The following is a 60,948-nucleotide window of genomic DNA, read 5'->3' on the forward strand; positions in this document are numbered from 1 at the left end:
TCCTTGTGGGAGGACGCTCCATCCCAGAAGGTCAGCACAGATCAGTAATGGGAAACAGTTCTTCTTTACTAACTCTCCAAACTATACATAACACTAAATGTGCCAATTTGGTTTAGTAATATAGAAAAAATACTGAAATAGGGGAATAATAATGAGCTTCCCTGTCCTTCAAGGTCCTGTCCTTTTATATTCATCATTACACTCTTCTGTAGTCTGTTCACTGTGTACTTTTTAAGAGTAATCTGCTGTATCTGTATCACTGATGTCTATGATTGTGACCAAATTATTTAACCAAATAAGTGTCACTTTGTCACATTTTTTATGATTTTTCTGATGTTTTTCTTCTGTAGTGTCTGTTGTTTCTAGATTACTGCGATCACTATCTTGTGTTTTTATTTCTCTCCTATTATCTGCTAAGCCGCCAGAGATAGTAATCTGATTACTGCCACTAATGCCTGTTGTTCTCTTACTTGCCAGAGAAAAATCTAAATCTTGCCTATGGCTTGAGGGTAATGTTAAGAAGACTGAATTAGCTTGTCAGAACAGAACAGTGTGCAGACCTTCCTCTTTTTTTTTTGTGATCTCTGAAAACACACAGTGACACATGTGCTTTTATTACAGTCATACGATCTGACTGATTATTTTACAGATAAATATTTGCTTGGAAAACATGCAAATGACCCAGCTATTGATATTCAATTAAAAAAAAAAAACTTGACAGACTCAAGATTACATTCATCTAAAAAAGTGGATATAAAAATGTACCTGAATGTGTACAAATGATAAATAATAATAATAATAATAATAATAATGATAATAATCTTATCTATCTTATCTTATCTTAAAAGAAGTGAAGTCTTAATAATGACACATTATACCGTGAATCCATAAAAATGTGAGATTCAGTGAAAGAGCAACTCAATATAATGTTTTATGGTAATTTTATTTATATTCATTATAATGCTGTACATATCACACAGACACGTTTCTCTGTGGCTTTTAACCAAGTGTAAGATGTGGATTGTATTGTTGTCTTGTCCTTGATTTTTATTGTATTTTATCAACACCCCCCCCAAAAAAAAAAAAAAAAAAGTGTAGGCAAGGGGTATTGTTTTTGGTTCAGTTTGTTTCTTTGTCTGTTTACACTCACAGCAAAAGTATTGGTTGAATTCATACCAACTTGGGTTTATAGATTGCCAGTGATCCAGAATTGATGTGATTACATTTTGGGAAAAGTAGGTCAAAGTTGAAAATTTTTAATGTTTTTTTTTTTTATCTATTTATTTCCATTTACTTATAATCTGCGAAATTTCAAATGTCTATAAAAAACATCAATTTTTTTTCAATTTACTTCAAACTTGCCACATATATAGAGGCAATTGATACACATCACGATAACATAAAGCTAAGGCATATGTATTTTTTCACATTTTGGGAAAAACCTAACATTGTTGTGCTCTGCTGTTGTAAAGGATCAGGAAATCAGTCAAATAAAAGTATTAATGAATTTAGCATTTCTAATCAACTCATTCTGACAAAAAAATTAACTTGTTTTAATAAATGAATGCCATTGAGGAACTGATTAACATAGACATGATGACATCAGCTGGATCGATGCCAAAATAACCTACAATATGTGCGAGGGGCGGGGTTTGTTGTGCCTGTTTTTTTTGTTGTTGTTTTTTTTTGTCTTTTTCATTGTTCTGTTTCATAGTAATACAGTATGTATATTTATTTATTGCAAATGTGTACAGCACTTAGGCCAACCTTGCTGTTTTTTTAAAATGCTTTTCAAATAAAATTAGATTGGATGGATTGGATTTTGGTCGAACTAAAATGATCTTTAGGTGTGAAAAGTCTACGAGACCAAACTGGACCATCTTGTGTTTTCTAATCAAAACACTGAAATTCCTACTTACTTCACTTTTTAACTCATAAAGACCCAGTGGTACTTTTGTAACAGTTCCCGAATGATTTTTTTCTCTGTATTTAATCTTTGTTAAAGTGATTTATTCATGTACTTTCCTATATTTGATTCAATGATCATGTAGATGTTCATAAAAGCTCAGGGTCAATTCAAAGGTTATTAGATCAAATCAGAAAAAAAAGAGGAAAAAGTGATTTTTTCAGCGAAAATATTATTAACTAAACATGAAATCAAAAGTCTCCATCAACTGTCATGTCAACTGTTGCTGGTAAATCAATGTTGTAGAGGATGACGGTGTTTCCGCGTTCACTATGGAGCCTCTGAGCGTTAGGGGTGTGTATTGGCAAGAATCTGGCGATACGATACAAATCACAATACTAAGATCACGATATGATATATCACGATGCATCATGATACTGTTAAAAAGGCAATTTTTTGTTTGTTTCTTTTTTTAAATGAATATTTCCTCGAAGAATTGAATTACATCAGAAATATGCACACATACTAAATACAGTTTTATTTGATCAGAACAGGATCTAATGCTATATCCTCCAGAGACCCAGGAAAGTTCAAGTTTTGGCTTTTTTTATATTGAATAGCTGCCTTTAGTGGAAATAGCATTATGCAACAATTTTTTCAGATGCATTTTTAAAATTTTTATGGAATGTCCTTTGAAGTGGACGGCGTTTTTTGTTTTGTTTTGTTTGTTTTTTTTTGGGGGGGGGGGGGGGGGTTCCCAATAAAGCTATGAAACTCTTGTCCCGTACAGAGGACAAAAAAGTATTGCTGGGTCTCAGGAGGATATCGCAAAGTTTTCCTGTTAAAACTTAAATTATCCTTCACAGACATTACAGTTTAAGATCCTGCTCAAATGTTCATGTTCTATTAGTTCATAACTAACATCAGAACATTATTTTTGTGCAGTCCCAACAAAGGAACTAACATTATTTAATAAAAGAGTGTTAAATAATAATAGATAAAATATAAACAAAAAAGAGAAACAAAAATGAGCCTCCACAATATCTTCATTTGAATAAATACCTAAAAATATCAATATATTTTTCCTTGGTAACCTTTTATTTCTTATGTAGAACAGCTGACAATGCACCTTGACTCTGGTTAATGTGTGCTGTTTACAAAGTGTTTGGGTAATTACATAGTGGAACCTTTTAATTTTATTTTTAATTTTAATTTGATTTATTTATTTATTTATTTTGTGGCATCCTATACCTCTGTTACATGTCTTAGTGTTCGTCTTACTTTTTTGATGTTTGAAAAATTGAATATGAATGAAAATACACTGATCAAAACCAAAAATATTGATACAGTTCTTTTTAATATCGATACAGTTTTGTGAAATGAAATATCACGATATATTGCAGAACCGATATTTTCTTACACCCCTACTGAACGTCCTAATGGGTCATATCTGATGACCATGAAAAAATGACAAACTGCATTTTACACCAATTATTTCAGCGTATTGATAGGATTAGCGGATCAGAACTTACGAAACATTTTAATTCAGTAGATGGTTTTGGTCGATGGTGGGTGTTTGGGTCTTTATGGGTTAATAGAAAGCAAATTGATGAAGGTCCACAACAAGTGAGACAAACATTGTCCAGGTCTGAAGCATATGGAGGCGGCTTTCATCATAATCCCCAAGACCTGACAGTCAGATATGATGAATTCTTTCTCAGTCATGACCCTTGGGAAAGAACCACAGTTGTTTCTCATTTCCCCCTTGAACTCGTTCTTCACCTCCTGCTCTGTTACAATGAATCACTGTTCATAAATCAACTGAGCGATGACGTCAGGGATGCGTCTGTATCTTCGGTGGAAACTCTGATTTACTGATGTAGTTATGAATGAATTATCAGTCAGTATTTTCTCTGTATGCACAATGTTCTCTTGGACGTCAGTAGATTCTATTGTATTTTCCTCTTTGGGTGAGTACTAATAATATATGGTACTGTAGCACCATCATGTGTTTGACATGAGAAATACACCCATTAGTCCTGAAATCCTGAGAAATGACCAGTTTTCTGGGAACTGAAAGGTCCGCTTGACTATGTCTCTACCTTTACTGGTCATAGTTTGTCATGATTATATATTCACCCCCTAAACAGGCTTTATTCACCACCACAAATCATGCATATTATGGTTCAGCAAAGGCCAGACTGGGGGAGTTTCTGTGTTTTAAGTCTGACCTCTCCCTTCTTTTTAACAGTAGATAAGCATATTACAGCCTTACTTTAACCAGGATGTGTTTTTGGCCCCAAACTCAATTCAAAAGAGTATTAAATTAAGTAAAACATGACTCTGGTTTTGATCTGTAAATCTACTATAGAAGGGACTAGCTGGGGGAAAAAAATCCTCTAATTTCTACTACAGGCAGAGCAAACAAAATGTGATATTTGCCCTCAGAGTTTTTCCACCTAAGATTTTTTTTTTACATCTCAGAGTAATATTTTTGCCAATTGATAACACTGGGTAACAAAAAAATGTTTTTAGCAAGTCGTCTAGGTTTTTTCAACTGAATTAGGACCATTTTGCACCGCTAAATCCAAAAATGACATCTGTTTTTCTCAATCAGGTCAGGTTTTTTTGGTAATTTGATTTTGAAAAATTTGATCTTCTCACAAAATATAACAATTAATACCAAAATAAGATTGGTAAGCACACTTTATGAAGCTTGTGACTTGATTCCTGTTAGGTACAATGGTGTATTCACCGCAGATGTAGCAGAATAAGTCAGGCTTATTTTTGCAAGATCTTCTAGTCGAAGCCATTTCATTCACCTGTAATATTAAAAAAAACATTAATCATAAATTGGCAAAAGTAAAATCTTCAGAACTCGTTTATTGCAAGAAATATGAAAGAATTTTGTATCATATGATGTGAAAATGCCCATAAATGTAAGCAAAAATGTTAAAAAGCCAATATGTGGCATAGTTCAGAAAGTTGACCTGATTGAGCAAAATTAATGTGATTTTTGGATTCAGCACACCAAAATTATCCTAAATGTGCTCAAAAAACTTAAACAATAAATTTGTTGTTGACCAGTGTAATGTATGTCAGACTTAATAGGAGGGCATTGACGCAGACTCTCAATACAAAACTTGCTTAAATGTCAGCTATTGTATATTTCTTGTCAGAAAAGCATGTTAGTAGCAACTGATTATCATTATACAAAGAAAACATGCAGACAAATAAAAAAAAAAAAAAAAGTAAACATAAGTGAGCTGGACTTCATTTTTAACCACTACTGACTTCTCAAAACATTACTAACTGGGTGCTTCTGTGAAACTGGTCCCAAAAAACAGGACATGGGGGCTAAAAATTCAAACCAGATGTAGACTAATGTTATGAAGCAAGTTTGGAAGCACTTTGGGTCTAGTTTAAAAATAAATATTTACTGATGTAAAAGATAAACTATTTTCGGATAAAACACATTTTTTATATCTTTTTTTTAATATTATTTTTATACAAAAATCTGCATGTAACATGTTAAAAAGGACAGAAAAATTACAACTGCTATTTTTTTTTTAAGTATCTCTTTATGCTCACAGATACATTTTGGGAATCGAACTTATTATGCAAGACAGAGTGTTGCAAACGCTGTTGCAAAATCACTGGCAATTTATTAGTGTTTAAATGGGCAGCTTCTGCATGTAACTCCAGTGGACATGATGGGTTACACATAAAACCTGGAACGAGACTGAGATTCATGAAAAACCTGCATGTCTGGATTAGAAAAAACACTAGGATCCTCAAATTTAACACAGTGTCTTTATCTATAGCAGTATATTAGACCATTTCAAGCCATGTTTTCCAGATCATATGCACTGACACCTAGGTGGCTTTTCCTGTCCCAATTTTTATCCTATTTTTGGCCCCAGTATTTTATTAAAAATTCATTAATTTTGGGATAGCTCAGAGCAAGAGAATATTTTTTTTGCATTTATCTGAGGTCATCATTAGGTACATCCTGGGAGGAAATATGTCTAAATTTCTCCAAAAAAAGTCTAAATTTCTCTTTTATTATTGGGTCTAAAAGCTGGAAAAGCCCCAGAAACCAAAATGAACCCAGTTTCACAGAAGCACCCAATTACATAATATGTGTTGCAGCTCTTTACTTGATAAGAATGAGAATTAGTAGAGTGGATTTTCTGCTTTTTTATGTGTTTATGTAGCCTACTGTCAGCCAGGGGAAAAGTTGGGCCCATTCAAAGGTGCCTAAAATATTATAAGAATATTTGGGGGGGGGGGGGTTAAACTCCTGACCTGGCATTATCATAAGTAAACACCTAGAGCAGGGGTGTCAAACTCATTTTAGTTCAGGGGCCACATTCAGCTAAATTTGTTCTGAAGTGGGCCGGACCAGTAAAATTATAATATAATAATATATAAATAATGTCAACTCCAAACTTTTCTCTGTTTTAGCGTGAAAAAAGTAAAATTACATTGTGAAAATGTTTGCATCTACAAACTATCTTTTCAAACAATGTGAATAATATGAACAAACTGGAAAAAAATGTGCAATTTTAACAATATTGTGCTTCAGTTTATCATTTATGCATGTACATTATAACTTACAGATCACAGTGGATCTACAAATACACAAAACATTTTGTAAAAGGTGGAATATTATTAAAATTGCACTTTCTTCTCGTAAGACATTTCAGACTGTTCATATTTGTTCAGGTTATTCAGACATTTTGGCAATATTATACTTTGTTTTAGTGTAAATACACGAAAATATTTACATTTACAAAGAGAAAAATTTGGAGTTGTGAGTATTTATATGTTATTATGACCCACTTGAGATTGAATTGGTCTGAATGTGGAACCTGAACTAAAATGATTGTTAACATCTTAGTGTAATTTTTGCATTTCACAAATTCATCCCATGGGCCGGACTGGACCCTTTGGCGGGGCCGGATTTGGCCCCTGGGCCGCATGTTTGACACCTGTGATCTCGAGGCTCTGTATTGCCCAATTGCGCCTCCAAACCAGGCATGAACTGCACCAAACAGAAGCAAATAGTGAGTGATGACTGTAAGTGGAGCACTAATTAGATAAATACAGTAGGTGTTATCCTGGTGATTATACATGGCTTTGACCTCTTCTTTGTTAAGCTCTTGTCAATATAAGAACAACTGCATATCATTTCACAAGAGGTACACTCAAAGGCATTATCACACTCAGAAAAAGTACATTTTTAGTCAAACAGCATTAAAGCTGAACTAGAATGGAGCTCCATCCCAACGACTGTTAAAGATCTGGATTCATACAGTTTATAAGTTTATTCATTTCTTGTCAGTCTCATTGTGCTGAACTGGTGTTATTGTGCTGTTGCAGCTTGTCCTCGTGTGTCTGCGTGGCAAGGCAAGGCAAGTTTATTTGTATAGCACATTTCAGCAACAAGGCAATTCAAGGTGCTTCACACAGGACACTGAAATAAAAGAAACAAAAAGAAACACATTTAAAACATTATAAAAGAAACATGTAATATAAAATAAAAAAAAAATAAAATAGAATAAAATAAAATAAAAATAAAAATAAAAACACACATATTAAAGTAAGAGTTGCAGTGCAGAGTTTCAAAGAGAATATAAAATTTAAAAAGTAAAACGCCTTTTAGTCAAAGGCAGCAGTGAACAGGTGAGTCTTTAACCTGGACTTAAAAGAACTCAGACTCTCAGCAGACCTGATATTTTCTAGTAGTTTGTTCCAGACATATGGAGCATAGAAACTGAACGCTGATTCTCCATGTTTAGTTCTGACTTTGGGAACATGGAGCAGACCTGCACAAGATGACCTGCACAAGATGACCTGAGTGGTCTGGATGGTCCATACTGGACTAGAAGGTCTCTGATGTATTTTGGGCCTAAACCATTCTGTGCTTTATATGCCAGTAAGAGAATTTTAAAGTCTATTTTCTGAGAGACAGGGAGCCAGTCTAGAGACCTCAGAACTGGACTGATGTGGTCCACTCTCTTGGTCTTAGTGAGGACTCGAGCAGCAGCATTCTGGATCAGCTGCAATCGTCGGATAGACTTTTTAGGCAGACCAGAGAAGATACTGTTACAGTAGTCAACTCGACTAAAGATAAATGCATGGACAAGTTTTTCAAGGTCCTGCTGTGACATCAGTCCTTAATCCTAAAAATGTTCTTGAGGTGATAGTAAGCTGACTTTGTAATTGTTTGTATGTGGTTTTTAAAATTCAGGTCTGAACCCATGACAACACCCAAATTCCTGGCCTGGCCTGAGGTTTTTAACTGAAGTGACTGGAGCTGCATGCTGATTTTAAGACGCTCCTCCTTAGGTCCAAAAACGACTACCTCGGTTTTTTCTCTGTTTAACTGAAGAAAGTTATGGCCCATCCATTCAGATATTTGCTCCATGCATTTACCCAGTGCTTGTATGGGGCTATGGTCACCTGGGGAAATTGAAATGTAGAGCTGTGTGTCATCTGCATAGTTATGGTAATCTATTTTGTTTTTTTCTATGATCTGAGCCAGTGGAAGCATGTAGATGTTGAACAGAAGGGGCCCCAGGATGGAGCCTTGGGGGACTCCACATGTAATTTTGGTCTGCTCAAATTTAAAGTTACCTATTGACACAAAATAATCCCTGCCCTTTAAGTAGGATGCAAACCAATCAAGAACTGTGCCAGATAGTCCCACCCAATTTTCCAGTCGATCAAGTAATATATCATGGTCGACTGTGTCGAATGCAGCACTGAGGTCCAGTAACACTAAAACTGAAGATCTGCCATGATCTGTGTTTAAGCGAATGTCATTAAATACTTTGAGCAGACCTGTCTCAGTGCTGTGATGTGGTCTAAAACCTGACTGAAAGACGTTAAAGCAGCTGTTGACTGTTAAGTAATTAGCTGTTGGGACACAGCCTTTTCAATGATTTTACCTAAAAAAGGAAGATTTGATATCGGCCTGTAGTTGTTCATTGAGGTCTTTTCTAGAGTGTTCTTTTTTAGGAGCGGCTTAATAACAGCTGTTTTCAGGGTCTGTGGGAAGACTCCTGAGCTGAGAGACACATTTACAATCTCTAACAGGTCAGATGCCATGACGTGTGAAACTTTTTTGAAAAAATCTGTGGGTAAAACATCTAGGCAGCAGTAGGAAGAGCTCAGTTGGTGTAGAATGTCCTCCAGATTTTTGTCATTGATTGGATTAAAGTGCGTCAGGGTGTTTAAATGGTTTTCAGACAGCACAGATCCTAAACCTGGTGTTGAGGAGTTCACAGCCTGTCTAATGTGCTGAATTTTCTCTGTAAAGAACAAAGCAAAGTCATTGCAGGCCCTGGCAGAGTGAAGTTCAGGTGCTATTAACACAGGGGAGTTTGTTAGTCTGTCAACAGTAGAAAACAGTGCTCGAGCATTATTTTTGTTTCTGGTGATAATGTTTGAGAAGAAAGACTGCCTTGCGTTCCTCAGCTGTTGATTATAAGTGTGAAGTTTCTCTTTGTAGATGTCAAAATGAATCTGGAGATTTGATTTTCGCCACCTGCGTTCAGCTTTCCGACACTCTTTTTTCATTTTTCACTGCCATGGCATTTCTCCATGGAGATCTTTTCTTGCTAGAGACAACCTTCAACTTAATGGGAGCAATGGCATCTATCACATTTAACATTTTAGAATTAAAGTTATTCACTAGCTCATTGACTGAACCACAAGGCAGGGTTGCTGTAGAAGAAAAAAGTACATTAAACATTTCACTGGTGTTTTCAGTAATGCATCGCTTCTTGATAACTTCTCTCTGATTACTTGTGTGCACAGAGATAGAGCTCTCAAAGAAAACACAACAGTGATCAAACAGGGTCACATCGCTCACAACAACCTTGTGTATGTTTAAACCCTTGGAGATAAGCAGGTCCAGAGTGTGCCCCCTGTTATGTGTGGGTTTTGACACATGCTGACTCAGCCCAAAGCTGTCAAGAGTACAGTACAGTTCTTTAGCCCCTCTGTCCTGGGGGTTGTCAACATGGATGTTAAAATCACCAACAATGATTATACAGTCATATTCAGTACAGATTATGGACAGCAGTTCATTAAAATCATCGAAAAAGTCTGCACAGTATTTAGGTGGCCTGTAGACATTTACTAATATGGCTCGAGGGGAGGACTTCAGCTGAAGAGCCACATATTCAAAAGTAGAAAAATTACTGAAAGATAATTTTTTTAAATTGGAAAGAGTTTTTGAATAAAACTGCTACTCCCCCTCCTCTCCGATTCACTCTGGCCTCACTAATAAAACTATAGTTGGGAGGGGTTGACTCAATGAGAACAGCTGTGCTGTTGTTTTGATCCAACCAAGTCTCAGTTAAAAACATAAAATCAAGGTTGTGTTCCGTGATAAAATCATTGATTAAAAATGTTTTTCCAGCTAACGATCTGATGTTCAGTAAAGCAAGTCTTAATGTCATAGGAACATCCTCTATAATTGTTGGGACAGACTGTGATTCACAGGGAATGTTTTTTAAGTTTAACAGTCTAGTGCCATCACTTTTGTGCCCCCAGTTTCTCAGCACATTCACCTTTGTTCTTCTGTGACCAATCAAGACAGGAATTTTGTATACTGAAAGCATACAGGGCCCCGGCTTGGACTGGGACGACTCATGACTGCTGGTAATCCTGCAGCCTGGACCCAGGGCACATCAGTTGGTACGAGTCTTTGGAGTCTGTGTTGGAGGTGGTGGAGGGGCGGGGGGGGCTGGGCGACGAGTCTTTGGAGCCTGTATTGGAGGTGGTGGCGGTCGACGTGGAGTGCTTATAGGGGAGAAGATAGGAGAGGGATGGGGGGTGCATCTTCGTCCAGCATTGACCAGCTCCTTCATCTGGTCAGTGAACTCCAAGTGGGGTGAGGAGGGAGAGAGGGAGGGTAAGGAGGAGAGAGACCTGGTGGGGGTTTCAGGGGTTTCAGGGGTTGAGGCAGGTGGACTATCAAAGGTGCTGTGGTTGTTGAGGGGGATGGAGGCCTGTGGAGACCCCTCCACTTCTTGACTCTGACACCTCTTTGGCTCAGAGCACTCCTTGGGTGGGGGTGAATGTTGCTCTTCCTCTGGATTTTAATCAGTCATGTTTTGTCTTTCCCTCTGGATGGTGCCTGTTGTTTAAAGTCCTTGGCAGAGGCGACTGATGGGTGACGCAGAAAGTAAAAAAGATTAGATGCCAACAATTTTACTCCTGGCTTGTTCAGGAAAAGTCCGTTCCCTTTGAAAAGGTGTCTTCGCTCCCAAAAGATGTGGAAATGTTCAATAAAATTCACTGGGTAGGCAGTACAAGCAGTAGCAAGCCACTTATTTAGAGCCCACAGCCTGCTGAACCTCTCCCCTGCATTTCTGACCAGTGGTATAGGTCCGCTGATAAACACACCCGCTTTCACAGAGCTCACTGTATTCAGCAACTCGGTGAAGTCCTGTTTTAACACTTCAGACTGTTGTTTAGCAACATCATTCCACCCTACGTGTATTATGATGTTCCTCACAGTTGGGTGTTCAGCCATGATACTCAGAATCTTTTCAGTCATGTTGGAGACCACATCCTTGGGGAAGCAGATCACTTTGGTGTTTTTACTGCACACCCTCTGTACATCTCTAATAGTATTGTCACCCACAATCAAAGTTTGAGGCCCAGGCTTTAGCTTTCCCTGTAGCCTTTTACTGTTCGACATGCTATCAGTCCTTACCCCGCTGTCTGAGGATGGATGGTCTGACGGAAATTCAGGGTCCTTCATCAGTGGAGAAAATCTGTTCTGCAGTTCAATGCTTGATTGTTTTGGAGGTTTGTTGTTCATCCTCCCTTGTACAGTTTTCCATGGCTGTGTCCTTCCAGGTACGGGGGTTGAAGAGGCACTTTGTCTGGGAGGGAGTGCAGGCCAGCCGGTCTCATCACATACCTCAGCTCGCTGTGCTCTGCCTGTTAAACGTCCTCCCATTACCCATGGAAATTATTTGTTCTTTGGCTTTGCTCCAAGGTGGTTCCAGGGAGGACTACTATTTGTAGATTTATTAAACAGAACAGAGCCTACCTGTTTCGTGGTAGCTTTGTCTGTGCTCGTTAGCTGTGTGTTAGCCAGCCCCTGTCCACTAATTTGAGCCAGGGGTAGGGTGGTGTCATTTCCACCTAGTCCGTTTACCTCCACATTAACTTCTAGGCAGTGAATTTTAGTCTCCAGCACGGCAATTTTCTGCAGAAGTTTGTCGAAGTCGTCTGCAGATAGAGGAGGCATCTTGAAGCTAATTAGCTTAGCTGAGCACTGTCTTTCCAAGTGAAGAGGTACAGGCCTGTGCTGTTGACAGCCCACAGTCAAGAAGCACTGAGGTGGTCATAAAACAGTAAAAATGGCAAAAAAAAAAAAGTCCTTCGTCTCTGCTCAATAAAGAATATCAGAGACCTTCTGTCTGCAACTTTTAGTCCAGAATAAGAAAAAAAATCATCGAAAGAATGTAAGCAAAGCAGGGAGCAAGCAGCAAAGCGTCTGCACTGCAGCAAAGCAGGAAGTAAGATGCATGTCATATACTGGTTATAGTGGTATAGAAGTCTTTGTCTTTATTTTCTACATGTTTTATACCATATGTATGTGTTACATGTTTGAAATAATACCCAATATAGCACTGGAAAAATTTAAATACTATTTTTCTAAACACAACTAATTGTAACTTAAATCTTACAGTTATTTTTAAGGTGACAAAACCAGGGACAAAAGATGAAAAAAAAAAACAAAAAAAACTTTTGGTTAATTCCATGTGCAGTGTCCACATCAAATAAATCAACAAATAAACCAATCAGTCACTTAATTATCAGCCAATGAATTTCCTCAAGTAACATGGTTTAAAATAACAAAAAGAAAGACATGAGAGAGAAAAGAAAAGTACCAAACTAAGAGCATTAAATACATACGTACATATTTGAATAATTAACTGTTAAAATGAACTGTAATAACAAATAACACAGATTTTTATTTTACTTTATTTTATTTTTTATTTTGAATATAAAAAGAAAAAACAAGGGGGAAAAATGTAAAAAAATAAATAAATAAATAAAAATTCAAAAAGGAGCAGGATGAAGTCCGACTTATATACTCCCACCCCCTTACCACATCTTTTTCTACTGATCATAAAGTCCCATGTCAGTTCCTCAGAGTAACTTAACCCTTTCATGCATAGTGGTCACTCCAGTGGACAGCTATTCTACAGCTGTTCTCTTGTATATTCATGGATTTTGTTCTTTTTTTTTTACACATATCTTTATTAAAGTTTTAAGACACTACATATCTTTTCTGGCACAAATTGGTAACATTATGTAGATCTCTCCTGAGCATAAACCCCCAGAATCACAAGCCCTCCCCATAGTTTTCACACAATTTATTAGTAAATACATGTTTCTGTGCGTCAAAAATTAAACATGTGGTGTCCAGCTGAGTGGACATTTTTGCAAAAATACGCTCATAAGAATTTTTTTTTTTTTTTTTTTTTTCAGAAGAAAATTTTCAATCGCAAATTTTTTTTCATACCTAAAGAGGAATAAAAACACTCAGGAAAAAAATTTGAGTAAGGTTCTCATAATTTGTGCATGAAAGGGTTAACAAATCTTACACATGTCAAAATAAATTCTTAACAATCCTGCACAAAATGCAAAAATATTACACATATCAAAAATAAACTCTGTCCATTTCATAGCTGTATTACACATACAGATAGACTCCACTTCAAACATAAGTCGGCAAAAGAAATTCCAGATCCACAAGGACACTCCAATATATGGAAATAAATCAAACAAAAAAGAAAACAAATATCACTTAAATGTACGACAATTTCACTGTGACGCTTCAACAACACTCAACGTCCAAAAGGAAATAAGAAGTGGAGCCCACACTGGTTGGATTTGGTTTTACAGTATTTGATGTCATAGTAAATGTAGGTGGTTGTTAATATGAGTTGGTTTTGTTTGAATTTGCTCTCCTCAAAGACCAGGTGGAAATGTGCCAACAGCTATGTGTGGTGTGTGTTATGTAAGTGTACCTGACTGAGGTTAGAGCACCAGCAGCTGCACGAAATATTGATTTTTACTTTGTGATTCCATGGATTGTTTACTTTTTTATGACTAAATCCAAAGGTTTGGCCGCTACTATAGCAGCTGGACCCTTTATGTACATACCCTCTGCTCAACTTTCAGTACTGGCCTGCACTGATTGCAAAAGTGTAAATGTTCAGGAAAATATTTATGAACTACTTACATGAATGTTGTAACTGGACATGAAGAGAATATCAAGTTGTAAAGGTTAGAAATTACAGAGGAAATTATCACACATTCATTAGTCCAGTAGAAGAGCAGAAACTGTAAGTAAAAGCAGAAGTACTATTCTAATAGTATAAAAGTAGAACGTTTCTATACATTTTCAATACATATGATGTGCGGGCTATTTTCTAACTTTAAAAAAATTATACTGAAATACAACAAACATCAATTTTACTACATTCTTTATTGTCAGTACTTGTCTTCTTTTTTGAATATTTTCATGTGAGATTATTATTTTTTATGTACAAACTGCATTTTCATAAACATATTTAATGCCCATTTGGAAATTTGACACTGGACAATGTTTACAAAAACAACAAAATTTGAATAAACTCACTGAATTACACAAAATAAGTTTTTTTTCACTCACTTGAGGTGTTTTTTGCAGATAATTTTTTTTTATCAAACAGCAAATGCCCATAGAGAAAATGAAAACACATTTTTTAGACAGTTCTTGACGTAGCAAATATTTAACTCGTGTGACTAATCTGCTGTTCGCTGCATCTTTGTGGATTTTCAGATAAAGTGCAGAAAACATGACTGCTACGTCAGATAGTGTGGACCAATAAGGAGACTGAATTATTCTGTTCCATCCATGAAAATGGACGTAGAGACACAACTATTTTCTATGGAAAATAACAACAGAGTGCTCTGCTTCTTCTATTCTGTACATTGGAGCCATCTGTAACATACCCTGTTGATGACATATGACAATCTAGATCAGGGGTCACCAATCCTGGTCCTCAGAGCCACTATCCTGCATGTTTTAGATGTTTCCCTCTGCCAGCACACCTGACGGCTGTTATCAGACTTCTGCAGAGCTTGACGATAAGTTTATCATTTGAATCATGTGTGTTGGAAGAGGGATACATCTAAAACATGCAGGATAGTAGCCCTCCAGGACCAGGGTTGGTGACCCCTGATCTACAGTTGATCATTGATTCTCATCTGGTGGGTTGAACCTAAAAGTGGGTCACAAACCCCTTTTTAGTGGGTCATGGGCCTTTGTCTGGGCAACAAATAATGTTAAGAAACCGATCCTGTGCTTTATTACCCCACCCCCCGAAGAAGAGGCAAGGGGGTTTTTTTTTTGGTTCGGTTTGCTTTTTTTTGTTTGTTAACACTCTAGCAGCAAAACTGTTGGTTGAATTCATAGATTTATTGATAGTTAGTGACCCAGAATAGATCTGATTACATTTTGGGAAAAGTAGGTCAAAGTAAAAAAAATTGTATGAATTTTTGCAATCTTTATTTTTCTCATTTTTACTTATAATGGTCGAACATGCATGTCTGTAGCAGCAAAATTATTAGTGGAATTCATACTAAATTGGATTTATAGATTGCCAGTGACCCACAATAGATGTCGTTACATTTTGGGGAAAGTAGGTCAAAGTTAAAATTTTTTATGAATTTTTTAAATCTTTTTTCCCCCATTTACTTATAATGGCCAAACTTTCAAATGTCTATAAAGACATAAATTTTGTTTCAATTTACTTTGGCACATAGCTAGAGGCAGTTGATATGCTGACATCAGCACACACATAGGCATGATGACATCAGCTTGATCATGCCAAAATAAGTTACAATAGAGGATATGCACTTGACGTCACCACTAGTGGAAGTCACCACGGTTACGTCCACTGAGTGGCCGAAAGAGGGAGATGAGTAGAGGCTTTGGCTTGAATACTGCGAAAACTTTAGAACAATCTAAAAAATGGGGAAGAGCTGTTGTGCCATTGATCGCACAAATAGGTTTAAAAAGCACTCGAAGTTATCGTTTTACCAGCGACCTAAAGCCAAAGACAGAAGAAGCAGATGGATCACTGCAATTCGTAGAAATAACTGGAATCCAGGCAATGAAACCTGGATTTGTGGTTGCCATTTCATGTTAGCTAACGTTAATTTATGCTGTATTCTTGCGTAAAATCATACCTTAAATTACATATTGTTTTGTCTAACGTTACTTCTTAGTAAAGCTCTTAATGTTAGCATCTGTCATTTAGTTCTATATTTCATAACTGAAACATTTTTGTCTACAATTGTGTGATTCTGAACCTTGTGCTCTACAGGATTTGTAAACGAGCTTAAACTGAGGCTAACCTAGTTTTCCAAACAAGGGGGTACTCTACACAAAGCTGTTGTATCTATGTTGTGTCAAGTATTTGATGTTAACTCTACTTAAATCTCCACAGTACCAGTAGATCATCCACTCACTTGGGTCAATACTAAGGGTTCAACTCCAGTAAATCAGTAGTGAACTGTGAGCACTACTGCTGGGCCTTTACTTTGGAAATCACCGCCAAGAAAATACGTCTGCACTGACATAAAACCTCAAAAACAATAGTATGTTGAGTTGAAAGCACTCACCAGCTGTAATCCTCTAATTAACGATGACGAGGATGTCAACAACTCTTTGTCTTCTGTATGCTTTCAGCCTTTGCATTGTGGATTTTCCCAGTGTTGAAATCAGGTTCATATAAATGTCAGGATACGTGATTTCCGTCCACATATCAGTGTTCGTAGACCACTTGTTGTTTGATAGTTGTATGAATCCATGTCCAGTCCAAATGTCTTTAATTTCATGCTATATTCCACATTTTTCCCAGTCTCGCTGTAGTTACTGCTATGCTCCGCCATGTTGAGCCGGTTTGTTTTTGCCACTCAGTCTGACTTAGAGGGGCGTGGCCTTGGGGGGAAGTGACGTATGTGCATTCACTCTATACTTACGAGGGGCGGGGTTTGCTGTGCCCTGCCACCACCTGTTGTTTATGGAGTTGAGCTCCGCCCATTCACACTCCTAACAGTAGGTGGCGGTACTGAGCTGTGACACTAATGAACACTGTACATTTTACAGCATAAAAGAAGACCCACAGGCGTATGTTTATACCATGGCGACACTCAGGTATGACAGTGACTGTATCAGATATGGTTTTACCGACAGTGAAGACAGAAACCTCAGTGTGTTTAATTCTTGAATAAGTGACTGAATGCACTTTTAATTTTTAACTGAGTGCACATTTTTGGTTTTGGTTAAAATATCCCTCAATAAGTGTTACAGGAATATTTCCATATCGCTACCTGTGGTCAGTTTGGTTTCTCATTAAACTGGGCTTCTGTGTTTTCATACTGTGATATCCTGTATTATCTCAGACTCAAACACACCATGTTTTTTATTAAATAAATTTGTTGAAGTTTAGCTGTTGTTAATTTGGGTCAGGGTTTGTCATTGAGGGTTGATAGTGGGTCCTGAAGCCAGACCAGTTGAGAACCACTGGTCTGGATGATTCACTCCTAACCAGTTTATGGAAACACACACATAGCCTAATTTGCATTTTCATATTTGCAACTTTTCACAATTTCACTTTGTATTCACTTGGCATTTGATGGAATTGCAGCTACTGTCACATATATTTTGGTGAAATTAGTCTTGATATTGTAAAGTGATGTGAAATTCAACTCCATAATTCTCTTTAAATGCATTAATGCTAAAAACAACAAAAGCCACTCTTGAAAATGTAAGACAGACAGTTGAATAGTCTCCTCACTCCCATAAAGTGTGTGTCACAGAAGACTGCTTTGAATACCAGGTACATTTTCAATATACTGTGTTACCACACTGCAAAAAAGGAATATGTGACTTGAATAAACTGACTTGAATTTGGAATATTATCTTGAAAGATCATTTTTTAGATTCAATTACTTATTAGACTTAATCGTGTTAAGATTATTTGACTTGTTCCAAGAATTTAAATCTAGAACAAATTTTAAGCAATATTTATAACATAACAAGCTACATTGTTGGGGGTGAGTATGTTTGCCCTCAAGAAATTTTTACTAGTTTTTTTATTCAGTTTTGCCTATACATATCTATTGAGTCATTACATTTTCATTATAATAATAAATAATCTTACTATGAAGACTTGAAACAAGTATATTCTGTTTAAATTAACAATTTCAGCATTCTATAATCCTTTGATTGTATTTACTTATTTTAAGAAAACTTGATAAGTGTAATTTTTTACTGCACTAGTGGATAATTTGCTTGAAACAACACATTTTAACCCAATAATGAGTTTAATTTGCTTATTTTTGTACAGGCCTAAAATGCTTACTCAGCCTCTGGTCAGTCCTGTGGTGACTCTCACGTCCCATTATGTTCCACCTACATAGACTGATAAACATGTAGGCCATTGATTCACTATGCTTTGTTTTTCACTGAAATAATCACAGTGTTTTTGTCGTAACTGAGATTTCACAGTGCCTAATGATATCAGCAGTGACCTTAGATGCTTTGTAGCTTGATGTGCATGTATTTGCTGATCGATATATGACCGGTTGTCTGTTATTTGTAAGTAATGAGTCATGATAGTGGCACCAGAAAGTGACCTGTAAAACTGAAACGATTATTCTGTAATTGGTATGGGGGAAAAATGATCAAAGCCTAGACCTAATCTGACTCCATTCTACCAACTGAGTACTGCAGATCATGTGTTTTGGGTGATTATTTTCCCTATTGATCACTGAGAAGATTGGACTGTAAGAGCTGATTATGTCCTAACTGATAAGCTCCATTGTGCAAGTTAGCTGACTGGCTGGCAGATGCATGAAAAGTCGAAACATACCTTCATACGGCCAAGGATCGGTGGAGGTCAATGGTTATATTTGCCTGAAATGATAGGGGGAGCAGTGATTTAGTAAGTCTGTGTGTAGGTGGGTTGGTGGGTGGGTGGGTGATGTCTTGCAGTGAACAGTAGCAGATATAAAAGCCCATCACATCCCTCTATATGCACCTCTCTGGCTTCTTTGTGTGGGATAGTGTGTGTGTGCTTGACAGAGACTTTTGAAGGCCTTTAACCATGAAGCACTGTGTGCTGTTGTCACTGTTGTTGGCGTTGGGGTGCGTCCACGGAGCCCCTGTGGACCAGGACGGCATGGCGGCAGGTTCCTGTACAGATGAGGCCATGGTGGGTGTCGCAAAAGAGGCTCTCACCAAGATCAACCGGGACCGGACTGAGGGCTACAAGTTCAGCTTCCACAGCCTGGCCAATGTCCACACAGAAACACATGTGAGTCAAACCAGTGGACACTAAACACAGAACCTGCTCGCTCTGTGCTTTACAATTAAATAGTCACAAATTTATCAGAAGAACATCCTAAAATTCATGAGATTTAGCCAAGACTACAGATGAGTTAACTCTCACAGCTGGAAGTGGCTGAAAGAATGTACTAATTTAAAATGCTCAGTACCTTCTGAACCGCTAATCCTATCGATACTTTTAAATAATTTAGATAAAAGTCAGTTTCTCAGGTTTTCGCTGGTATCAGACATGACCCGTTTGAACATTCAGAGGCTCAATAGTGAACATGGAAACACATCGTCCTCTTCAAAACTCATGTAGTTTGACAAATTATAGTTCTAAACACTTGTTTCTCATTCACTTAATGATATATATTGCTGTAAAGGACACATTTTCTTCACTATCTTTTTGTTCAGATATAATAAGAATTAAATTTACTTCTAGCTTTTCTGACCATCTACATGTGAGTAAACTAAATATAGGAAAATACCAGATTTTCACTGCAAAAAAAAAAAAAAGAAGACATTATCACTTAAGAAACGTTACAAAAATGGTTCTAGTTCTTTAAGGGTTAAAAAGTTAGATGTTTGTAGATGTTTCAATACACTTTGGAAAACGCATGAACTCTACTGGGGGGATGGACACCATTCTTTCAAAGGATATTCCCTCCTTTAATATCATTTAAGGGTTTAATATAGAGGGAAAAATTATTTAGAAGCTGCCACAAAACAGTTTTAGGTCTGTAAAGGTTAAATATTTATAATATTTCACCTTTAAAGCCAGAATCCTATGTAATTCATTACCTGCATTCAATACAAAGAGTAAAATATTAGCCCCAGAACAACTGCTGCCAGAACACCTGATGAAATAATTTATAAATATAATATAAAATGGATAATCATTGACAATTACAAATCCTTTTTCATGTCACAGGGAGAGACCGGCATAGTTTATTACATGACTCTGAGGGTTGTGGAGACCAACTGCAGCGTCCTCAGCGGGAAGGACTGGAAGCTCTGCCAGGCTCGTCCCATTGAAGATACACCGGTAAGGAAACACACCGATGGTTTATCCAGAATAGTATTTTATATAGTAAAGATCAGTTTGCTTTCTCCATAGTAAATAATTTTTATTGCAAAGTATGTCTCACTGTGAGAAAGTTAACAGTTCAAATCTGAAACACGTTCTTTATGTGGACGTGCAGTGTATTAAAATACTGTATTGCTGAAATGCTGTCTGTGTCTGTTCTTGCAGGTTTATGGACAGTGTAAAGCTGTCCTCTACATCAATAAACCACACAGAGTGGTGCGTCTCTACAAATACAACTGTGTTGTCAGGCCAGGTAAAAGACTCAATATGAAATAACAGTGTCTGTATATAATAAGGCATTATACATTACAATACATAATAATATATCACAGTACATTACATTAATTTAATGGATTCACATTCATTCTCATTTTAACTGTCTCAAACAAACATGAGTAACTCTAAACCTGATTCAATCATGGCTTGATTATAAATTATACTCATATATCTTTAAAGCTCAGGTTTGTAGTCAGCTAACGAAAGTGTCCATTTTGTCTCTTTTCAGCTCCTAAAACAAAGGTGTATGAAGTATGTCCAGACTGTCCAACCTTTGTCACCAACAGTGATGAGATGAAGCAGATTGCATCTCAGTCTATGGAGGGTTTCAACAGACAGAGTCAGTTGGCCAATAAGTTCGCCTTGGACAAGGTCACCCGTTCTTCTTTGGCAGTAAGTTCTACACATCCCCGACAGATGATCATATAGATTGTATTTATTTATTTAACCTTTATTTATCCAGGAAATCCCTTGAATTAAAATCTCTTTTTTGAGGGAAACCTGGAGAAGACAGCACACCATTACAAAGTTACAAAAATTCTAAAATAAACATGTTAAAAATGGACAAAGGACAACAGACACATACAACAAAATCCAGCTTAGGAAAAGCTATTGCACTCTTCAGTAACACAGTTTTTTATCAGAGCTTTGAACTCTGCCAGGGAGACCAAATCATTAAACTGTAATGTGTTCTGAAGATTCTTCCATGACCGTGGTGCAAAATAAGAGAAAGCTGCTCTACCAAGTTCTGTGCTAATCCTGGGTACCTGGTAGAGCAGCCATCTAGTGGAACGAAAGGTATAGCAGCTGTGTGTGAGTGATAGTGGATTACATAAATATGAAGGGAGTTTACCCCTGCACTCAAACTAGTCGCTTTTCCAATGACTCTCAAATTGCGTGAATATAACTTGAGCGTAAAAATTTACCTTTTGGAAAAACGGGAGTTTTAAAAGAAACATGGTGCAGTATGTGTGGACATACTGGGAAACCCAATAATTTTTTAATTTAGTACGGGATAGTGGGGTAATATATAGTAATAATGAATATATCTATGAATCAACACAATATTTACGTTCTTCGCCATGTTTATGGAATGACTTCTCATGTTATCTCACCATAATAAATGAACAAATCATCACATTTGTGATTTAATGGAAGAACCGACATTACACACTTCTGTTTTTTCGACATTTAATAAATATCGGTAAAGTTTTGCGCATATGTCCAATGGAAAAGCGAGTACTGACACACTGAAGAGTAAAGAGACTCATCCAGAATCCCAACAATGATATCTAAACCCTGTTGTTGATGAACGTCATTGTCATGGTTCGAATAACAGAGTAACAATATGACTACTTGCAATTGACCACTAGAGGTCACTAAATAGCAGGATGTAACTATGGGTCAAACTATGCTCAACTGACCTCTGAGTATTTTTTTAAACCATGTACTTAAAAAAAAAAGTTTGTTGGTATGGTCAGCTTGGATGTAGGACAAGTCTTAAATTTTCATCTTAAAATCCATACAAAAATCCAATCTAACTTATCTAAAAATGTATATTATTGATCCCCTCACCTTTTTCATAACTGTCCACGTCAAGCTCTAATATCGGTCAGAAGTTCTCTTGTTCAGTTATAAAATCCTTAACACCGAACATTACTATCTGTTCATAATTTCTGACAGTCGTCCTTCTTCTTCTGTGTTTGTTTACGCAGATGGGCATGGCTACATTTTACAACGTAGAATTCACCATCCAGGAGACGACCTGCACTAAGGACAATGACACAGCAGCAGAAAACTGTCCTGTCATGGACTGCGAGTTTGCTGTGAGTTAAAAAAAAAAAAAAAACTAAAGGGGGGGGGGGGGGGGGGGGGGGTCCTAGACTTCCATCATCCCACTTTAATTAAAAATGTTTACCTTACAATGTTGCAAAACCTTTTAAAGATAATTAATTTCATTACTCAACCATTTTTATTTTACCATCCTTATTTTATCCTCATTGTATCATCGCTTTCCTCAGAAATTCAGATTTTCATCTCCAGTAAAACCATTACTCTCTTCCCTTGTCTCATATTTTTGATTTCTTGTTCTTGTCTCTCAGCACAAGGGCTTCTGTAAGGCTTCCAAATCCCGTAGTCCCACCGGCGATGAGGAAATAAGTGTTCAGTGTGAGATCTATGAGCCCGAGGTAAGACTTAAGTCACATATTTGCTGAATTCATTCACAAACAAATGATTTTTTGCTTTACAATAACACATTTTTTTGAAAGAATTAAATACAACTGAACAAGATTATTGTAACAGTGCTGCAGATATGACACATTTTTATTGGTTGATCGTCAACTTAAAGGTAGGGTTGGAGATCCTGGAAAAAGGGTTCAACCAAGCTACATTTTGAAAAGACACAATTCAAAAGTCCAAACCCCTTTCTTCACGTTTCCCCCCGAAGCCACGCCTCCAGAGTACCAGACTGTACTCACAGAGGGGGGAGGGACAAAATGGCAGTTGAGTTTGATAGACATATCACCATTCAGTCATTTCGATGGGGCGGTTAAAATGATTGGATGGTGTTTTTTCAGTCCTGTGCGTTCCACAGGTGACTAAATTTTCTAATTTTTGTGTTAGAGCATTTAATTAATTGGTTGCAACTGGGGTGTGAAGGGGATTTTAAGCAATACAGTAAAAAAAATGCTCCAGGAAAACATCTCCTACCCTATCTTTAATGTTACATCAGTTCCTTCAAAAACAATAAAAGCCAGTGTGATTTCCTTCTCACTGATTTATGGATTATAGCAACACAGTATATATGTTTGATACTCACAGCAAAGGCCCATGAATTCAATGTCTCCTCTACTTATTTTCACAACTTGCTATTTGATATTCATTCAATTCCTACAAATCCGTCTTTGCATGATCTAATTTAATAGCACAGTTTGCAAGAGCGATAGACTACGAGCAACTATAGCATTGTGGCTGTGATGGTGTTTAACCCTTTCATGCATGAATTATGAGAACCTTAGTCAATATTTTTTTCTTCAGTGTTTTTATTCCTCTTTAGGCATGAAAAAAATAATGCAAATGAATTTTATTTTTATGAACCTATTTTTCATGGAGTCACAAAAATGTCCACTCAGCTGGACACCATGCATTTCATTTCTGAAGCAAAGAAACATGTATTTAAAACTCATCATCAGAAAGTGATACACTGTGTGAAAACTATGAAATAAAAACATTTTTTCATTAAATGCCAAACTAATTTAATTGCTAAATCGCTAATGTTTTCTCACATTTTATCATACTCTAATATTAGTTATTACTCATTTCATGGAGATAATATCCTCCCAGGAATTTGACAGTTTTAGCTTTTTTACATTAAAAAATTGTCTTGATTTGAAACTGCATAATGCAACCGTTTTTTTCAGATACATTTTTAAAATAATTTTTATTTATTGATTGATTTGTTAATGTTAATTTGTTTCCTTTGTAATCATATGAAAAAAATAACTTTTTGTTTCAGAAAACTGTTAATTACAGTCTAATAACAAGTAGCAACTGATTTACACTAAAACATGTTTGTTACTGTAGATCAGGTTTATCATGAGCAGCAAAGTTACAATAATTGTATGAACTGCAGTGTTTGGGAGGATGCAGAAGTGTCCTCTATGTTGGCTGATATGGAACTAAAACAAAACCCATAAATATACAATACAATAGCTGTGGAATATCTGTTCACTGTAGTGACCACTATGCATGAAAGGGTTAATGTCTAATTACATCTGTAGATTCATTTAGCAGGCACTTTCTTTTCTATATCATAGATTAAAACATAAACATCTCTGTAGGTTTTTTTTGTTTGTTTTATTTTAACCAAAGTCTTTATTTGTAACATCTATCAATGCTTCTATCAGTGTCGCACACTCATCAAAGTCACCTACTGCACACTTGTTACTTTATTTATTAATGTTATTACTATTTTTTGTCATTTTTGTCACTTCAATGAATTTTTATATTTTTTAGTTTTCTATTGTAATTGATGTACATTGTCTTGAGTTGCTGTACATTTGAATTTCCCCCTTGGTATATCTTATCTTATCTTATCTCAACTGAAACCCTTTCACTGTCTTTGAAACATGAGATCCAGAAAAACCAAACTGTAACTCATTTTCTTCTATAAACACCATTATACACTGTAAAATATGTAGCTTCAGGCCGCACACTGACTGGTTAACCCTTTACCTCCAGGCCGCTGAGAGGGAGAAGCGCCTGCACAACCTGGGTGCAGAGACCGACCACAGCCACAACGACACAGACCATACCCACGACCACACCGCAGACCAGACCCACGACCACGCACACGACCACACCAAGAGCCACGCTCACCACGACCAAACCCACACGCACGCAGAGGGCGGCGACCACCACCACACACATGACCACCAGCCAGGCAGCACCCACAGGCACGCCCACGACCACTCCCACGATCACGGTCACGGCCACGACCACGTGCACGCTCACCACGCCAAGGCGCACGACCACAGCGGAGACTCGCCCAACCACCACCACGACTACAAACACGCCGACGGCACCCACACCCACGAGCACGACCACGAGCTGGCTCTGGATCACGACCACAAGCACAGTCACCTGCACGAACACGAGCACCACCACCATCACCATGACCACCACCACGAGACCACGGCCCACGACCATCCAGAGGGCGAGGTCAAGGTTATCCCCGCTATGGGCGAGGCCACGCAAGATACCGCCGTCCCATCTGCAGCCCCTGAGGTTGGAGTGACCCTGCCCGCCAAGCCCGACCCCCAGATCCCTGGAGAGAGAGAGCCCACCGTCCTCCCCTACCCCACCGCAGTCTCAGCCGAGTGCCCTAAGGCGCTGGAATCTAACTTCGTGGACAATCTCTTCACTGAGGACACCACATTCTAACCAGATGAATAAAGTTTCCACATTGAAGTCACATGCGTACATTACTGTCTTTTAAAAAACACATTGAATTGTAATAGAAACAGGAATTCAACACATACTGACAATATTTTTACATCAACTTCACCTCCCTTTTGAGACACACAGCTACACTTACACTTACCATCTCAAATATTGAATGTTATTTTACAGTCATGCAAGTAACATGAAAGTTTTCTATATCTGTCATCTATGCTTGGCTGCACAAGAAAATAAATGCTACCACAAATATTCCTTCTGTGCTTTTGTATTGACGAAAACCAAAGAAATCTCCAGATGATTCTGTATTTATGCTATTTTTGCTCTTTGTTATACTCTATGACACTGTGGGGACCTATTAGCTAATATAGAAACCATCCAGCTATTACAATAATAAGCAAAATGCTAAGAACTTTAGCTTTAAAAGTGATGTATCAGGCTAAATGTGGATTTTCTAAGCAAAGCAAAAAATGAACAAATTGGTGAACTGACTGATTATTCTATTTGGCCGGTTGTCATTTTTTCATAATATGTGTAGAAGATTAAAATAGGTCAAGTTTCTTAAATATTTATTAGTCTTCATAATACTGAGGTTTAAGCAGTGGTTTTATGTGGCTGATTTTGCAGGTCTCTGTGTGGTTTGTCACATGTTCTGTATTTCTGTTGAGATATGTAAAAAAAAAAAAAAAAAAAAAAATGAAGTTAAACATATATCCATACATTTTCTGTCATGGATTAACCCTGTACAAACTGGAGTCTATCCCATCTGACAGAAACACTTGGAGACAACCATTCAGTCTTGAGACAGTTTAACCAATTAATCCTCTTAAACTGACAGTGTTTGGACACAAAAACCAAGGAAGACCTGAGTGAAAATCCATGCAGACAAGGAAAGACCTTTATACTTCATAACATTTCCAATATGGCATTAGATATAAACATTTCCAAAGTAATAAGCTAAATTTCTTTCTGAATAAATGGTTAATACAATACAAAAGAACAAGAATCAGGTATTTATAATGTGCAGAACTCAGTCTTTTTTTTTTTGTGAGGTTCGTATACTGGTTAATGGCTGGGTCTAAAGTGTGTGTGAAAGGTTGTTCCTTTAGAAACACTAAAATGGTTAGAGTTTAACTACATTTACTTGTAATCAGTGCAAACATTTATTGGTGATCAGCCCTAAATACTCAGCAAACATTGCTTATCGGTGTTCTGTAGGTTTAAAAGTCAGTAAATAATCTGACCATCCTTTCATGATCTTAAACATGAGAACGGGGTATGTATTTTATTTTATTTTTCTTTCTTTCATCATTCATCTGTCTCATATACCTATCTCATTTAGGTCAAATAAAAAAAGAAATGGTTGAATCCACTCCCATGAATAGTGAGGGTCTACATTTGTTGTTCACACTGTCATTTATAAACATAATGAAATACACTTAATTATATAACTTATGCAATGACACTTTACAGGACATACAGCGCATAAATGTATTATGGGAGCAGCAGCATCTTTTCACTTGACAACACACTTTTAATAAAGCATTTTGGTACCAACAGGAACATTCATTGTTCTGTCCTGAATGAGTCTGTCTTCAGTTTGCTGAAACCCACTGACCCCAGGTGCACTATGACCGTGCAGTTCCTCTGGACCAGCCATTGGCCTGCAGAGCAGCAGATACGATCTGTTTACTCATCCTTTGGGAAAGAGGGGAAGGTCCAACACCAGCCTTACATGTATCTCTCCAAAGTCTAACCAGACAAAACTAACATTACATGTCTAGAGAAAAAATCACAAGCCAGTGTGTGGTTGACTTCATGTTAAATTCCTGGTCAGACTAGGCTTTACATCAGTTTAGACATTCCACACTAGTGTCCTGTGTTTGTGTGTCTGAGAATGAGGGTGTACGTGTTAGTCCTGTGTGTGTTTGTGCTGCAGCAGAGGACTAGAGCCAGGCCAGAAAGTCCAGGATGCAACAGTCCTGAGGCAGTGAGGGTGGCAGAGGAGTCCGTGGAGCAGATCAACCAGGACCGGACACATGGATACATCCTGAGCCTCAACAGACTGTATGACCTGTCTGTCACACCTGAAACGGTAGGGCAAAAACACACAACCCTAACCCTAATGGTCAAAGAAAATCTGTTAATGTGAATGACATGAGGTTACATGTATAACTTAACGTGCATGGTTGTTTGTGTGGGTATTTTCAGGAAAAAGGTGGGCTGCTGTACCAAATGACCCTTGATGTCATGGAAACCAAATGCCATATCACCAGCCGGAAACCATGGAAAACATGTGATGCCAGACAGCTTCATGAGGTTCCAGTAAGTACCACATGGTGGCGTATCTTCAGTTTACGGCTCATACGACAATGCTAAAATCCCAAAAACACTGTACATGTTTTTATGTTGGATTTCAAAGGTGGAATGTAGTCAACTTTATGTGCAAATTTGTAGCAGTTTCATTTATATGGAGTACTTCTATTTGTGACGTTATACTTGCTATCGTACAGATTTTTCTAATTTCATGGAGAGTTTGCTTTTTAAAGATACATAGTTCTCACAGAACAGTGATGTTAAGAACATACGATGATCTTCTAGAATATGCATTGCTTTAGATTAAACTATCCAGCTGTTTATAAAGTACAGTAATGTGCAAAAGTCTTAGGCCACCTTTAGCTTTGTTGTTTTTGCAGGGCTGAAATGACTACACATATTTTTATATCGTATATGTCTCCTTTTCTTTTCTTCACATACACAAAAATATGGAAAATATATGTGCAGTCTTAACATGCAAAAACTGAACTAAATGCATTCTAAAGGTTAAAGTCAAGTTAAAGTTAAAGCTGCAAGTTAAAGTTAGAAACATCTGACATGTGGTGAACAAAACCTAGTATAAAATATCTGAAAATGTATGCTATAAATCTCATATTTTCTGAACAGTTGGGTTAAAGACATGTTAACTGCAAAGGGAGGTCAGAATAAATACGACCTCTTTGGTTTATAGGAGTTGTTTGTTCCTTTAAACATGTATTTTTACTGCTGTACATAATTAATTACATTTTAATCATCAGTAACATATAATATACAGTGTATAAAATTAATCCATAAACATCAGAGCAGGCTACAGTGCAATAATAACGCTAATAAGGCCCATTTTATAGCCTATTTTAAACCATAATTTTCATACTTCAAATACAGTTTGCTCTTTACACACTGTACTTTTGCTAAATATGGTTTTAAATGCACAACTTTTACTTTTGATGGAACATTTTGACAGGCACATATGTGTACTTCTTCTTAGAGGAAGTAGGGACACTGAATGCTTGTCCCATTTCTAAAGTGTCTATTTGTGTCCCTCAGGTTTATGGAGAGTGTGAAGTATCTGTGCATGTTGACTCTCAAGTCCAACTTCAGAGCTACTCCTGTGGACTTCGTCAAGGTACACTATTAGACCTGTCTGGTCATTGTTGTTCTTCATTTGATATTACAAAACACATATATGGTATAAGATGTTGAAAAATACACTTACGCCTTATCCACACAAAGACAAAAATGATCATTAGATTTTTCATTTTTAAAAAAGTCTTCTGTAATTTTCTGCATTATCTCTAATGATGCGGTCCACGAACAAATGACACACATTGTGTATCATGTATGTGTTTTATATAGTTTTGCTTTGTATGGCAGCTACCTTGGCCAGGTCTCCCTTCCAAAAGAGATTTCTAATCTCAATGGGACTTCTTGGTTAACTTTTAACCCCTGAGACATTATTTCAGGTAAACGGGCTGTTGTGAATTTGAGTCTGTTTCAGTGTCGTAAAAGCTGCTGTGAGTATGTGCTTGTGTTCCTTTTCTTCAGTGGTTTTGTTTTACTGTGTATTTTAGGGTCAAAGCAGGTGGAATAATAGAAAAAGACAAAGAGAGGAATTGAAGTTTGACAGGTTTTTACTAAAAAATGCACTCAGAAAGTACATCAATAAGAGATTTAGGATGTCTAACATGAACTGTGAACTGGAACACACTGAACAACAACAAGTATTTGAATCATGGCCCAGTTGTTTTTGTTTTGGGACAATTTTTTTATCAAAAAGCAGCTACACTGTCAAAACTCGGTAAAAACACTGTAAAAATAAATAGATAAATAAATAAATAAATAAAAATAAAGTAAAATCACCACAACACTGCAAACAACCATAAAAACAAACAACCACAAAGAGGACTGTGTAAAAAAAATAAATTAATTTAAAAAAAAATAGCCCAAACCCACCATTTTTATAGCTAGTCGGTCTCACTCACTGCTCTGTGTTTTGCCCCCCATTCCACAAGCGTGTGTGTTGGGGGGGGGGGGGGGGGGGGGGTGCACTGAGCATGCTCAGATATCTATTCTATCAACAGATTTTGAACTTTTTCCTATTGAGCAAATGGTTGAATTTTTATGAATATTTAAAATCAGTCATACATTCCAAATGTTCACCCCAGACACGTTAGGGGTTAAAGGGTTATTCAGATTCAGAAAACTTTATTTATCCCGTACGGGCAGTTCATTAAGTTAAGTAAAGGTAAATAAATAAATAAATGTTGTAGTATATACACTGTAAGACCGGATAAGTTGAGTTTACTTAAAAAATTTAAGTAATGAGTAATGACAACTTGAGCGTATTAAACTTAAATGCTTGATTTGAATGGAATTGCTATTTAAAGTACAACACACTAAATGCCAAATTAATTTAACTTAAAATTTGTTGCAATGTCCAGTGCTTTGTATAATCATTGACTTAATATCATTAGTTCGTTGGACTTAATTCCAAACTGGTTTAAGTTAAAATCTTTTGCAATGTAAATTGCTTTGTATAATTATTTAACCTAATACACTGTAATATGGAAGGAAGTTATCTCACTGTAATGTGCCAGGACAGGAAGTGGTTTTATTTTGGTAATTTATATAGGTTTTCATTAAACAAGCTTAGTATGGGTTGAACAGTACAGCCATTGTTTGTCCTATGGCTCTAACTCGTGGTGCAGGTCTACAGAAATACAAAAACAAACACAAAAAGTCCAATAAACACTGACATACACACATTAAGTCCAAATTAACTCTAACACCACAACCCCGCTGAACCCCTGCACAGAAAAAGAACACATTTTTAACAACATGTCCAATACCCACAATGCAATGTGGAGATAAAAAGGTGTGGTCATGACTAAAACTTAGTGATTTAAATCCATTCAACTTAAACTTTTTTGTACTTTCGTCTATGTCTACAAATTAGTAGAATATACTTAATATTTTATAGTAATGTGATAAAACTTAAATCATTTAAGTACATTGTAATTAAAGCATTTTAGTAAATACAAAGTCTGGGCTTACAGTGTATATATGCTAGGCCTGTAAGAGGTGCTGTAATGCTGCCACAGAAATACACCAGAAACAGACAATAAGGCATGGAGCATGTGCATATAATGTATACGATGTGACCTTTTCCAACTTTGTTACTGTTTTTTGGTCGGTTTGTACATGCAGGTTAAGGGGGAGGTGGGGTTATGGTGTCATCATTTCAGAAAATATGCATATGGGTTGTAAACATGTAGATGCAAGGGTGGGCTGATGAGATTTGTTCACTTTGGGACCTGATTTCAAAATGTAGCATATTCAACCACCTAAAACACTGGTTCCATAGGTGAATGAAACACCCATATAATAAAACACTTTTGCAGATACTCCTCTCAATGTGGATGTCCCCTTAGAGCACAGGTGTCAAACATGCGGCCCAGGGGCCAAATCTGGCCCGCCAAAGGGTCCAGTCCCGCCCCTAGGATGAATTTGTGAAATGCAAAAATTACACTAAGATATTAACAATCCTTTTAGTTCAGGTTCCACGTTCAGACCAATTCAATCTCAAGTGGGCAGGATTCAGTAAAATACGATCATAATAACATATAAATAAGGACAACTCCAAATTTTTCTCTTTGTAAATGTAAATATTTTCATGTATTTACACTAAAACAAAGTATAATTTTGCAAAAAAAAGTGAATCACCTGAACAAACATGAACAACCTGTAATGTCTTAAGAGAAGTAAGTGTAATTTTAACAAGATTCTGCCTGTTACTAAATGTTTTGTGTATTTGTAGATCCACTGTGATCTGTAAATTCTAATGTACATGTGTAAATGATAAACTGAGGCAGAATATTGTTAAAATTACATTTATTTTTTCAGTTTGTTCATGTTATTCACATCTTTTGAAAGGATAGTTTGCAGATGTAAACCTTTTCATCATGTAAATTTACTTTTTTCACTCTAAAACATAGAGAAAAGTTTGGAGTTGACATTATTTATATATTATTATGTTATTATTTTACTAGTTCGGCCCACTTCAGATTAAATTTAGCTGAATGTGGCCCCTGAACTAAGATGAGTTTGACAACCCTGCCTTAGAGTCTAGTGTCTGTGGAAAATATAATGAAATTAAAGATCCTTCCCATGCACCTAAAAATCAGACCATCCCTAAGTGATTGTGCAGATATAGCTGGAAATTATAATGTTTTTTCTACTCATGTATTTTTTCAGCAAACAGAATAGTGGTAAGAAAAATAGTCTGGGTGGAAATTTCAATAACAGTGACAGTTTTTCTGTTTCAAGTATTTGGGTTTGTTATTTAACAGTGTGTTTCTCATCTTTGACCTTCAGTTCCTGCCACTGCAGTGGTGGATACGTGTCCGGACTGTCCCACAGCGGAGAACCTGAATGAGCCTGTCGTCAAGGAAACAGCCAATCTCTCCCTCCAGAGGTTCAATGAAGAGAGTCGCCTGACAAACATCTTCACCCTGGAGGACATTACAAAAGCCAGCTCACAGGTTAAAGCTGCAATGCTCCACAGTCTTTTGTTGCCGCTGGGCAAAAATTCCATGTTTACTTTTCAGCGCATTGTATTTGAAGGAGTCTGAGCAGAACAGTGAATTCTACATATAGAAAATCTACTCTGTGATGCAGGCTTGGCTAATTATAGGTGTTTTCAGTCATGGGGTGTTTTTATTTTAGAACAAGGGTGTCAAACATAAAGCCTGTGGGCTAAAAAAGGGCCCGCCAAAGTTTTCCAATCCGGCCGGTGGAATGAAGCTCAAAAGTGCAAAATTAAACTGAAAATATTAACGGTCAAAGGTGTTCAGGGGCCACATACAACTTAATGTAATATCAAGTAAAATGATAGCATATAAATAATAACATATAAATAATGACAACTCCAATTTTTTTTCCTTGGTTAATGTAAAAAAAAAAAAAAAAATTCATTATGAAAATATGTACATAATAAAATGTGACTAACCTGAACCAATATAAGAAACCTGACATTTCTTAAGAAAAATAACTGCAATTTTAACCCTATTCTGCCTGTTACAAATGTTTTCTGCATTTGTAGATCGGCTGTGATCTGTAAATTGTGTTAATAATAAGCTGTGACATAATATTGGTGAAATTGCACTTATTATTGAAAAAAAATGATAATCCTAAAAGCATTCATTCATTAGTGGTTTTGGTTTTGGTAGCCACATGTCCAGTCTGGTTCCAAGTTCCACCTGCTGATAATTTGGACAATAAATACCAACAATCTATAACCCTTTAACCCCTTCATGCACGAATTATGAGAACCTTAGTCAATATTTTTTTTCTTGAGTGTTTTTGTTCCTCTTTAGGCATAAAAAAAACAATGCAATTGATTTTTTTTTTTTTTTTTTTTTGTGAACGTATTTTTCATGGAGTTACACCATGCATTTAAGTTTTGAAGCAAAGAAACATTTATTTAAAAATCATCATCAGAAAGTGATATACTGTGTGAAAACTATGAAATAAAAGCATTTTTAATGCCAGTAATTGCTAAATTTTCGACCATGCAAAAATCAGACTGTATGTGCTTGGAGGTAGATTCTGTCCATTTGAATGTTTTATTTTGTTTTAATTTTTTTTTTTTTTTTTTTTTTTTGCATGTTCGAAATAAATCAAATCAAATCAAATTAAACTGCTACTGTTTTCTCACATTTTATTATACTCTAATATTAGTTATTACTCATTTCATGGAGATAATATCCTCCTGAGACCCAGGAAATGGACAGTTTTAGCTTTTTTACATTAAAAAATTGTCTTGATTGGAAACCGCATAATGCAACAGTTTTTTCAGATACATTTTTAAAACTACCTTTATTTATTGATTATTTTTTTTAATGGAATGTCCTCTGTAATGGCCAGCATTTTTAAAGTAAAACTGTCAAACTTTTGTCCCCTACAGAGGACGAAATGCATCGCTGGGTCTCAGGAGGATATGCAACCAAAAAAAAAAAAAAAATGTGTTTGTTAATTACAGTCTAATAACAATTAGCAATTGATTTACACTAAAACATGTTGCTGCAGATCAGGTTTATCAAGAACAGCAAAGTCACAGTAATTGTATGAATTGCAGGGTTTTGGATTATGCATAAGCGTCCTGATATGGAACTAAAACAACAAAACCCATGAATAAACAATAGAACAGCTGTAGAATAACTGTCCACTGGAGTGACCAGTATGCATGAAAGGGTTAAATTAGCCTATGTAATTTACCATTGCAGTTACTTATTGCTGAACAGTTTCAGTCAGATGTGTCCCTACATAAAGGTTTGAAAAAGTGTCTTCCTCTTTCCCTAGTTGACATGAAACTGTGTACTGTTATCTGTATTTACATTTAGTCCTCTGATTTGGACAGTGAGGTGAAAGCTGCAGAAGGTAAACTTTACATTTCCAGTGTTTTCATCTCCTACAGCTCTCATAAAAAAAAAAAAAAAAAAAAAAAAAAAGAGTAAACTGACCATCAACATCCAGAATTGAGACTAACTTTAAAATAAGTCAATATTAGCCAACTATGCAAGACTGAGCAAAGACTTTATTGACTGGAGTTAATGTTTTCCACAGTCGTTGGAAAACATTGAAAATTAGGTTAGGTTAATGTAACTTCAGTACAATACATCAAGTTGTACAAGTTTTTTTTAATCTAGTGAAATACCTAAAAAATATATACATTGATTTTAGTTCTTTTACCTCTTGTAGATCATCCTTTAGTATCTATAAATCCATTCTATATTTCAACATCAAAAAAATCATGGGAAGAAATGCTTCTAGGACCCAAAAAAGAGTTTGTTCAAGGTGCTCTTTGGAAAAAGGGATTCATAAAGTAAATGACTGACAGGAAGAAAACTCCAAGGCACTCTCTTTAAGCATTGAAATGCCTTTATTTTCATGGCATGGTCATATATAAACCTTAAAAAACACTTCAACACGTTTCAGCTTCAAGCCTTCATTAGGAAGTCAAACAAAAAAGAAGGTTTTTTAAGGTCTATATATGACCATGCCATGAGAATAAAGGCATTTTAATGTTTTAAGACAGTGCCTTGGAGTTTTCTTCCTGTTTGTCATCAAATACTGTATGTCAGACAAGGGCACACAAGACCCATGAAGACTCCTGAATTTGTAATGTGCGAACAAGAGAATACACTTTATAAAAACAATGGAAGTTAAGAGGGTTTTACAAAAAAAAATAAAACAAAGGAAAATGTGGATCATGGCGTCACAATGAAAGGTTTTACGGTCTATGTGAATCCTACATTTAAATCTGATACTGAATGTATTAGAAACCCAGATACAATGACATTTAAAGTAAAAGTAGTCTTTCTTATGTTAATATTCTTGATTTGTTGTGCATTTATTCTTTTAGCTACTTACATCTGTCTTTGTATCCTTTTTCCAGTGGGTCGTTGGCCCAGCCTACTTTGTGGAGTTCACCATTGTGGAGACGGTTTGTTCCAAAACAAATGATGGCAGTGAAGTGAGCAGCTGTCCTCCAATGGACTGTCAGTTTGCAGTAAGTATCACACAGAAAGTGACACAGCAAATCAGAAAATGTCAGAACCACAAACAGACGGATAGATAGATAGATAGATAGATAGATAGATAGATAGATAGATAGATAGATAGATAGATAGATAGATAGATAGATAGATAGATAGATAGATAGATAGATAGATAGATAGATAGATAGAGAGAGAGAGAGAGAGAGAGATAGATAGATAGATAGATAGATAGAGAGAGAGAGAGAGAGAGAGAGAGAGAGAGAGAGATGGATGCATGGATAGATAGATAGATAGATAGATAGATAGATAGATAGATAGATAGATAGATAGATAGATAGATAGATAGATAGATAGATAGATAGATAGATAGATAGATAGATAGATAGAGAGAGAGAGAGAGAGAGATATGGATGCATGGAGAGAGAGAGAGAGAGAGAGAGAGAGAGATGGATGCATGGCTGGATAGATAGAGAGAGAGAGAGAAGAGAGAGAGAGATGATGCATGGATAGATAGATAGATAGATAGATAGATAGATAGATAGATAGATAGATAGATAGATAGATAGATAGATAGATAGATAGATAGATAGAGAGAGAGAGAGAGAGAGAGAGAGAGAGAGAGAGAGAGAGAGAGAGATGCATGGATAGATAGATAGATAGATAGATAGATAGATAGATAGATAGATAGATAGATAGATAGATAGATAGATAGATAGATAGATAGATAGATAGAGAGAGAGAGAGAGAGAGAGAGAGAGAGAGAGAGAGAGAGAGAGAGAGATGGATGCATGGATAGATAGATAGATAGATAGATAGATAGATAGATAGATAGATAGATAGATAGATAGATAGATAGATAGATAGATAGATAGATAGATAGATAGAGAGAGAGAGAGAGAGAGAGAGAGAGAGAGAGAGAGATATGGATGCATGGAGAGAGAGAGAGAGAGATGGATGCATGGCTGGATAGAGAGAGAGAGAGAGAGAAGAGAGAGAGAGATGATGCATGGATAGATAGATAGATAGATAGATAGATAGATAGATAGATAGATAGATAGATAGATAGATAGAGAGAGAGAGAGAGAGAGAGAGAGAGAGAGAGAGATGGATGCATAGAGAGAGAGAGAGAGAGAGAGAGAGAGATGGATGCATGGCTGGATAGATAGAGAGAGAGAGAGAAGAGAGAGAGAGATGATGCATGGATAGATAGATAGATAGATAGATAGATAGATAGATAGATAGATAGATAGATAGATAGATAGATAGATAGATAGATAGATAGATAGATAGATAGATAGATAGATAGATAGATAGATAGATAGAGAGAGAGAGAGAGAGAGAGAGAGAGAGATGCATGGATAGATAGATAGATAGATAGATAGATAGATAGATAGATAGATAGATAGATAGATAGATAGATAGATAGATAGATAGATAGATAGATAGATAGATAGATAGATAGATAGATAGATAGATAGATAGATAGATAGATAGATAGATAGATAGATAGATAGATAGATAGATAGATAGATAGATAGATAGATAGATATTTGACACATTTACACAAACCAAACCCAGTTAAAACTCCACCCACTCTGGGGGCATTAACATCAGTCAGTCATCAGTCTGAAGCTGCAGATATCGTCCGCTCAGTGTTTTAATAAACATGTAACTGTCGAGTCAGTGTCCTTTCTTGTCCTTCAGCACAGAGGCTTCTGCGTCGGCTCACATGTGACTCAAGAGGAAGAATTTGAGATCAGAGCTCCTGTAGGAGTGAAGAATCAGAAGCCGGTGGTGGAGGTGAAATGTGAGATCTTTGAACCTCAGGTACCTCCTTCACTTGTACTTTACCTCAGTTTTGTCCCTGAAGCTTACATAATTTAACACAATTCAGTTCAGTTTAGTTTATTTCAAATATGCAACAAAACAAAATGTAATCCTATTTAGTCCTTAGAAATCAAACAAACTGCAAGAAAACAACAAAACATATACATGAAAACAAAGCATGACTTCATTCGCATTTTCAAACAGGAGTGGGAGGAAGTATCTCAGTTAGCATTTTAATTCTAGTTGTACTTGTGACTTTTAGTTCACCCTATATTTTATTTATTTGTTTATTTGTATTAATAACCTTTATTTAACCTTGAAAAAAGCTCATTGAGATTAAGAATCTCTTTTTCAAGAGTGTCCTGGTCAAGACAGCAGCAGCAGAATTTACACAAATCCGACATCACAGCCATAACATCGACACTAAAAATATACATAAAACACAATGAAAGTCTCCTCTAAAACCATACATAAAACACTTAAATAAGAACATACATTTAAAACACCACCATTATTTTAAACGGTGCAAAAAGGATAACAACATTCCTTAGAAGCCTCTCAAAGCAGAACCTGATTCAATCAATCAGACAAACATCTACATCCACATTTATCCTTTTCCCATTGATTTAAGATGACTTTGAATGTATTTAAAGAGACCAGTTCCTTCAGTTTATTCTCTTTTAATACCTCCTCTAATCAGAGATGTGCTATGGAAATCAACCTACCTTGCTTTGCCTTGAGTAAAAAGCTTGAGTTGATATTTTTACAAAACAGGGTGGCTGTGGCTCAGGTGGTAGAGCAGGTTGTCCAGTAACCAAAGGGTTGGTGGTTCAAATCCAGCTCTATCCTAATCAGTCTCTTGTGTCCTTGGGCAAGACACTTCACCCTCTGTGCCTCCAGTACCACCCACATTGGTATATGGGGCAGCTGTGGCTACAAATGTATTTTACCACCACGAGAGTGAATGAATAATGGGTCAATAATGTAAAGCACTTTGGGTGTCTAGAAAACCACTGTATAAATCCATTATTAATAAAACTTTTTTTAATCCCTTGTATCTATAGTCCTGCCTGAGTAATGAATGTGAATCCTTTCGACACCTCTGCCTTTAATACCTTGTTTTTTTGGTTTTTTTACTACATATATGTAATTTGAAAAGAAGTTGCCTCGACAAGGAACAAAGTAATCCCTCAAAAGCAGCCCTACCACACCTTTAAACCTCATTCTATCTTCACCTCTCCTCAACATGCCGATGAAGGTTTTTCCTCTTCCTCTTCCTCAGGCTGCTGTTGCAGAGGAACAGGCCCATGCGAAGGCGGCCAGTGGACACACTGAGCATCAGCACCTCAACCACACACACCTGCACCCCCATGAGCACCCGCACTCTGACACACCTACCTCAGACCACACTGACCCCGGGCCCAGAAGCTCCCTGGGGACTGTGGTGGATCAGCCTGCTTCTCCCAGATCTGCTCCACATGCCAGCTCCTGCCCCAGTCCCCACAGACACAATCTGGGTTTAGTCAAACTCAGGCTCTGAGCGCAAGATTGGACTGTTTGTTTTTGATTTTCTGGTCATGATGTATCTTTTTCTGCATGTTCTGATTAAAAAACGTGCAACCAAGAAGACTCATCTGTGTGTGATGGCTCCACTGTGACACTGTTGAGCACCTGTGTGTGTTACTGCTGTTACAATCAACATGATTTCATTTTATTCCAAATTGAACTCTTTATAGGGCACTCATAGATATACTCTGAAATTCTAAATTTTAACCTTTACCTAAGTGACGTTTGTCGCATTTCAATGATGTAAAGGTCGGATAAATGCGACCTGACCGTTCAGAGTGAGGTCGCATTGCAAAATATCAGATACATACCGGATTTAGGACCACATATGAAAGTGGCCCGGGTTGGATTTGAAAAACTCAGATTTGTGCTGTTCAAACTGTCTTTAACAGATCGGGTACAGGGCACATATGGGAAAAAAACAAAAATAATAATTTGGGCCACATTTGCCTCCAGTCTGAACACAGCCAAAATCATCTGCATTTAGGGGCCACATACAGACCAATTCAATAGTCCTGTGGGTCAGACCTGTAAAATACGATCATAATAACCTATAAATAATAGCAACTTCAATATGTTCTCTTTGTTTTTGTGTCACAAAAAGTAAAATTAGATGAGACTGTTTACATTTACAAACTATACTTTCACAATAAATGTTAAAAACATGAACAAATATGAAAAACCTGAAATTTCATTAGTGAAGTAAATTCAAATTTACCAATATTCTGCCTGTTTCTAAGTATTTTGTGCCTTTGTAGATCCACTGTGATCTGTAAGTTGTGATGCATGTATGTAAATGATAAGATGAGGCATAATACTAACTGGAAACTGATGAATTTAGTGTATTTTATGGTTTAGTACATTCTCATAGTGTTTTATGCCAATGATCACAATACCTGCTTATAACAAGGTAATTAGATGCTGAGAAACAATGACACAACAAAACGTGAAAGTACAAAACACATAAGTTTCCAAAGATAAACTATTATTAGGCTGTAAATAACCATGTTAATATAATTGTGTAATTTATGCATTTACAAAGAGTATAGAACTCTGTATACATCCATGAGTTTTTACAGGAGACAAAACAAAACTGAATTCAGATACATGGTCAAGTTTTACAATATTTTTCTTTCTATGAAAGAATGAATAGAAACATTTGGTAGAGTTATAATGATGCAAACATACCCTCTCAGATGGAGAGAGACGCTTCATTCTTCTACAGTACATTTAAACATCTAACAAAAGTATTAGAAGGAAAAAACACACCCTCTGTTGGTCAGATTTGGAAGTGCAGATGCAAAATCAAAACCAACAACTCAGTTACACTCATGTTGGTGACAGGAATATGTGGAAGAGGATTAGGGCCACTGGGGAAAAAAATGAGGACCGATAATTTTTTTTTTTTTTTTCTTATTGCTCTTGGAGAAAAGTTAGAATTCTGAGAAAAAAGTCAGAATTCTGAGATTAAAGTCAGGATTCTGATTTAAAAAAAAAAAAAAAAAAGTCAGAATTCTGATTTGAAAAAGTCAGAATTCTGAGATTAAAGTCAGAATTCTGAGATTAAAGTCAGGATTCTGATTTAAAAAGAAAAAAAAAAATTTCAGAATTCTGATGTTAAAAATACAGAATCCTGAGATTAAAGTCAGAATTCAGACTTTTTTCTCAGAATAATGATAAAAAATATTATATATATATATATATATATATATATATATATATATATATATATATATATATATATATATATATATATATATATATATATATGACCTTAATAATTTTTTTTCCAGTCCCCCTAATCCTCTTCCGTAGGAATATCCTGCTACTAACAGATGATATTATTCTTTATTAAGTTTATTGCTTTAAAGGAGTGCACCTTTGGATACTCTCATGTTTCAGCTCAGCTCTATTTTTGTGACAACCCACGTGGATACAGTTACACTCTCGGAGTTATTTTGGGAGTTTTCCTCTTTGTCACCTATAACAGAACAAGCAGTACGAACAGATTAAACATTATAAACTGGAACTTTTTAAGGTGCTTTTGCATTTATAACTCAATATAAAAGTAGAACAACACAGAACCGTATCTGTTTTCACCTCTCAGCAATGCTGTAGATTCTCTTTGCACTAGCTCCTATCCAGTGGACGGCTCGCCGTGATCGTATAGTGGTTAGTACTCTGCGTTGTGGCCGCAGCAACCCCGGTTCGAATCCGGGTCACGGCAGTTTTGGATGTCAGCCCGTTATATCAAGGCTGGTGATCCTCATTGGGCTGGACCAGTAAAATAAATGATGACAACCTCAAGCTTTGGTCTTTGCTTTAGTGCAATAAAAAACATTAAATTTTGAAAATATTTACATTTACAAACTATCCTTTCACAAAAATGATGTCAATAACCAGAAAAAAAGAATTTCTAAAGAAAAATAAGCGCAATTTTAACAATGTTATGCCCCAGTTTATCATTTATAGGCTGCATGTACTTTACATTCAATGTTAAACATTTGCTAACAGGCATAATATTGTTAAAACTTTGAAGTTTAGAATTTGGAACTAAAATAAGAATAGTTTCAACAATATTATCTATCAGCATATTATGAACACAACTTATCTACAAATGCACAAAACATTTGATAACAGGCAGAATATTTAAAATGACACTTGATTTTCAGGTTGTTCATATTTTATTGTTAAAGGGTAGTTTGTAAATGTAATTATTTTCATAATGATTTTTTTTCCCACAATAAACACCCGAGATTTACAAAAATAAATAAATAAGTAAATAAATAAATAAATAAATAATTGTCCAAGTTATATACAAGTGTGGGGAAGCACAAGAGTTCAGGCCAGACAAAAGTAAAGTACAAAAGTAGAGTCAGATGACAAGTTAAAATTATTTGTCACTATTTATTTTGTTGAAGAATGCACCTAAAAATTCTAATGTACTGAGTGGAATTGCAAGAAATGTTGTGGAAAATCCCCGAATGTTGTTTGGAACAGTATCAGACCCTGTGTATAAATGTGCCACTACTATTAAAACCAAACCTACAGATGCGCAAAGCAGCACAGCCACAGACGCATTTACTGCATTCATGAACAGTCTGTGTTCACTCTGTCTAGTAGATAACTCTTAGTCCTCGTGTATTTTTTTTTCTCCATTCATACCTCAGTGTGATTTTAGTAAATCACAGAAACTGATCAGTTGTCTCCTGTCATGATCAGTGTGGACTGTCCCTCTGTGCGCACTCATCCAGTCGCCGTGATCGTATAGTGGTTAGTACTCTGCGTTGTGGCCGCAGCAACCCCGGTTCGAATCCGGGTCACGGCAGATTTTGGCTTTCACTCCGTTATTAGTAGTAGGACCTGACCTGAACACTGATTTGTATTATCTCCTTGAAAAAAAAAAAAAAAAAAAAAAAACATTAGTCCAAATAATAGACAAATGTGGAAAAGCACAAGAGTTCATGTGAGTTTGAAGTGAGCAGGTAAAACCATTTCTCATCTCATATTGTCATGGAGAAAGCACAAAAAAATCATAGTAATGCAGTGGAAAGTCCTTGAATGTTATCGGAGACAGCATTTACACCCTGTGTGTATTAAATGTGCCACTATAATCCAAACCAAACCGACAGATCACTGTTTTTCTTGTGCGCAAACTAACACAGACTCATGCGCATTTACGCCACTCACTTATTTATAAATTGATTTACCCTTTTATGTATCTGTCTGTTTCACAGCTCAATATAACGCTAGAACAACTATTTTCTCCTTTCATCAGTAGTGTAGATTCACAGTCCGTGTGCTCTCATCCAGTGGACAGTGTGCCGTGATCGTATAGTGGTTAGTACTCTGCGTTGTGGCCGCAGCAACCCCGGTTCGAATCCGGGTCACGGCAAATATTGGCTTTCACTCCGTTATTAGTAGCGGTACCTTATATGTACACTGATTTATATTATCTCCTTTGGCACACCTGGGAACGATTGAAAAGTATTTGTCCAAATGATAGACAAATGTGGAAAAGCACATGGTCTCACACGAGTTCATGTGAGAAAGCACAAGAAAATCATAGAAATGCAGTGGAAAGTCCTTGAATGTTGTCGGGGACAGCATTTACACCCTGTGTGTATTAAATGTGCCACTATAATCCAAACCAAACTGACAGATCACAGTGTTTTTCATGTGCGCAAACTAACACAGACTCATGCGCATTTGTTCCATTTATGAGTAGTTTGTTTCCCAGATCAAACACTGATTAGCACTTTTTAAGATGCTTTTTATTATTTATTTATCGGTCAATGTAACAGTAAAAAAGCACAGGAATTAATCCATTTTATTTTGTCAGCCTGCTGCAGAGTTTCCAGACAATAGCATTCATCCAGTGAATAGTGTGCCGTGATCGTATAGTGGTTAGTACTCTGCGTTGTGGCCGCAGCAACCCCGGTTCGAATCCGGGTCACGGCAGATTTTGACTTTCACTCCGTTATTACTAGTGGTGCCTTACATGCACACTGATTTGTATTATCTCCTTTGGCACACCTGGGAACTATAAAAAACTATTTGTCCAAATGATAGACATGTGTGGAAAAGCACACGAGTTCATGTGAGACCAAAGTGCTGAAATGAGCAAGTAAAACCATTTCTCATCTTATATTGTCATGGAGAAAGCACAAGAAAATCATAGAAATGCAGTGGAAAGTCCTTGAATAATGTCGGGGACAGCATTTACACCCTGTGTGTATTAAATGTGCCACTATAATCCAAACCAAACCGACAGATCACTGTTTTTCTTGTGCGCAAACTAACACAGACTCATGCGCATTTACGCCACTCACTTTTGATTTATTTACCCTTTTATTTATTTGTCTGTTTCACAGCTCAATATAACGCTAGAACAACTATTTTCTCCTTTCATGAGTAGTGTAGATTCACGGTCCGTGCGCTTTCATTCAGAGAACAGTGTGCCGTGATCGTGTAGTGGTTAGTACTCTGCGTTGTGACCGCAGCAACCCCGGTTTGAATCCGGGTTACGGCAGATATTGGCTTTTACTCCGTTATTAATAATGGTCCCTTATCTGTACATTGATTTATATTATCTCATTTGGCACAACTGGGAACTATTGAAAAGTATTTGTCCAAATGATAGACAAATGTGGAAAAGCACACGAGTTCATGTGAGACCAAAATGGTGAAGTGAGCAGGTTTCTCATCTCATATTGTCATGGAGAAAGCACAAGAAAATCATAGAAATGCTGTGGAAAGTCCTTGAATGTTATCGGGGACAGCATTTACACCCTGTGTGTATTAAATGTGCCACTATAATCCAAACCAAACCGACAGATCACAGTGTTTTTCATGTGCGCAGACTAACGCAGACTCATGCGCATTTGTTCCATTCATGAATAGTTTGTTTCCCAGATCAAACACTGATTAGTACTTTTTAAGATGCTTTTTTATATTTATTTATAGGTCAATGTTACAGTAAAAAAGCACAGGAATTAATCCATTTTATTTTGTCAGACAGCTACAGAGTTTCCAGCTAAGCGATTTCATCCAGTGGCCAGTGCGCCGTGATCGTATAGTGGTTAGTACTCTGCGTTGTGGCCGCAGCAACCCCGGTTCGAATCCGGGTCACGGCAAATTTTGACCGTCTATCCATGAAAGCGTGAATGAGAATCTGCATTATGGGGTGTGTTACCTCCTTGGACGCACACCTGAGATGTATTGTAAACAATTAGTCCAAAGGATAGACATGGAAAAACAAGAGTGGAGTGAGGTGACCAGGTAACATAATTTCTCACTTTTTATTTTATTGAAGAATGCACTGGAAAGTCACAATGTACCGAGTGGAATTGCAAGAAACACAGTGGAAAGTTCCTGAATGTTGTCAGGCATAGCATCCAGACCCTGTGTGTAAATGTGGCACAATCCAAACCAAACCACACCTACTGATCACCTAGCGTTTTTTTGTGCGCAAAGCAACACAGACTCAGCCGCATTTACGCCACTCATTTATTTATTTATTAATTTATTTACCCTTTTATGTATCTGCCTGTTTCATAGCTCAATATAACGCTAGAACAACTACTTGCTCCTGTCATCAGTAGGGTAGATTCACGATTTGTGCGCTCTCATCCAAGGAACAGTCCGCCGTGATCGTATAGTGGTTAGTACTCTGCGTTGTGGCCGCAGCAACCCCGGTTCGAATCCGGGTCACGGCAGATTTTGACTCTCAGTTTCCTACAAACTTCGGACAACATTGGATGATCAAACTGTCACTGAAACGTTAGAGTAAAATTCACTGTGTCACATTACGTCAGTCAATTCTTTAAACTCCTAGTAATTTTTTGGTTTTAAATACTATGTTTTTTCCTGTAAATTTACTCTCTTGCGGCTGTTTTATCTATTCTGTTTTTAATAATATATAGGCAAATGAATAATTTGTCAATAACAGTAGGATATTTTGACTCTTTGTCAAATTTAGCCTTTGTCATTTTTATATTTTTGCCATACACATGCGTAAAATTTGATATAACTCACCCAACCAATGTATTTTTTCGTTTTAGTCATAGTCTCAGGTCATGACCAGGTGTTTATTAGTCATAGTACAGTTTGCTGTGATCGTATAGTGGTTAGTACTTTGCGTTGTAGCTGCAGCAACCCATGTTCGAATCCAGGCCATGGCAGGGTTTCGATTTTCAATTTCCTAAAAGTCCAGGACAGCTTTGGATGATCAAACTGCTGTCATTTAAATGTTACCCAGATAGAAAAATCATTATGGCTTAAATCTGGCCCAGAACAGGCATGCCATTTTGGCAAAGTTCTGGGCAGATATATGAGCCTTAAATGGCCCAAAATAGGCAAGCCAAAATCAAACCAGAAGGAAGCCAAAATTCACCCAAAAGTAACTGCAGACTTCCAAAATATAGCCATAATTGTCCCAGAAAAGCCCCAAATCCCCATAATCCAGCCAAAATGTAGCCAAAACTGACCCCAAAGGAGGCCAAAATTCACCCAAAATTTGTGTTGATCATGGTTTTAAAATTAAGTGGTGTTTTCTTCTGGGTAGAAATTCACACTCTTTGCGCTGTGTTTTGACTTTACAGAAATATGCCAAAACACAACCAAAACACACCCATATATGGAATAAGATGTTGCCGCTCTTTAGTCAACCTTCTGGCTTGTCATAAACATGCCATACCATCCCCATACTTGATCCCGCTCTTTGCCCAGTCTTTTGGTTAATCAGACATATGCCTTAACTCAGCCATATATTGCTGGTGCCTCCATATCTATTATGGATAAACTTAATCATACCATAGTTGAGCCTAAAGGTTTTCATAATGCCAAAAGAAAGCCAAAAATGCCAAATGTATGCCTTGAATGTTGTCTGGGACAGCATCTAATGTAACACTAGAATTAATGATCAGTTGTAGCCAGTCAGGATGGTACAGAGTTTCCCACCTTACATTCTCATTCAGTGGATACTTCGCTGTGACTGTATAGTGGTTAGTACTCTGTATTGTGGTTGCAGCAATGCTGGTTCGAATCCAGATCATGGCAAATTTTGATTTTGATCATGCCCTTTGATTAGTAGGGCACTGCCTTACCTGTAGTTAGAATAAAATGGTATCAAGAGAAGAATAAAGAAACTTATATCCAAATTCACAATGTACTATATATTTGAAAGGGAAGCAAATATAAGTAACATTAACAAGATAACTATGATAATCAGAATGTCATGATAACTTATAACCCTTAAAAAATCTTTCCTCTCCTTAGACCAGCAAAAGTGAACATCTGTCGTGATCCGGACTCGAACTGGGGTTGCTGCGACTACAACACAGAGTTCTAACTCCTATATGATCACAGCACACAAGTATGCAGGGTGGGGAAGCAAAATTTACAATATTTTGAGGCAGGGATTGAAAGACAGTGTATGACCAATTAGTTTATTGAAAGTCATGAGAATTTATTTGCCACAAGAAAATTTACATAATAGAAAATGTTTTTATTCTATGTGTCCTCCTTCTTTCTCAATAACTGCCTTCACATGTTTCCTGAAACTTGCGCAAGTGTTCCTCAAATATTTGGGTGACAGCTTCTCCCATTCTTCTTTAATAGTATCTTCCAGACTTTCTCGTAATAGTTTTGCTCATAGTCATTCTTTTCTTTCCATTATAAACAGTCTTTATGGACACTCCAACTATTTTTGAAATCTCCTTTGGTGTGACGAGTGCATTCAGCAAATCACACACTCTTTGACGTTTGCTTTCCTGATTACTCATATGGGCAAAAGTTTCTGAAAAGGTATGGATAATAGTGTTAGGTATGATTATGACATCAATATATGTTTGGTTTCAAAACAATTGACGTAGTGCCTGCTGAGAAAAAACAACTAAATGTTCATTGTAAATTTTGCTTCCCCACCCTGTATATTCACTGATGATTCAAGACTATGCATAACAGAAGAAGACATTTCTTGTGAACAATTTGAGTTACACTATGGACTTACTCATACGCATAATAAAAGCATCAGTTTGAAAAGGACTCAATTTGGCAAAGAGTCTGTGCATCCAGGTAAAGAAAAATTAGGATGATTTATATTACAGATAATAAACCAGGAATATCAAGAGTACAAAGACATCTTGAGGGTCATCTCAAGTCTGTCCTTCCCTGCCGTGACCCGGATTTGAACCGGGGTTGCTGCGGCCACAACGCAGAGTACTAACCACTATACGATCACGGCACACTGTACCATGGGTAATAAACACCCCATGATGAGGAAAGCACTTTGGTTGGGTGAGTTATGGCAAAAACATACATTTGACAAAAACTCCGTTTGATAGAGAGTCTGTGTGTCCTCAAGGAAAATGTATTTTTCAGAAAATATCTTAGATTTATGATTAAATTATTAATTATATATCATTAAAACAAAAAATAGATAAAGAAACTTCGTAAGAGAGTAATCACTAACAGCAAGTTTACAGAACATAAAAGTAAACAATTTAAAACCATAAAATGACCAGGAATTCAAAGAGGTTAGGAAGATTTTAATGTATTTAATAGTGCATTAATTATCCAAAGGTACTGAAATTTATATGGGATTGAAAGTCGAAATTTGCCGTGATCCAGATTCAAACCGGGGTTGCTGTGGCCACAACGCAGAGTACTAACCACTATACGAACACGGCATGTCACATCTGGACAAAAAGTACCTTTAGATTACTCCAAACCATTCATTAAATACTAGGATATTAGACATTTGCAGAAAATTCTGGCTTAGTGATGTATTTTTTAAGTAGTCTACTTTTACTTTCAATAACACCTCTATAATGCCTGTTTATTTATTGTGCCTTTAAATCATTTTATTATAACAGCAGAAAAAATATTGAAAATATCCCACTTTTTTATTAACAGGATGTTCAGACTCTTTGCCAAATTGAATCGTTTTCAAACTGATGCTTTTGTTTACGTATGTGTAAGTCAAAAGTACAACTCAAATGTTTTGTCTTCTTTTAACCATAGTCTAAGATCAGCGATAGGTGTGTATTGTGTGATGTTATCATTATAGTGGTTAGTCCTCTGTGTTGTGGCCATAACAATCCGGGTCACGGCAGATTTTGACCACCATGCACTAAAATAAAATTATTTCAAGGGAAGAATAAAGACACTTACAACCAAAGTGACAAGGTATTAAATGTTAAATACTAAGAGCAAACAAATATAAGTAGACTTAACATTATCAAGATGACTGTGATAATCACAAGACCACGTGGATACCTTTATTATAACCATCAAAAACCTGCCCTGTCTTTAGGACAGTGAAAAATCAAAATCTGCTGTGACCCTGATTCAAACCGGGGTAACCGCAACCACAACACAGAGTACTAACCACTGTATGATCACAGCACACATGGATAAAAGGTAGGCTAGTTTTTCATGACTCTAACCATCTATTAAATGGTATTGGAGTGAATTCTGGCTTAGTGGTGCATTTTTTAAATAGTCTACTTTTACTTTCTATAACACCTCTATAATACCTGTTTATTTATTGTGCCTTTAAATCATTTTATTACAACAGCAGAAAAAGCACAGAAAACATCCCACTTTTTCATTAACAGGATGTTCAGACTCTTTGCCAAATTGAGTCCTTTTCAAACTGATGCTTTTGCTTATGTATGTGTAAGTCAGTAGTAGAACTCAAAGTGTTCACAACAAATGCCTGGTCTCAGATCAGCAGTAGCTACATCATCAAATAGTCATATAGTGGTTGGTACTCTGCGTCATGACCACAGCAACCCCGGTTTGAATCCGAGTCATGGCAGATTTTGAGTTTCAATCCGTTATAGCTTTGGTGACTATTCTTTGTACTATCACCTTGGTCACACAGCTGACATTTATTAAAACAAGAATATATTCAAGTATGGAAAAGCACAAGAGTTCAGCTCAGACAGAAGTGGGGGGAGGTGACCAGGGAAAATCAACTCTCAGCTGTTATTGTCATAAAAAGCACGAGAAAATGGTAGTATACTGTGTAGAAATGCAATGGAAATTTCTTGAATGTTGTCTGGGACAGCATCTAATGTAACACTAGAATTTATAATCAGTTGTATCCTGTCAGGACAGTACAGAGATTCCCACCATTCATTCTCATCCAGTGGATAGTGCGCCGTGATCGTATAGTGGTTAGTACTCTGCGTTGTGGCCGCAGCAACCCCGGTTCGAATCCGGGTTACGGCAGATTTTGACCATCATGCACTTTGATTAGTAGGGCACTGCCTTACCTATAGCATTACCTGTGATTAGAATAAAATGGTATCAAGAGAAGAATAAAGACAACCAAAGTGACAAGGTACTATATATTCATTATTAAAGGGAAACACAAATAAGTAACATTAACAAGATGACTGAAATGTCATAACTTCAACCCTCAAAAACCTGCCCTGTCTTTAGAACAGCAAAAGTCAACATCTGCCATGACCCAGATTCAAACCAGGGTTGCTGCGACCACAACGCAAAGTATTAACCACTATACGATCACAGCACTGTCCACTGGATGAGAATGAATGATGGAAATCTCTGTACTGTCCTGATAGGATAAAAGTGATTATTAATTCTAGTGTTACATTAGATGCTGTCCCGGACGACATTCAAGAAATTTCCATTGCATTTCTGCACAGTATATTATGACTTTCTTGTGCTTTTTTATGTGTATGTTTTAGTTTTTGTTTTTTCTTTTTTTAGTCCAACAGCCTGAATGATCTGATGGACTATTGGTATCAGTTGGCCTCCATCCATCCGTAAACAATGTTTCAAGAATCTTCCTCTCCGAAACCGTCAGTCAAAATGACTTGATATTTGTTGTGGAACATCTTTGGGGTAAGGTCTTCCAAGTTTGTTCAAGGAACTGGGAAATATTAATTTAAAATTTTTATGAACTTTTGACATTTTAAAATCCCCACTGGTTTATAATGGGACACATTTCAAAGTGATGTAACTTCAAAACAGATGAAGACATTGGTGTAATTACTATTGGCAATAGATAGGAAGTCATATATAGGCTTTCATTTGGTGCCTTGACTTTTGACCTTGAGTGACCTTGAAAGGTCAAATGAATGTCAGTTAACCCTTTCATGCATACTGGTCACTACAGTGGACAGTTATTTTACATCTGTTCTCTTGTATATTCATGGGTTTTGCTGTTTTAGTTCCATATCAGCCAACACTGTGGACGCTTATGCACCATCCCATAATACACTGACACTCATATCATTAATGTGTGAGACGGACTGCAGTGGGACGAATAAGAGTGAATGGTTGGATGTGAATGAATATTTTATATAGATGGACTTAAAGAAATGCTTTTTTTTTTTTTTTTTTTTACTGTTTTTTACTGTTTTAGTTTTTATTAATGTCTGTTTTTTAATGAGAACATCAGTCTGTTCAGGGAGTACAGGTGGAAATGAGCACTAGTGCTACAACCTGGCACACTACATCTCTCCTTTTTAAGGTTAATGTATATTGTGCATTGTCCTTGTCTAAATAAATAAATAAAATGGAAAAAAAAAAAACTTTGCTGTTCTTGATAAACCTGATCTGCAGTAATATGTTTTAGTGTAAATTAATTGCTAATTGTTATTAGACTGTAATTAACAGTTTTCTTAATCAAAAAGTTTTGTTTTTTTTGCATATTATTTCCATGAATTGAGTAACAACTAGTATTTAAAGTATAATAAAATGTGAGAAAATGGCATTAGTGGCTTTAAAAATGTTTTTATTTCATGGTGTTCACACAGTTTATCACTTTCTGATAATGCGTTTTAAATACATGTTTCTCTGCTTCAAAAATCAAATGCATGGTGTCCTGCTGAGTGTACATTTTTGTAACTCCACGAAAAACAGGGTCACAAAAAATTTCAGTTGCATTGTTTTTTTCATGCCTAAAGAGGGAAAAAAATCACTCAAGAAAAAAATATTGACTAAGGTTCTCATAATTCTTGCATAAAAGGGTTAATGTCTTTAAATATGCCACTGGACTACAAGAACCTTGGTCCAATTTTTTTAATTTCTTAAATTTTTTCCCCCTTATATTCCCACACTTGAAATAAATGATCGATCATCAGTCAGTCAGTATTATAACCACTCTTAATGTATAGGTTACATTTTATTGTTGAAAAGGATCAAATCCATTTCCACAACTGCAACAAAAAATATTGCCACTCCGAGTCACTGGTTCTTTAATCTTTCATGCGTCATGTTTTGGCAAAGCTATTATTGGTTTAAAGAGCTAGAGTGAACATTTATCACTTCCATAAAATAACTATGATAGTGTCCCACTTGCCCTCTCACACTCAAATGAATATAAAACTAAAAATAAAAAATAAAATAACAGGTCAACAGCAACATGTGTAAATGTCCACAGTTTGTTGGAGTTATGTGTTTGTGTCTCTGTGATCTTTATGAGAACACGGTATCTGCACCTATAAATACATTTACATTTATACAGTGTTCGGTTAATTTACATCAGTCTGCTCAACAGAATTCATTACAGTTCTTGGACCTGATAGGTTTACTGCAGTGTGTTAGGAAAGAGTCAAGAGGCCCGGAGAAGAAGAGCATCAGTGTGATTTGTGGCGACAGTTTCATTGGCCTGTTAAGTCCGAAGCACACAATGTACTTGGTCGACTGTGAGAGAGTGTGAAACAACTGTGAGAACAAACCTATTGGAGCTCCAGCCTGTGAGAAAGCTGGCTGAATACAGATTCATTTACCTGATACATAAAAGAATCCTCTGGTCTAGGTTTTACTGTTACACTACTACGACTGAACAGATCAGCTGTATGTGTGTGTTCATATATTGGGGATGTTTTTTTTTTTTGTTTGTTTTTTATTTATCTTTTTATGAGCAATGTAACAGAGCATACAAAGGAGCAGAATTACAATGCATTCATTATACATTGCCTTTTCATATCATTTTTCCCCATTCCCAATCCAACACCAAGGCCCTCCGAGAAGGGGCAACAGCAGAAATAAGAACATCACAACAGTCTCTGAGCCGTAGAAAATCAAATAAGTACAAGCAGTATCAAATCTGTGGTGTACAAGAATATTAATTGAGCTAATGGAAATAAAAGAAAGAAGAAAAAAAAAAATCATAGCTTGTAGATACCTGTGTTTACTTTTAAATATTAGACATTACCTAGATGTATCAAATGTGACAATAATTGGTAGACAGAACAAATTACAACAAAAAACAACAACACCTAAACAATAATAAAACAGAGTAGGGTGGAGGTGTGAGAGATCAATCTGAAGGCAGTGTTTGTAAGGACTGAAAGTAATCTAAAAAAGATTGCCATTTATTAAAGAATTTAGTTGAGGAGCCTTGTAGTGAGAGTCTAATCTTTTCTAATTTAAGAAAAAACATAACATCTCTAAGCCAAAATGAAATAGACGAGGGTTTAGGAGACTTCCACAAAAATAAGATACGTCGTCTTGCAAGGAGGGATGTAAAAGCTATTATATCAGACTCTATTTGGTTAAGACAGGAGTCAACAGGGAGCCCAAATATCACTATAAAAGGGCACATATTGATATTTTTCCTAAGAATATTAGTCATGATCATAAAGTAATCACCCCAAAATTTCAGTAACTTAGGACAGGAAAAGAACATATGGGTTAAGTTGCAGGGAGAGCCCCGACACTTGTCACATTGGCCCACAATATTTGGATAGATGACAGAGAGTCAAGATTTTGATAAATGGATTCTATGCAACACTTTAAACTGAATAAGTTGTAATCTAGCACACGGTGTGCTGGACCGTATACTAAGGATAGCTTTATCCCATAGCTGGTCTGTGAGATTTAAGCCTAACTCACCTTCCCAAGAAATTCGAGCTTTAGTCATCAAATCATCATCAAATGAAATTAACTGTGTGTAAATTTTTGATATAAGAGATTTCTCTTTGGGTTTCAAAGTTAGAAGATCGTCCCATGGTTGTTTGGCTGGAAGAGAAGGGAAACCTGTAAAAAGAGTGGAGGCACAGTGTCGTAGTTGGAAATAGCGAAACAAATTGTTAGCTGGTAAATTGAAATCTAACATCAGATCAGAATATGTAGAAAAGATACCATCTTTATAGAGGTCTCTGAAACATTTAATGCCTTGGTTCATATTGGGGATGTTTTATATGTTATTTTACCTTGACTTTTCTTTTCATTAAATGATTTGACAAGTGGTTAAAATCAACTTCCCAATTTCATTCTAGTTTACCCGTAGAGCATAATAGTATAAGCCAATGAGCCAAAAAGAGAAAAAAAAAAGAATGTCATAATGAATTAAAATGCTTCCACACTACAATGTGCCATTTTTTAATTCACTTATTAACATCCCATCATGCTTTGTGGCATGTCAAGTACAGAGCAGACCTAATGGATTATTACCCTGCCCCCTGAAGGGAGGCAAGGGGTATTGTTTTTGGTTCAGTTTGTTTGTTTCTTTGTTTAACACTCTAGAAGCAAAACTATTCGTTGAATTCGTACCAAATCAAATGAATTTGAAGTCTTTTTTTGTTTTTTCCTCCTATTTACTTATAATAGGTGAAATTACAAATGTCTATAAAAAAAAAACATATCAATTTTGTTTCAATTTACTTCAAACTGACCACATATTTTATTTTATTTTATTTTATTTATTTGCACAAAATAAAAACAGCAATAGAAAAAAACAACAACATTCAAACAAGTAACAAAATTGTGCAGGAGAGGTTAGAAGCCAAAAAGAAGGCTTATATGAATACCTCCCCCAAAATGAACAATATACAAAAATGGAAAAAAAAAAAAAAAAAAAAAAGAATAAAAAAAATACAATATAACTGAAATAATAAACTGAAGTAAAAACAATAAAAATGTAATCCACATTACAAATCATCAAATACAAATGAAGTGATACACAGCCTTACATTTTTTCATGAATTAAAGTCCTTTTCAGATGCTTTTTAAACAGTGACAAAGCAGAAGTTGATTGAAGTTCAGGTCTTAGATTATTCCACAGATTTGGTCCACGATATATATATATATATACTGGCAATTGATATGCTGCCATCACCACATGCATAGACATGATGACATCAGCTGAACTGATGCCAAAATAACCTACAATACATGCAAGGGCCAGGGTTTGTTGTGCCTGACACCACCTGTTTCAAAGTTATTTTGCTTTATTTACAAAGACAGCTCAGCATTGCAAGTTTTACACAGAACAGCAAAAAAAAAAAGAAAAAGTGGAACCTGCATCTATATCTCTGGTAAAGACAGACACACTGGTCCTAGTCTGGAGTGCGTGATGTGCTCCTGCATTTTCAGTTAGTGATGGGTTAAATGCATTGGGTAAATTTAAGTGTGTGATGCATGTCCGCATGTAAAATTTATACAGATAAATAAAGATTCTTAATAGATTTCACTTAGATTTGTCAAAAATTCACACTCAAGCTGATATTCAAGTCATCTCACAACCAGTCTTTGTGTGCAACTGATGTTACCAATACTACATGTTGATCAAAGAAAAAAAAAAAAAAAAAACACCTTAGAGTCTTTCTTAAATTATGATGTGGGCTGCATTAATGAACCCCCGAAGCCAACACATAACAGCAGAGGTAACTTTAGTGATGAATGTACATTGGAGTTATTATCAGGACAGGATGTCTAATTAAAAGTGTAACACAATACTTAAACTATAATGAACAACATCATAACCATTCTTATCTCCTTCCAGCCATTTAAACCTGATTTTAGACACTGAGACTGATTATTTCTCTCTGAGTCACTTAATCAGTAATGATACAAATGAAGAAATACTGCCCTACATTTAATGGACATAGACAGACTATATTTGTCATTTAGATTTGCATCAAAATGAAATTACAATGCAATGGCTCAGTGCACAAAAGGAACAATGACAGTATTATATACAGAAGGATAAATATATTCATTAAAAGTAAAAATAGAAAAACTTTTGAATACAAAGATTAATAAGGATAAATATCTAAATATATCGCATTCCTATTGTTAAGTAGATATATGTAGTACTTACGTAGGAGACACTTGGCCACTAAGATTTTTTGTTTTTTTTTTAACTCAGAATGTGATTGATTTTATGGAAAATGTGTGAGACATCAGCTCGAACTTGTTCAGCCAAATTTCAAATCTAATCAGAGGTCACCAGAAAAAGGATGTGGTTGACTTTGTGGTCCAATAGTAACGCGTCTGATTCCAGATCAGAAGGTCGTGTGATCAACTCACATTAAGGTCAACAGCAGGTGCTGATGTTAAATTATACTGAAGGTGTTTGAAATTCTGTATCTGTGCTTTTATAAACATCTGTTAACCAGTATCTGTGTAATTTAAAGGTGAGATTTACACTAATAATATTATGTAATGCTCATCTTATCTACAATTAACAATATTAATACAGGTTTTCATACCTGATTTTGAAAATTAAACATTCTCTCACTGCATTCAATTAAATGTAATATAAATCATATGCTGTTTATATAATGCATTTTTGTTATCTGTAACAGTCCCTGATAATAAATATCAGACTAATACAGGTATAAATGTGCCTTTTTTTTTGTGTTTGAGCTGCACTTCATAACTTGTCCATAAGGTGTCACCCTTGCATTTGTGTTATTTAACTGAACCAGCAACTGCAGCTCATAAGATGATGGTCAGTGGTTCTCAAACTTTTTACAGTGGGGTACCCCCTGCAATAAACTTTTCTTAGCCAAGTACCCCCAACTCTCGTTTCAGCATCTTTGATTGAAAAAATTTAGTTCATGTGCCAAAACTTTGTAAACAAACAACATATATTTAACTGTAATATATAAAACAAAACACATTTTTTAAAGTACATTTTGTGTGCAAGCTATAAACTTAAAAGTGCTCTCTTTCATTTACAAGAAAAATAAATAAATTGGTCATTAATTAGTAAATTAACCTTTCATCAACAAAAAATAATTACTTAGCTACTCAAATAAACTCATTTGGAGTAATATAAAACAGAAATGTTCTTAAAATGTTACCAAAGCTTAAACAAGATGATTGACAATAAAATGATTATATAAATGTATTTATTGTGTTTTATATTTCAGCATTAATTCTCATTATTTATTTTGTATTCAGTACATGATGATAATGTATTTTTCCCCAAAAATTTCAAGTACCCCCTGGGGGTAAGCATACCCCACTTTGGGAACCCCTGATGTATGCTATTGAATCTGTATCTTCTTTTGAAAAAACACTCCAGAGATAGAATATATCCATTTATACTGACATCTGCATGAAGCACATGAGCCTGCTTTACCATTTACCGAACATATTAGCCCCTCAGAGTCATTATGAGCGTTATTAACCCTTTCATGCATAGCAGTCACTCCAGCGGACAGTTATTCTACAGCTGTTCTCTTGCATATTCATAGGTTTTGTGTTTTTTAGTTCCATCTATTCTCTCTGTAGCACTTTGAGACAATTGACAATTTCTGTATGAAAGGTGCTATACAAATAAAGTTTATTATTATTATTATAATTATTATTATTATTATTATTATTATTATTATTATTATTATTATTGAGATTCTGCTGAAAGAAAAGCGCTTTATAAATGCAATAATAATTATTATTATTATCATTATATCAGCCAACACAGTGGACGCTTATGCATCATCCCATCCACTGCAGTTCATACCATTTCTGTAACCTTGCTGTTCTTGATAAACCTGATCTGAAGAAATACATTTTAAATCAACTGCTAACTGTTATTAGACTGTAATTAACACTTTTCTTAATAAAAAAAACAAACAAACAATTTTTGCATATTATCTCCATGAAGTTAGTAATAACTAGTATTAGACTATGTTAAAATATGAGAAAACATCAGATTAGCTGCATGAAGAATGTTTTTGTTTCATAGTTTTTCTTCTTCCCACTCCTTTTCGAGTGTAGATGAATGATTTTGGAATTTTGAATTTGCATGTATTTTGTAAATGCTCAAAATTAACAAAAAATGAATGAATGAATAGTTTTAACACAGCATATCACTTTCTGATGATGGGTTTTAAATACATGTTTCTTTGCTTCAAAAATTAAATGCATGGTGTCCAGCTGAGCAGACATGTTTGTAACTCCATGAAAAACAGGTTCATAAAAAAATAAATAAATTCAATTGCATTGTTTTTTTTAATGCCTAAAGACGAATAAAAACACTCAGGAAAAAAATCTCGACTCAGGTTCTCATAATTCATGCATGAAAGGGTTAATCATACATGTCAGTCAGCTGATCCTCTTTTCCTGGCATTCTCAGATGTCTTAATATTAATTATGTTATCAAACGCTACAGCAAACACAAAAGAGTCATTTTACATCAGTGTAAATACATGACTCAATGAATGATGGGTTGTAATTGCCTTGTATTAGTGCAGATAATGAGTTTTGTTGGCTCTTCAGTTTTCTGTTTGTACATCACAGGGAGATAATGTCTGTGCTAATCTCAGAGTGGGAGCTTTTTCTGTTCAATTAATAGCCCGCGCTGTTAACACACCTTCAGGCAAACTTCTAACTGTATTGTTGTCACGGTTTGTCCCTCAGCTTTCCCTCCTTGTCTGCTTTTGTGTCGTCTTGTCATTGAAATTCTCTTAGGAGCAGCAGACCCTCTCCTCTTGTGGTGTGCGGTGCCCCACATTTTGTTGCAAATCATCATTATTAATTCATCTTAAGAGGCTCTCAAGATGTGTAATACTATGTGTGTGAGTATGTTTGTGTGTACATGTGTCCAGGCAGGCAGCCTTTACACATACGCAGTCTTTAATGTGTGTGTTTGGCATTGAGTCAGATGCCAGAGGGAGGGTATCCAAGGTTCAAGGCTTCTGCTGATGCACCGGCCTTGGTCAGATCTGGTTCTAATACTGTGAGGAAAACCAAAGCTCTGCTCTGTAGGCACAAGACAGAAGCTCTGTTTTGAAATCTGAAAAGTGGTCATTCAGGCCAACTTATACTGAATAGAGTTACATGTCCTTAACCCATAAAGATCCAGCGCTACTTTTCTGTCAGTTTCCAAATACATTTTTAACCTTTCGTAATTAATCACCATTCACCTTAGTAATATCCTCTCTATTTTGCATTTTTGCAGTAAAAATTCTTCTTGTGACTACTGATTAATCAGCCATACCTGGATTAATCAGTGTGTCCAATAATAAAAGACAGGAAATAAAGGAGATTTTAAGTGGGTCAAACCAGTAAAATATTATTATAATAACCTATGAATAATGAGAACTACAAATTTTCTCTTTGCTTTAGTGTAAAAGAAGTGAAATTACACGAAAATGTTTACATTAACAAACTGTCATTTTATAAAAAATGTGAATAACCTGAACAAAAATGGACAACCTGAAATGTCAAAAGAGAAGTACATGCAATTTGACCAATATTCTGCCTGGTAGTAAATGTTTTGTGTATTTGTAGATCCAGTGTGATCTGTAAGTTTTAATGTACATAAACAATAAACTGATAAATTGAGGCAGAATACAATCAGCACCTGTACAATCCTGCACACTGCACTTAACTTTGCACTCTGTATTTTTTAATTTTTAGTCTCTACTGTTTTTAATCACACTGTTATTTATTTATTTATTTATTTATATACTATTGTTGTCTTTTTTATTATTATCATATGGTGCAGAGTAGTAGCCCCACAGCAATTTCGTTGTAACTTTGGTGCAATGACAATAAAGGCTATTCTATTCTATTCTATTCTATTCTATATTGTTAAAATTGCACTCGTTATTCTTAAGACATTTCAAGTTGCTCATATTATTCAGATTTTTAAGAAAACTTTCTAGATGTAAACATTATCAAAATATAATTTTACTTTTTTCACTGTTATTATTTTACTGGTCCCACTTATATCGATCATATTAGAGGGAGTGTGGCCCCTGAGCTAAAATGACTTTGACACCCCTGGCGTAAAAGATGCTTAATAAACAAAATAGTACCGTGTGCTTTATCAAAGCTTGAATCTTAATAATTAAAATCATGAATCTGTTTAAAGACACATCACCTTCACAGTTTTAGAAAATAATGCTATCACCAGATTAGATCATTCACTTTTATGATGCTTTAATGGACTCCATTAGGCCAGATGATAATTATAAAGTACAGTTGAGTGAGAGGTGCCACAATCCAGTAACATTATGCCAAATTTAAAGACTCAAAACTGGTAGTAAATCTTATGCAGCGTCATCGCGCTAATCCCTCAGGGCGCCATTAGTGGCAGTACTTTATGTTTCCAAAGAGGTGGTGAGAATGTGAATTATTGCTGCCCCACTTCCTCTTCTCTCCCTGACTGAAACCACCTTGAGGGAAATGCTGCATCTTTCCTCCCAAGGGTGACACAGATGGGCCGTGCATTATACAACATGACAACAGTGTTAAACATGATCACAGCTGCGGTGCGTTCACTGACCATATATATCGCTGGGTTTTATGGATGGTCTCGCTTACAGGAGGTGATTTCATTCCAGCTGGTTGGCCAGAACATGAAGACTAATAACACCAGCATTATATCTTTACACACGAAGCTGACAGCCTCAAACGAGCTTTTGTGGCCTTGATTAGAATAAGAATTTTATTTGGATCTTTGCTCTTAAGTTGTATTTAATGTTCTATGATGTGATGTCATAGGATCTGCAGATGTACCTTTACACGTCATTGATTTTATATGCTTATTTATAATAAAAATGATGCCTGATTTATTTAAAATATCATGGCTATAATGGGTTGATTTACATGTTAGAGTCAGTTTATTATCATCTCATCCTTCTGTGAACTTGTGAAGTATTGGCAGATTTCACCACTAGTTGGTAGCCTTTCCCTATTTTACTTTAAGAGTGTATCGCTAAGTTATTCCTAATGCACTTCAGTCATGGGGTTACAGCAGAAAAAATCCTTAAATGTAAAGCTAAATAAAGACTTTCTTAAAAAAAAAAAAAAAAAAAAAAAGCAACAAATCACATACCCTCCCTATTGTATTGAATTATGTGCTCTAAAAGGGAAACTTAGTTTGCAAAAGGAAAATATTTAATATTAAAAGCTTGAATTTAAGCCTAAAGAAGTTCATTTACACCTCCTCAACTACTGAGTATAGTCATTTTCTGCTTTTTTTTTTTTTTTTTTTTTTTTTACCACTATCTTACAACATGTCAGGGGTAAATATTATACTTCACTTTGCAGATATTAACATAAAAGTTTACTACATTACTTTGCACTTTTAATTGGTGTACTTTAAGTAAATTTAGATGATAATACTTTTGTACTTTTACCTAAGTAAGATTGTGAATGTGTGAATGCCTACTTTTATTAAATAAAAAAATATTTGTTTTTCCTCCACAGTTATATAAGGTTTAACTACTGCTTGATCTCTGCTGTTATTTTATTTATTTTAAAACAAACTTTATTAAGAACTACAACAATACAATTA

At 36.0% G+C, this 60,948-nt stretch overlaps 2 protein-coding genes and 8 non-coding genes across 10 annotated transcripts; 9 read left to right on the forward strand and 1 right to left on the reverse strand.

Annotated features, from left to right (window-relative positions):
* Window positions 1-3,328: 3,328 nt before the first annotated feature.
* On the forward strand, window positions 3,329-26,169 carry fetub (fetuin B). The gene is made up of 8 exons (XM_030133214.1): window positions 3,329-3,339; window positions 19,071-19,320; window positions 20,266-20,379; window positions 20,587-20,674; window positions 20,927-21,090; window positions 22,413-22,523; window positions 22,800-22,886; window positions 24,940-26,169. Exons 2-8 carry the CDS (start codon window positions 19,111-19,113, stop codon window positions 25,639-25,641), a joined length of 1,476 nt encoding a protein of 491 aa, XP_029989074.1. The 5' UTR covers window positions 3,329-3,339; window positions 19,071-19,110; the 3' UTR covers window positions 25,642-26,169.
* Window positions 26,170-27,553: 1,384 nt separating this feature from the next.
* LOC115418520 (fetuin-B-like) lies at window positions 27,554-38,898 on the forward strand. The gene is made up of 7 exons (XM_030133024.1): window positions 27,554-27,751; window positions 27,868-27,981; window positions 29,020-29,098; window positions 32,347-32,513; window positions 35,429-35,542; window positions 37,236-37,358; window positions 38,641-38,898. The coding sequence occupies exons 1-7, from the start codon at window positions 27,554-27,556 to the stop codon at window positions 38,896-38,898; spliced, it is 1,053 nt and encodes a 350-aa protein (XP_029988884.1).
* A 2,181-nt stretch (window positions 38,899-41,079) lies between these two features.
* Window positions 41,080-41,151, forward strand: trnah-gug (transfer RNA histidin (anticodon GUG)). Its single transcript has one exon. It is a non-coding gene; the product is annotated as a tRNA-His (tRNA).
* A 1,029-nt stretch (window positions 41,152-42,180) lies between these two features.
* On the forward strand, window positions 42,181-42,252 carry trnah-gug (transfer RNA histidin (anticodon GUG)). Its single transcript has one exon. It is a non-coding gene; the product is annotated as a tRNA-His (tRNA).
* A 495-nt stretch (window positions 42,253-42,747) lies between these two features.
* On the forward strand, window positions 42,748-42,819 carry trnah-gug (transfer RNA histidin (anticodon GUG)). Its single transcript has one exon. It is a non-coding gene; the product is annotated as a tRNA-His (tRNA).
* Window positions 42,820-43,313: 494 nt separating this feature from the next.
* Window positions 43,314-43,385, forward strand: trnah-gug (transfer RNA histidin (anticodon GUG)). The gene has a single exon. It is a non-coding gene; the product is annotated as a tRNA-His (tRNA).
* Window positions 43,386-44,488: 1,103 nt separating this feature from the next.
* On the forward strand, window positions 44,489-44,560 carry trnah-gug (transfer RNA histidin (anticodon GUG)). The gene has a single exon. It is a non-coding gene; the product is annotated as a tRNA-His (tRNA).
* A 510-nt stretch (window positions 44,561-45,070) lies between these two features.
* trnah-gug (transfer RNA histidin (anticodon GUG)) lies at window positions 45,071-45,142 on the forward strand. Its single transcript has one exon. It is a non-coding gene; the product is annotated as a tRNA-His (tRNA).
* A 2,456-nt stretch (window positions 45,143-47,598) lies between these two features.
* Window positions 47,599-47,670, reverse strand: trnah-gug (transfer RNA histidin (anticodon GUG)). Its single transcript has one exon. It is a non-coding gene; the product is annotated as a tRNA-His (tRNA).
* A 1,922-nt stretch (window positions 47,671-49,592) lies between these two features.
* trnah-gug (transfer RNA histidin (anticodon GUG)) lies at window positions 49,593-49,664 on the forward strand. Its single transcript has one exon. It is a non-coding gene; the product is annotated as a tRNA-His (tRNA).
* The last annotated feature ends 11,284 nt before the right edge of the window (window positions 49,665-60,948 follow it).

Source organism: Sphaeramia orbicularis, chromosome 4 (assembly GCF_902148855.1).
Source record: "Sphaeramia orbicularis chromosome 4, fSphaOr1.1, whole genome shotgun sequence".
Taxonomy (NCBI): Eukaryota; Metazoa; Chordata; class Actinopteri; order Kurtiformes; family Apogonidae; genus Sphaeramia; species Sphaeramia orbicularis.

Coding starts and splice junctions, on each gene's coding strand:
- fetub (XM_030133214.1), top strand. CDS start 19,111: ATGAAGCACTGTGTGCTGTTGTCACTGTTGTTGGCGTTGGGGTGCGTC. Junction 21,091..22,412: donor TCACCCGTTCTTCTTTGGCA/GTAAGTTCTACA, acceptor TTGTTTACGCAG/ATGGGCATGGCTACATTTTA. Junction 22,887..24,939: donor GTGAGATCTATGAGCCCGAG/GTAAGACTTAAG, acceptor CTTTACCTCCAG/GCCGCTGAGAGGGAGAAGCG.
- LOC115418520 (XM_030133024.1), top strand. CDS start 27,554: ATGAGGGTGTACGTGTTAGTCCTGTGTGTGTTTGTGCTGCAGCAGAGG. Junction 29,099..32,346: donor CTCCTGTGGACTTCGTCAAG/GTACACTATTAG, acceptor TTTGACCTTCAG/TTCCTGCCACTGCAGTGGTG. Junction 37,359..38,640: donor GTGAGATCTTTGAACCTCAG/GTACCTCCTTCA, acceptor CCTCTTCCTCAG/GCTGCTGTTGCAGAGGAACA.